Raw genomic sequence first — 60948 nt, 5'->3', positions numbered from 1 at the left:
CCATAGGTAACATGACCTCAATCCTGAGTGAGTTGGAAACTCCTGCCATTGTCTCTTATACACATCTAGATGTGTATAAGAGACAGGTCCTATACAAAGAGTTTGTATAAGACCTGACCACGAAGTGTTAATGTCTCATTATATAACACCGTTCATGACAAAGAATTCACTTCACTAGGATGACCATAGGTAACATGACCTCAATCCTGAGTGAGTTGGGAACTCCTGCCATTGAGGGCGGTTCTTTGATTTGCATCGGTGTGAGTGGCCAAGTCACCGATTCAAACCTACCATTTTCGAGATACGTTTGATTTGGGAGTTGGGAAATCAGCTACATAAAGAAGGAATTCACTCCTTTCCTGACGTAGGGGTAAGTAGATAGATGGCTCCCTTAAGAGCTGATTCCGGGGCTTGAATGATGTGTCGCCACACACCTTCTCTTAGCCTGAGAGGTGTTCACACATAGGTTGACTATGTTGTATTGTTCATTAGAGCACTTAGTGGTACTTTAGAAGTGAGATGTAACTACAGGGGCAAAACGGAAAATTGGCTCAGCTATACTTACGAACATTTGTGAATGTTCATCGTACTCATGATTGGTTATATCCAATGGACACAGAAATATATCTGTGGTAAGAAGAGTTCAACTGTTGGTCTTTAATGGAATCACTAACAGTTAACAGATGGTGAATCTCGTGGCTAAAGAGTTTAGCTAGCTATTCACGTACCATTGAAGCTTCGAGCCACAGGTTCATTAGGTCACCTGAGTAGCTTAGATAAAGTCGAGAACCAGTGTTTAATTAATTTGAAATATTTAAATTGACAAGTGGAAGTACAATTATATATGATATAATTGGAATGGCTAATTATATATGATATAATTGGCTAAATGTATGAGATTCATTATTTTGGAGGAAATTAGATATAAATATGATTTATATCAAATATAGGAAAAATACTATAGTAGATATATGATATCAAACTATAGAATATAAATATAATATGATTATATTTATTAAATAAATTAATTGATTAATTAATTTTAATTAACCAATTTTCACGTTTAGGAATGGGATCATGGGCACCGAAGGTTATGTAACCGGCGGGATACAAGTTGAAAATAGTTTTCAGTTTGTGAAAAAATTTCGATTGTGCAAAAGAATCCCCGCGCCCAAAAGAAAATGTGAAAGACTGATGGTCGAGAGTCTATACGATAGTTTCTTAGTCGTCTAAACGATTGTCTAACTCACGCGTCCCTTAAACGATCGTACATCAGTTTCCTAAACGATCGTGTAATTTTACTATATGATAAGCATATCCGCTATACAATAGCGAAGTTATTTTCGTGTACGCTTGTCGTCTACACGATTTCTTTTCCTCTGTCTTCTACCAAACTCACCAGAGCCCACTCTCTGGGTTTTTTACGCCGAGGATACCCAAGTCTCCCTATTGGTGGTGTTGTTCCCGTCTTCTTGATCGTGTACGTTCGGATCGTGCGGTTTCAGACGAGAGATTCACTGGGGTGCTGGTAGATCGGTGGAATTCTTCTGCAGCCGTGGGTTTATACATTCGAAGATCGTCTTCCTTTGTAATGAACCTCTTCTCTATGCTTTATTGAATTTTGAGCATATTGTTGTTAAATTGTATTATGCATAACTGTTATTTAGAATGTATATCGTTTTATTCTGATCACTATGAAAATAGGAGCAATCTAAACCCACTCATGGAATTCTTGGTTTTGAGTTCCTTCACGATCATGTTGTGTGACATAGTGTCCACAATCGCCACGCCCTCTTGCACCTGATGGTTGACTTTCCTCTGGAAAGTATATATCCTCACTACGTTGTCGATATGTAACATACTAGTCATGGATATTTCGATGGACACGTGAAGTTTGTTCTTCTTCCATGCTTGGTGTACTGAAGGTTGTTGGAAAAAAATCAAATGTTGAGGGAAAGGACATCATGGAAAAGTACTGATCTAGCATTGTTGGATATTCATTCCGAACATTAGGTTGAATAGGAACATCCTCGTGTCTTGTTGGATCACCTTGTTCTTCCATTGGAACGTCACCATCGAAATATCGCACTCGATATATCGAGGTGAATCTACGCAAGGCTTTTTGAGCAGATATTTGCAAATTTGGAAGCTCGGCTTGAAAAAGAATTGAATAACAAGTTAATGACTTTAAAATTTATTTTGGTGTGCAATGAAGAAATAAAATCAAACAATCATAGTAAACAATCAACTCACACCAACAAGTGATAGGATGCTCCTGCTTTAGTTATGTACCGTCTGCTCACAGTGGAATATCATTCAATATATCCAGGCTCGGTACCTACACCGTTGTTAATAGGAGGTCCATTAACAACCAAACTGTATCGATTTTCCCAGATTTTAATTTGAGGAGCCAGATATGCAATCCAGTCTCGCTCATGCCTGCCCTTTAGATCGTGTGAATGAAGTCGGGTGTCCGTGTTGCAAGGTTGAGGAATTTGTTGGAACATCCCAAATTGACGCATCACACGATCTGGGTGATGCCACTCCATAACGAAGAAGCATATGAGTGGACATCTGGATGTCCATATCTCATTGCCATCGAGACAGTATGGCGGTAATAGTTGGATCAGATGATTATATGGCTCCCAAATAATATGCATGCATGTGTCAAAAAATGAATTAACCAGAAAATTAAAACATTATGAATATATGATATATGAATGAATAAAATATTACCTGGTTAGGAATATGTGTATCGAGTATGTGCCTATACTGTACTAGAACATGTGTAGGTGCTCTAATTACAGAATAGTTGTCATTCCATCTTCAACAATCAGAAGTTAAATTTTAGCTATTAGTATTTTCCGATTCAAGGGTAGTCTTTATTTCTACGCGACGAGTGGCGAAATAAACAATGGTTTGGTAGAATGTTTCTTGGACTAGTGCAGTGATCGATAGCTTTCTGGCTCTTTTTAGAACAACATTTGTACTTTCGCCCACATTCGTGGTTAGCCATCCATAACGATGACCACCATCATGTGACTGGGTCCACTGCTTAGGATCTATGGAAGCAAAATGTCATAAGCAATTAGGATTTGCTGTTTGAAGTTTGGCCATACAGTCATTAAACTTCCGAACTTGAAACTTTGATCCTGCACTATACATCAAACTCTTCAATAAACTATTCTTGAACTTGTCGTTAAAATTACTCGCTACATGTCGCAAACAGAATCTGTGGTGTACTCCAACCCAACCGTTACTAGGGTTTCTGACTGCAGATATAATGCCTTTGTGTCTATCTGAAATTAGACACATTCCCTCCCTTTTATGCACCACATGATCCTATAAATTCCTTAAAGACCAGGCCCACGAGTCAACACTTTCCTCTGGTACAATGGCGTATGCAACCGGATAGACGTGACCATTTGCATCTACTGAGATAGCTATTAACAATATTCCTTCATACTTCCCATACAAATGGGTTTTTTCAATTTGAAGTAGCGGCCTGCAATGCTTGAAACCCTCAATAACAGGTCCAAACGACCAAAACACGCTACTGAACATTATGAGCCTTTCATCACAATCCACCTCATTTAGCCTCCAATGGACGACTGTACCGGGGTTTGTGATTTGCAAGATATTCATCTATTTGGGCAGCAAATTGTACGATTCGATCCAATCTTCCAATATCTTCGCAATTACTTTTTTTCTTCTGTTCCACATTTTCCAGTAACTGACGGAATAACCATACCGTTTCAAGATAATATCTTGTAATGTTTTGATGTCAACTGATGAGTTTTTTTTCACTATGCTTCTTACCTCAGATGCAATTAGATCTGAGTCCAATTGATTGTGATCCTGACTCAGTCTTGCATATAAATAAGAATGCAGACCATTATACTAGGTGATTTCAAATTTACCGTGTTTTTTACGGAAAATAGCATGAAGTCTCCACGTGCACCCATTGCCATATCTCTTACACCTGACATCCCATGTTGTTTTCTTTGACTCAATGACTTCAAAATCTTGATGTCGAATGATTGAATAGTTTTTCACTGCATTTTCTAAATCCAATTTGGAATTGAATATCATCCCCTTAAGTAGTGACTCAGACCCCATATTACTGTCATCCCCCATTGTCGAATCAGGTTCAATGGTCATCTCGTTCAGGTCTATCTCAGTAAATGTTTCGGGGACTTCATGTACGCCATAAAATTGAGCAGATAGTTCATCTAGATCGATATCATCATCGTCTATTTCAACTTCTTCGTCGTTTGTGGCAATAGTTAGATCACACTGCTCATCTTTCACAACATGGCTTTCCAACTGAACAGTAGTTTCAACTTCTTCTCTCAATAATGTTGGACTTGGGACACTGGGTTGGGATATATACAGTTCAACTCTATTTGGAGGGTATGGAGCGTTGCTCATCATGAACTGTACATCAGTCTCACTTCGTAATGAGATGGGGATATAGAAAGTAGATCCCGCTACATAACTACCATATCTAAATATTACTTCTACTCCATCATCTATATTTATGGATAATGCATCACATAATCCATCAATTAATGTGTTGAAGTCAACTTGATGATGCATGTTTATAAGAAGAGATTGTTGCCTATCATATTCTATCCCGTTTAGCCCATTAATAATGTTTCCATGCATATAACATAAAAATTCCACAACGTCCATCGTAGTTTGGCAAATGCAATCTGATATTTATCATAATATTTGTAAGTATATATTAGGCCAACAATATTAATGTGTTATTACTATTTTTTTAATATGTACAAATAAAGAAATGTTTTTTTTAATTATATACTATGTAATATTTTTTAAAATAATATCACTATTCTTTTCTCCACATATTCTTAATTTTACATTAAAAACTACTAATAAATTTTAAAATTTTGGCAAAATAAAAAAAATTAAATATAAATTTTACATTTAAAAAGATTTATTTTTTTCTATCAAGAACATATTTAAATACCTATTTTTAAAATTCATTAAAATTTTATTTCAACCTATTTTTAGATTTATTTCTTTTTCCATTAAGAACGATAATTTTTTTTTATTAATGATTTTTTATATGTTTAAACATAAATAATTTGAGACTATGATGTAATATTTAAAAAATCTAAATATTAACCAAATACCAACCAGAAAAGCAACAACAGAGAATATATCGACTTATTAAATATATCAATATATTTACAAATATTGTACACTATATTTTTTATATCAACTATAAAAAATATATCAACTTATTAAACGAAAAATATTATACACTAACAAAAAATTTTGCACCTTACCAAATATTCCAACTTACTAGAAAATTTTGAATAATATCAACTATAAACAAAATAAACATTAAAAAAATCAGTAAAAATTATCAAAAACTTAATTCAAAGTTAAAAAATAAAAATATATCAACTTACCAAATAAAATACTACACTGAAACAAATGAAGGTAGAAAATGATTGATATTTGAAAATAAATGAAGAATGTGGAAGAAATGAAGGAAATTTTGTTTTGGGTGAAAATGAAATGAGGGCTTCGGTGATGAAGGGGAAAATGAAATGAAGGTTTCGGTGATGAAGGGGAAAATGAAATGAAGGTTTCGGTGAAGAAGAAGATGAAATCGGTGAAGGAGGATGAAATCGGTGAAGAAGAAAATGAAATCGGTAAAGGAAGAGAAATTTATGAAATGAGAAGTTGAAAACGGTGGGAATGAAGGTAAAATGTGGGATTTTCTATGCTAAAACAGGGGAAAACGTCAAATTTGGTTAGAACGGTCATAATGTGTCTGTTCAACAGACGCATTCTAACGCACGCGGGGCCACTTTTTTTTTTTTTTTTTTTTTAAATGTGGCGTACGGGGCTAATACTAAGCGATCGTTTAGATAATACTAAGCGATCATTTAGTTTTGTTAAGCGATTGTGTAGAGAATACTAATTGATTGTTTAGCTAACTATTTAGCGATCGTTTTGATATCCATTATGCGATCGTTTGGCTAATAATAAGCGATCGTTTAGATAACACTAAGCGATCGTTTAGCTAATACTAAGCGATCGTTTAGCTAACTGTTAGTGATCGTTTAGATATTCATTGCGCGATCGTCTACTAATTTATAAAGCGATCGCTTAAGTTTTGTTATTCGATCGTTTAGATAATACTAAGCGATCGTTTAGGTTTTGTTAAGCGATCATTTAGATATCCATTACACGATCGTGTACTAATTTATAAAGCGATCGTTTGGCTAATACTAAGCGATCGCTTAGGTTTTGTTAAGCGATTGTTTAGATAATACTAAGCGATCGTTTACCTAACTGTTACACGATCGTTTAGTTTTCGTTTAGATAAATTTGTTCTAAATTTTTAGAATACAATTAGTCTTGTACATTTAACTAAGTAAATAAATAACTAAGCAATCATTTAGATAAATTTGTGCTAAAATTACTAAGCAATCATGTATAACTTTCTAAGCGATCGTGTATAAATTATTAAGCGATCGTATATAATTTACTAAGTGATCGTGTATAATTTACTAAGCAATCGTGTATATATTACTAAGTGATTGTGTGCGATCGTATATAATTTACTAAACGATCGCATAGTAATTTACTAAATAAAATATTCCACGTATTAAACGATCGTGTATAATTACTAAATGATCGCATAGTTTATTAAGCGATTGTGTGCGATTAATGCCGCATACGGGGAAAGAAACTAAATAAAATACTCCCGAATGACCGGCTTAATTTTTTTTAAATGCGGCGTACGGGGCTAAAAAAGAAATAATAAAATATTCTAGAGTGCGTCTCTCGGATGGGGACAAAAAAAAACCCCTTTTCCCTAAATAAATTCAAAACCACCCATTTTTCCCAATTAACTTTCAAAATCACCCCCTATCTACGTAATCCAAAAAAAAGAGAAAAAATCACAAAATAAAGGTTTAAATACAATTTTAATCCATCAATTTTAGTTTTGATTTATTTTGTGCTTTTGGAAAATCCATTTTGGTCTTATATTTTATACAAAGTGATTGGTCCTCAATTTCTTTTTAGTTTTCTTTTTAGATTACAATTTCATCACAAAGACTACCATCAATCAACGGTAGAGCTACATACAGGTCAGGGACATGTACCCCTCAAATTATCGATTTTTGTATTTTTAATATATATTTTTAAGTAATAGTTAATAATATTATTAATAAATACACATTTATTGTTAAATTCTTTTCATGGATCAATGGTTAAAGGGTAGATTGATGTTACACGGAACTTGGGTTTAAATCTTGCTTGATCCCTTTTTAACTATTTTTTTTTTAAAAATTCCAAATATGAAGTTAAAAGAAAAACAACAATAGAGGGATCATCTTCAAAGAAGAAAAATATTTTGGGTTTTGATCGATCTTATACAAAATTCAATCTAGAAGAACTACCCACAGATCCTGGGCTAAGAACCAAAATTTATGATTATAATTATAATATTTGAAATCAAGTTCGTAGAGCATATTTGCTAAAAGGTCCTTGTCGCCTCGAAATCATACTTTTCCACTTAAGAAATTTGGTACAAGGTCAAGATGATTTAACCCAGTTTGGTTTAGTGAATAGTCTAATTGGCTATAATATAGCATTTCAAAGGATGTCGCATTTTGTTTATGTTGCTATCTATTCAAACCAGAAGTAAGTGAAGAGTCAGGAGGTGACTGTTTTGTTAGTGAAGGATTTTCTAATTGGGAAAAAAAAGAGAAATTGCATATTCATGTTGGTGGTCCTAATAGTGCACACAATACGGCTTTGGGTAAATGTGAGGCTCTTTTGAAACAAAAACAACATATTGAGACTTTTTTAAATAGGATGTTTGACCAAGCACGAGTTAAGTATCGAACTCGATTAGGTGCATCAATTGATTGTATTCGATTTTTATTACGACAAAGACTTGCATTTCGTGGACATGATGAGATAGGTGGTTCAAAGAATCAAGATAATTTCTTGAACTTTTACAATGGTTATGCAACTATAATAAGGATATTGAAGCTGTGATTTTGAAAAATACCCCCGATAATCTGAAATTGACTTCACCTGATATTAAAAAAGATATAGTACATTCCATTACAGTAGAAGTTGTTAATATGGTTACAAAAAAATATGAGTGACAAACAGTTTTCTATCTTGATAGACGAATCAAAAGATGTATCTTTAAAGGAGCAGATGTCAATTGTATTGTGATATGTGGATAAAGGTCATGTAATTGAACGATTAATTAGAATCATACATGTCAATGATGCAAGTTCTCTATCACTTAAGAAAGCCATAAATGATTTTTCTTCTCAACATGGGTTAAGCATCGCTAGTTTATAAGGACAAGGATATGATGGAGCAAGTAATATGCAAGGTTAGTTCAATGAATTGAAAGCACTTATTTTAAAAGAAAATGAGTGTGCTTTTTACATTCATTGTTTTTTCTCATCAACTTCAATTAGCTCTTATAGCTACTGCTAAAAATCATGTGGAAATTATTGGTATTTTTTTTTTTGTTACCAATGTGGTGAATGTAATTGGGACATCAGCAAAACGTCGAGACATTCTATAAGAGAAACATATAGTGGAGATTTTTTAAGTTTTAAATAATAGTGAAATATTAAGTGGTCGAGGATTAAATTAGGAGGCAATGATCAAACGACCAGGAGATACTCGATGAGATCACATTACTACATTTTAACGAGTTTTATTACAATATTCTCTTTAATAGTTCATGCACTTGAGACAATTGTGTAAGGTGGATCGAATTCACAACAAAAATATGAAGCAAAAATTCTAATAAGTTCAATTCTATCTTTTGACTTTGTTTTTTTATATACATTTTATGAAAATCATCTTGGGAATTATAAATGACTTGTCTCGAGCATTACAAAGAAAAGATCAAGATATTGAATGCAATGAATTTAGTTAAAATTTGCAAAGAAAGACTGCAAAAAAACACTGAAAAAAAAAACAAGAGAGTTTGATTATGATTCGTTGTTGAGTATGATTTTTTATTTCTGTCATAGTCATGATATTGAAGTCCGTAAAATGGATGACCTATTTCTAATTTGAGGAAGATAAGGCGAAAATCTCAACCAGTTACAAATTTACATCATTATTGTGTTGAAGTTTTCTATGTCGTCATTGATATGCAACTTCAAGAGCTGAATAATCGTTTTATTGAAATAAATACTGAATTGCTTCTATTTGTGGCATGTCTAAATCTGAGTAATTCATTTGTTTCTTTTGATAGAAAAAAGCTTAGTCAACTTGCTCAATTTTACCCAAGAGACTTTTTAGTTATTGTACTCTCTATGTTTGAGAATCAACTTCAAAATTACATTATTGATATGCGTTCAAAATATTGAGTTTGTTGAGCTAAAAAACATATGTGATGTGATCTTGTAGTAAAAATGGTCCTGACGAATAAAGACGAGATCTATCCATTAATTACAGACTACTCACCTTGGCGTTGATTTTACCTATCGCCACAACTACTGTAGAGAGAACATTTTCTGCTATGCATATTATTCGATTGCGTAATTGAATGAGAGATCAATGGATGAATATTGTCTTATATCCTTTATTGAAAAGGATTTATTTGATCAGTTAGACATTGAAATTATCATAGATTGATTTCAAAATACGAAAACTTAGAGAGGACAACTATAATGTACTAAATTAGTTAATTTATGAAATTAGGAATATTTTTTTACTTTATTTATAGATTTTTTTTCATATAGTGTCCCTATATAAATTTTTTTGCTCCACCATTGATCTCAATAAAGTATTTAAATATCAAATAAATACATAAATATTTAGTTACCACACTGGCCATTTCATACGTACTTTGATTCAATTCTTACACTTTGTTCATCTTGATCAGCTTTTATGTTGTATATAGTTAATCAACTTATAGCTTATAACACATCAATTCTAAAAAAGTAGAAAATAATAATCATAGCATATCTCAATACATATATAAAGTAACAGAATGTCGTAATTAGTTATTTATTTTTTAAGAATACAACATTACAAGTGTTGAGATTAAATTTCAAAACAAAGTGGTTAACAGTTGAACTTTTCCAGATTGACCGTTGACCGCTCTTTCATTCATGTTCATTTTTCCTTGTTCTAAAAATTTAATTTCATATTAATAGAATTCAGTTGACACTATTTTCCATTGCCTTTCGCTCAACCTCATATGCCTCTTATTTAAAATTGAATGGATCGTTCACATAATTCAATATAAAGTAAGGTGGAACTAAAGATTTAAGCTTTGGAATTGGGATCTTCCGCTTCTTTGTATTTCTTTCCATTCCTTCGGAGCTCCGGCCGGAATTTCCAGGGTTTTATCCCAATGTCTACCGCTGAATTCGCCGTCACTTTCAAGGAAGCCGGTCGATCCGTCATCGCCACTCGCCGTCCATGGCGGGAATTCCTAGACCCATCAGCTCTCAGCCTTCCTTCTTCCTTCTCCGACGCTACGACTCGGATTTCTCATAACTTGACCCGTTTCCTTTCCAATTACTGTCTTGTCCTCTTGCTCCTTATCTTTCTTGGCCTCATCTACCATCCATTTTCCATGATTGTCTTCTTGCTTGTCTTCGTTGCTTGGTTCTTCCTTTACTTCTCTCGCGACGACCCACTTAGGGTTTTTGGTTTTGAGTTGGGCGATTTGGTTTTGGTTATCATTCTTGGATTGGCTACTGGATTGGCGCTGGCTTTGACAGGGGTTTTTGTGAATGTGCTGATTTCGCTTGCAATTGGGGCTGTGGTGGTTTGCTTGCATGCGGCTTTGAGGAGTACTGAAGATCTTGTTGGGGATTTGCAAGACCCTTTTGGGGATGCCTTGTTGGAGAGTCCAAGAGGTGATTACAGCGGCATCTGATTGAATATGTGGGTTTGTCTCACGATTTAACCATTTGAAGTTCTGTTTTTCTTTTCAATTGGTTTAGTTATAGAAGTTTCATAGTTTGCTGGTTTATATACTGGTATTTTTAGATGAAATGTGTTTCATAGTTTGCTGGTTTATATACTGGTATTTTTAGATGAAATGTACATTGCAGAACACAATGAATTGCAGAAAAGTATTCATGTCCATTATGCTCAGAATCTTACGCTCTTAATTGTTATTGAATTGAAATTAGTCTCTTGGGATGATTCTCATTGTTATATCTTTCCCTTTGAGTTTGCAGAAACTAACTTTGTGACTAAAATGGATTGGTGAGCTAACAAATCATTGCATTTCATTTCTTTTGGGTTTCGATCACCTGAAAATTTTCCCTTAAGTTTCCTTTTTTCTACCAAGGAGCATGTTTAACATTTAAGGAAGATAGAGTTGGAAGGATATCATGAGACCCAAATGTGAGTTTTCCTCGTATTGTATGCTCGATTCTGTTTGTTTGGATTAGTTGACCATGTTATCTCATTTTATTGAAGAAGAAAGAAGTCGACCCTCTAAATTGAGGTCTGTAGTGTAAGTGGGAAACTTGTGAGATGATGCATAAAGCATGTGTCTATTTGATCTCTTATTGAACATCGTTGTTTAAGTGAGCACAAATATTTGGGAATTTTCCAGGTTGACAACACTTCCGACCATAAGATAGAACCATCACAAAATCCTTGGCCGAGCTGCCCACAGATACCTGTATTAGTTCTACTTTTGTGGTTGTCTGTCGCCACAGTTCTACGATGTCATGTAGATGCAATGTGGAGCTCACTGGCTGACCCTTGAATGAGATTTCCACCTGTAGATATTGAGGAAATGTTATTACTTCATAGCTATATAGGCTGACTCTGCTTCTTGAACTTTTGAACTGTGCGTAGATTTTAGTTCATATTGACGTTGAATGCCTACATTATACTCTTATCATGCTTGCATACAGCGACATATGTAGAATCTTTTTAGATCTTTCAAACAGAAGGAAAGTTAATGTAACTAAGGGGAAGAAGATGAGTTGTCACCTCAATCTCACTAGCAAGGCCCAGTTTCTTCACAAGATATTTCTGGATAAATGACACGGGCATACGGTCATCGCTGTGTATTGAAGATCAAAAGGAAAACCAAACAAGAAACTTTTAATTCATTAGAAATATTCAAGAAATGGGGGCAGGGCAGTTGAGTTGCTTTGCTTTGCTTTGCTTATTATCAAATGAGCTACTATTACTGTAGGAAATAGAGCTAACCTGACCCTCAAGTAGTTTGAGGAGATCTGAGGCAAAGGCTCATTTCCTTCCCTGGTAAAGTCGTTTAAAAGTTTATATCAATGTTTGGTCATTTTAAGGAGTAGAATAATAAACATAACCATTCTTTTTCTTGTTCTAAAGTTACTAAAACTCACTGGTGATCAGAAGCAACTAGTGCAAACCATATAGGATTTGATAACATATTGCATCGTCTATCTGCATCAATGTCACCTATAGGATCCTGCAATTTACCAGAAGGTCCATTGCTGCTAGCTAATCTTCTTTCCCTTGAAACATCCTGCAATTTTCCATGTTCAATAGAACCTGAAGTTCCAGATGATCCACTGTCAACTCTTTCCATCATTGGCTTTTGACCATGTTCTTGAACATTGCAATAGGCATCATCGATCTGGATTGTCTCTGCCTTAGCAACAGTATCTTGTTTATTACAATCATTTGAGCATGTTACAGTTGCTTCTTCTTTTTTATTCAAATCATCAGTTTTCCTTTCTATTACTTGGCCACTGTTATGCTTATTTTGATCAAAGATGAGTTTTCTGTGAGCAATCATGGAGGAAACACATTGTTGTTCGGCGAGGTTCTCTTGTGCTGTAGATTTTGGTTCAGAAGCCATATAAGAAGAGAGTGATCTGTCTTTTCTTTTGGTAGGCAATGAAACTGAGGAGTGTGATTTCTCAGGTTCCTTCTCCTTCCTTCGTTTACAAGGGAATATCTTTTCCCTCAAATCATCCATTGTATGGTCTGCCCTGCATATTTTGAAACAATAAAAACATAGAAACAATGATTGTATTGTAGCTCTAAACTAAATGTAATTAGTGTAAAGCGGTAAAGGGAAGGTACTTGAGTTTCTCCAAAGGCACACCCCCTAAATTTGTGTTGCAGACAGGACAACCCTCTGATTCCTCTTCAGTTATCTTCTCATATATACAATCCCTGCAAACTGAGACACAATCCAACATATGTTCATATAACATTTTAGTATAGGAATTATAACAAAAGAAAAAGAGAAAAAAGTTTTGAATATGAATTAATAACATGTGTGGAGGCATTCAGATATGGTGGTAGCATGAGTGAACAAGTTATCGCAAAGAGGGCAAGTCAAGCAACCCATGAGCTTCTGAGTGGGTAATTTCACCGTGGCAGTCGCCATTGGGCGGTAGATCGGTGGCTGATCGGAGTAAATTAGGGGAAGCCGGAAGGGTTGTGTTGTTGTGTACTGTAAGAATTAAAAAAAATAATAAAAGGGGAATTTAATTATAAATTAGGAATACGATTAGGAGCATTTTTCTCGGGTAAGGAGTTGGCCTTTTGTTTAGGAAATGTTTGTTTTCCTTTCCTTTCTGGACGACGTTGTAACGTGCGCTCCGCCTTCCACTCTCCTTTCATCATTTGTCGCCCTTTTTTCCTTCATCATTTACACCATTTTCTTATCATTCTTAAAACTTAAACCTTATATATAATTTTTTTTCCCTAAAAAATTGATCAAATAATTTTAACCAATATGAAAAAAAAAATAGGAAAATTTAGGGCATAACAATGAAAAGTAAGATTTGATATACAGAAGTTTAATACTGTCTTTTAAAAAAATGTTTTTTTTAAAAAAAAACAATGGTGTTCTCTATTTATTTATTTTGATCACATATATTTGGAACTTGATGAAAGAACTTGGAAATAAAACCTCATGTATGCCTAATAAAACAATAGCTTGTATATGTAAATGGAAACCTATCTTGGATAAAAAAATATTATAAGGATGTGAGATGATATTTATATTTAAAACACATGTAACAATTAAACTAGTAACATCTAAAATTTAATTTATGGATTTAACCTAGATGTGCTGTCAGCTGATACCATCGAAAAGAAAGTATTTACACTCTTGTATAGTAATGACAAGCGTCAAGAAAAAATAAAAACTTGAACCTATCATCGTAATCAGGCTCATGTGAAGTGCCAATGACTAAGTAGTATATACTAGTAAATATACAATGCAAACAATGTATGTGCATATGTTAACTATTGTATACACACAAGTAAAATACCTTGATTTTTTTTTCTAATCAATCTTCATAGAAACTGCATAGATTAGATATTAACATCGATTATATGACAAACCTAGGTAAGTAAAAGGATGTCCTAAGATAAATAATATATGCTGGAAATATGCCTAATAATTAGTATAAATTAAGAAATACATTCATTTATAAAAACGTTAAATAGGAAGTATATATTCACTAAAAGAAAAAATAGTACATATTTGGAAGCGAAAGTACACCATAATAAAGTAGCATATCTTTGGAGCTCCCGAAGTTTCATCGAACTCTAAACAATTACTTCACTGCTTTTAAGTTCTTTGTCTTGACTTTTGTTCCGTCAAGAGCTTTCAACTTTGAATCCCCCTACTTTTTACTTTCTTTTTAGTAAATCCTTCATCTTCAATGGAAAACAAACTTCTCTTTTTCTTGATATTATTCCAATCTTCTTCTTCGTCATGCAATAGATTTGAGGACCTTTAAGGAAACGACCAGACATTCTTCCCTTTCTTAAGCACAACCTTTGCAATCTCATCAATAGCCACAATCACATTACTCATAATCTATCAACTTCCATCGAAGTTTCATCATTTTCACCACACTACAAAGCCCTTGTCCTTAAATTCAAGAAAGCCGATGAACAACTCTTCTCTATCTATTCATTCCAATTCTCAATTCTCATGCCTCAAATTCAATGGCATTTGAATCTTCTTCTTATAAAAGTGTTTCTCCAATGACTTGTGAATAGCGGAATAACACAATCATCGACGAAAAGTTCATCGTACAAATCACACAACTTCAAATAGACAATAAATGGATCGAAGTTTCAACAATTTTCTTCCATCCTCAAACGAATACAATAAGCGTGAAAAAGAAACTGTATGTCTGACAATGTTATAAACGGTAGAATGAAGTTAAAAATTAATATCTAGAATTGAATGTATCTAATCTAATCATCTTGATTTTTGGATAGACAATTTTTGTTATTAATTTTTTAATTCAACGGATTGGTAGAACGCTTTAATTATTGGATAGATAATTTAATAAATAAAAAATAAAATTACCAAATTGATTATGGAATCTCAATTTGCGTTATATCAAAGGGTGAGCATGTTAGACCGAAAAACCAACACGACCGACCCAAACCGACCGAAATAGAGTCGGACGGTCGAAAATTAGACTAAATCGGTCGGTGTCGGTTTATGATTTTTGAACCGATGTGAATGTCGGTCGGGGCGAGTGTTTGGTCGGGTCTCGATCCGACTCGACCGACTTAGTATTTTAAAAAAAAGTAATGATTGAGGTATGGAATAAATGGTTCACGAGTGCTAGGGTTAGGGTTCATCTTCATTGCAGTCGTCCGTGTCGTGTCTGTCCATCCATCTCTTCACAATTCAGATCGTCCGTGCCGTGTCCGTTCAACCATTCGTGTCCCTCCGGCATACGCTTATCGATCGTTGCAGGTCTGATTCAGAAGGCGGTCGTACGCTTCGAACGTCCATTGATCGTTGCAGGTCTGATTCAGCCGATTGTTGTAGGACTAAATCGAACTTCAGCCGCCCGTCCAGCGTTGCAGATGCAGCTCAGCCCATTCGTCCATCGTCCATCACTGTCCGTCCATCCTTCACCTTCCCATCGTCCGTTGCCGTCCCTCGGTAAGGCTTGAGTTTTTAAAACCTTTGAGTTTTTGTAAATACTTTAAAACTTGAGTTTTTGTAAGACTGAAATATTTTGAGTTTTTGTGAATTGCGTGATACTAACGTCTGACATGGTGTGGTTTAGCTACATGGATTCAACAAATATGGAGTTTGATGGAACTGTAACTATACTTCAAAAAATGAACGAGATGCAAAAACAGATGTCAATACAAATATCATTGATGTTGAGCAAATGAGACATTAAATATTCCAAATCTACCAAAAAGAAGGAAGGTTGTGAAAAAATCCATGGTTTGAGATCATTTTGAGAGGCTAAAAGGTGATCTTAAAGACCTTCATGCTCAATGTAAGTATCGTGGAGTTGTCTATGCATGTCATTCTAAACGTAATGGTACTGGGACTATGAAAAATCATTTGAAAAATTGTAAAAAAATACCCTTACCAGAAAAAGAGAGATCCAACCCCAATGACATTAGCTTTCAAAACTAAAGACAAAGACAATGTTGGGAATAATACGTCACAACTTGTATGTGAGTCATATAGTTAGAGAGTTGTCGGGAATCGTTGGTTGAAATGGTAATTGTTGACGAATTACCATTCAAGTTTATGGAGGGTAAAGAATTTAAGAAATTTATCGATAGATTAACATGTGCAAGTCAACCTAGATTTGTTGTTCCGTCTCGGTTTACTGTGGCTAGAGATGTGCTTAAGTTTTATGTTAATGAGAAAAAGCGTTTGAAAGACATGTTTGTGGACAAGAAGTATAGAGTTTCTCTCACTATGGATTGTTGGACATCGGGACAAAATATAAATTATATGGTACTAACTGCCAATTTCATAGATTTTGGTTGGAGATTACATAAAATGATACTTAGTTTTTGTCCAATTGAGAATCATAAAGGTGATACTATTGGTAAAACCATTGAAAAGATTTTGAAGGATTGGGGCGTTAAAAGGGTAATGACTTTGACGGTTGATATTGCAAGTTCAAATGACACTGCCATTGCTTATCTTCTGAAAAGATTCAATAAGGGTTATTGTTTGGTGGAGAATTTTTGCATGTTCGTTGTTGTGCTCATATATTAAATCTCATAGTATGTGATGTTTTTAAGGAACAAAATGATTGCATTGAAAGGATTCGATATAATGTACGATTTATAAGATCTTCTCCTGCATGTTTTTTGAAATTTAAAAAGTGCATTGAAATTGAAAAAATTTCTTGTAAGAGTTATATGTGTCTTAATGTTTCCACTAGATGGAACTCTACATATTTGATGTTTGAGGCAGTTGTGAAGTTTGAAAAGGCTTTTGATAGATTAGAAGATGAAGATGGTTCTTATAGACATGATTTATCACAAAATAAGGAAGATTGGAAAAATGCTAAGATGTTGATTAGGTTTTTAAAGGTCTTTTATGATGTGACGTTGAAAATTTCAGGGTCTTTGTACACCACTTCGAATATGGTTTTTCATTAGATTATAGTGGTTCAGAATTGTATACGTTTGAATGCTAGTAGTGCAAATGCAATACTAGTTGGAATGGCCAATAGCATGAAGGCCAAATTGAGAAGTATTGGGGGAACAATAAAAAAAATAATCTATTGTTGTATGTTGCTATTGTGCTAGATTCTCGAAAAAAACTAAAGTTTGTATCTTTTTGCCTTAAATTTTTTTTGGGCAAAAGGTTGCCAAATCTATGGGAAATGTAGTGGAGCAATGTTGTAGACGTCTCTTTCATGAGTACAGTACTACTCAGAGTGGGAGTGGGAGTACTAATACTACTAATACACTAATTGTCTCAGTCTCGGAGACCATGATTGATTGTGATCCAACTGAAAAGGTGGGTAAAGATTTTGTCTATGATAAAATTGATATCGATTTTGAAGGCGATGAGATTACACCTTTTGAACAAGGGTCAGCGATTGATATTTATTTGTTAGAAGCTAATGTTAAGAATAAAGGTGATATTGACATACTTTAATGGTGGAAGATGAAAAGTCATTGGTTTAAGGTTCTTAGTCATATGGCTAGAGATATTTTGGCAATTCCAGTATCTACCGTAGCGTCTGAGTCGGCTTTTAGTACAAGAGAACGTGTTGTTGATTCATCACGTTGTTCATTGGCTCCAAAAACAATGGAGGCTCTCATTTGTACTCAAAATTGGGTAAATTCTCGTCCAATAAATCTTGAAGTTCAACATGACAGGGAAAAAGCTTCATTATTTGAAGAAGGTATTTATTCAATTGTTTAACTTTAACTTTATTCATTTGTATTTTGTAGTTATAACTTGTTAGTTTAAAATCTTAATGAGATTGTCTTTCTCTTCTTAATCATAATTATATAGGATTCAAAGTGGTTATGGACAATGAAAAAGAGATTCAAGACCTTCCAGATTTTGCAAAGTTGTCGGTTTTCAACTAAGCATTTATCATTTGATTTTGGTTGTATTCGACTATTTGTGACGTACTACTATTTGTGTTTTATTGTAATTTGGTTGTATTTGACAATTGACTTTATATTATAGTTTCTAATTTGATTGTATGTGACTATGTGTCATGTGACATTTCTATTTGTGATGTACACTCTCGACTCTCATATTAGTTTTGTTTTCAAATATATATGTATTATGTGCTTTTTTAAGCAATTAAGCGAAGCGAACACAATCCCAAACAATGAACATATTAATTGTTAAATATTAAGGGGTGTCAAATCAAATCATATAAATATTTTATTTTTAATACCTTTATTCCATAAGTATTAAATTGTGAAATAGTATCTTGAATTCTGAATCATAATCACAAATTAAGAGAGAAAACTAAACATGATTGATAAAGAAGTTAACAAATAGTTGATTTTTGATTTGTATTTAAAAAAATTGCTATTTATAACGATAATGATTTATAACTAAATATAACTTTTACCTAATAGCAAATACTAAATAGGACTAACTATTAAATATAACAATTTTTCTAAGAATTTTAATAAATAAATATAATTTTAAAAAATAAAAAAAGAATTCATGATTAAAAACTCATAAATATCGAAAATTTAATTTGAAGTGCTTCGCTCAAAATGTCTTTATTTTTTTNGATTCTGGTTGGTTCGGCATCTGTCTGGTCAGAAAATTGACTTTGGCCGGCCGATGATCACCCCTAGTTATATGTATATAAAGGATAAAATAGGAATTCACGCTGTGGCCGCTATTTATCCAAATAGTAAACATGTTTGGTTATTTTTCATTACACCAATCTTTAATTAGCTATACATCATAAATTCCTTTACTCATGATACTTGTGTAAAATTTTCAAAATGCATTTAAAATGAGACCCATATTATATTAATGTCTTCGACATTTTTTTTTTTTTTTTTTTTTTTGTCTAGTTTTTCACTAATGTAGTAGATTATTTACAATTAAATCCTTCCACTCACACACATATTTATATATATTAAAAAAACATTAGAAACGGTTCAAATACTTTCCCTCACACGTGCGAAATAATGCATTTATATATATATTTTAAAAAAATTTCTATTTCCAATGAAACTTCCTTCTTACGTCCCGTCAATCCCTTCTTCTTCAATCGACGACAAACTAAGGATTATTTTCAATTTCTTCTTTATTTTTCTTCCTTCTTCTTCGAACTTCAATTCATTCTTCTTCATTAATCTTCATTGTTCTTCAATCGGCGACCAATGACCAACGAGATGAGCCTACTGCAATGGATGGCCAACGGAGGTTTATTTTGAACCTCGACTATCGACGGAGAGGAAATGAAGGCGGTGACCTATTGGAACTTGAATCGATTGCGACCTACTGCAATTGATGGCCAAAATTGGGAGACGAAGCAATCGACTGCAATATACTGCATATTTCGTATAAAAAAACATGTATATTTTGAAATTATTCATGTTTACTGTACATAAAACTTACTTCCACGACAATACATAAAAAAAAATGGTCGATTTCACCCCTATTTCACCCTATTAATTAGCGTTTAATTTTCTACGAAAATTGATAAATAATTGGGGATAAACATGTAGCGTTTGAGGAGAAAACAAAAATTGTTGAGACTTTTTTGGTGATAAACATGCAACAGAAGAATAATGAAATATGTTATGATGTTTATTTGCTATATACTGTGGTATATAACGATTCCACTGTGATATTAGAATAATGAAAAATATGTACTGACATGACGAATAGACAATTCTTCTAGAGAATTAGGATAGTGTGGAATATGAACTGGATGTTTATTAACTATATATCGACATTTGTATTATAAACATGTTGTTTTGTACGTTTTCATCAACTATATACACGAACGAGTATGATACCTACTTTTTAATTATAGTTTTCAATAACTACATGATACTGTTGGGACATTTTTTTTTTAATATTTTTTAATAAACATGCAGTAGAAACATAATGAATACTGGTATGATGTTTATTTGCTATATATTGTCCTATATTAATGTTAGTAGATTATATCATAGGATTGTTATGATGTTTATTTGCTATATATTGTATAAATGTTTATTTTCCATATACACGACTCCTCTAGGGAATTAGAATAATGAGGAATATGGACTGATGTTTATTACCTATGTCTATTATAAACAGGTCGTTTTGTATGGGTTCATGAAATATGTACACGAGTGAATATGATAAATAATATATACATAAAACTTTTTAATTAAAAATTTCTTTAACTACAGGATATTATTGGGACTTTATATATATATATATATATATTTGCGATAAACATGTAATAGAAAAGAATGGAATATGTATTGATGTTTATTTGCTATATATGATCGTATATAACTATTACTCTAGGATATTAGAATAATAGGAAATATGTATTGGTGTTTATTTATTCATTAACTACGGGTATTTGTTATATATTGACATGTTATTATAAAATTTCTTTTTATATGTGCTTATGAAATATATAAACGTATGACTATGATGTACAAAATATACATAGGTTTTTAAATTATAGTTTTCAATAACTACAGGATAATGGTAGGCGTGAAATTATCGGGCCAAAATGAAAACAAGAGGAGAAGTAATAGACTTTTGGCCTCTACCAGTACACGTCGATCCGATGTGAGATCTAACAAAAAAAATTTGTACTCGACATTTTATCCGATGATGTAAGAATCTTACTAATATATATTGGGGCATCTACCATTTCATATAATAATTAATTCTTAAATTTTTTTATTATAGGATGAAAAACAAATACAAAGAGACAAAAAAGGGAAACAAGAGAATTTGAAACAAGAAGAAAAGGAAAGTTTCTTGGATTTTTATGACCGACTATTAGAAGACATGACAAATGAGTTTATACCATTGATAGTAATAATACCTGATGGTAGTGCAAGTGCATGTGTCAAACTATAATATAGTAAAACGATCGAGAGACCGAGTATCGTCCTCTGAGGAATTGGTTTGACTATTTTAGCTATTCAGAGATTTTTTTTAATTTTATTTAGGGAACTAGACTGTGATGAGAACGTAACTAATCTAATCCTAAAAAGCAAGAAAAGATAAAACTGGGGTAAAACTAGACAAAAACACGTTCTAGGGTATGATTTTATTATACGGATTAACAAAATTAATTATTTTGACCTTAAATTGATTCATGCAAATTATAGATCTGGGAGTCTTTTATCAAGGTATCCTCTCTCGAGCTCAACCCTTTCTAATGACTAACCATCGACTCGAATCTCTTCTATCGCTTGACTAGCCACAACATTAATTTCCTCCGTCAACAATCTCTATTAATCTCCTATCACTCTCGTGCATACTCGATTAACAGTTTAACATGCTAGATCCAACTCAACACCTTCTCTCTCGAGACGAACATTAAGTAAAAAACATTCAATTAGTGATCAGTTAATCAAAAGCATTAAGAACAAACATGCTAAAACAATCATGCATAAATTCAATCCAAGAAATAACCAAACCAGTTTTCGCAATCCATAAAACTAAATCAACACCCTAGAAACACAAATCAGTCACTCATGGTTACAACATAAACATAGACCATTCATGAGGTTTCCAAACACAAAGGATTGAAAATAAAAGATGGAAGAAATGGCAAGCCGTGTTCTTGACTCTTGTCCTCGAATCTGGAATTGCAACCCAACGAACTCTTCAAATCTTTAATTCTTTGAAGCTCCGAGATGTCGCTTCTGCCTAGAATTACACTCCATAGAGAGACCTCACTGAAATATTGCTTTCCGTTCTCAAAATAGCCCTAAAAGTGCCTCCCCAAATCAAATCGGCCAAAAACTACTTATATAGACAGTAGTCGCAGCGTTGCAACGCTCCAATGTAGTGTTGCAACGCTGATGGTAATTTCAACATTACTAATCATAGTGTCGCACGCTGCTCTGTTTCCATGAGCTCTCTATCTTGCAACGTCACGGGGCAGTGTTGCAACGCTTGTTTAACGTTGCCCTACCTCCGATTTTTTAATTTTCTTTCATTTTTCTCCATTGATCAATGCCCTAGGTTAACACATTGACTTTCTTGGAGGTATTTTGGTCATTAATCTTCCAAAATTTCTTGTTCTCATCCAATTACTTGATTTCCTACAATCAAACAATAAAAGCATCAAAGATATCAAATTAAACATAAAACTAACTAAATATTAAGCCCAGAAAGTGCACTTTTTGGATGCGTTTTACCACCACAAACTTAGAACTTTGCTAGTCCCGAGGAAAGAAAGAACAAGACTATAATGAAATTTAGACAAGCATGCAAATGACTCAAAACCGCATCATTCAGAATAAGCATATTAGATCCATTAGTAGAAACTTTCAAACACATCCCAACATTAAAAGATTTCAAGACCAAATCTCATAATCCCCCATGTGTTGTGTGCAAGTCACATTTAATTCAAAACACAAGGACTAAAGTTAGGTTCAAGATAGTTTCTCCAGTTTTTCCCCTACTCTATCTCATGCACCAACCATCAAGCATCCACACATTCAAGAAAGTAATATGTCCTCTAAGGTGCCTTATTTATATGTATATATATATATATATATTAACAACAAAAAGGGCCCTAAACTTACATCATTTTATCTAGAGGCACTAGCTTTCACGCATCTACTACAAAGAATCATACCTAGTCAGATCACAACAACGATGACTCTTTTTACCCCATCCATGCATACACTTTACAAGTTTAAGATAATAAAAAGATATTTCTTTTAAGCACATGAGTATATACTCTATATTTTTTTTTTCAAAGGCAATAATAATATTATTTTTTTTCCTCTTAGTTTAACATTACAAACCATCATGCACATCAACCCTCTAACCGGTGGGACCTTTTGAGGTGACAACCAAATACACTACACTTAATCCTCATTTTAGTTAAAGTTTTTAAATTAAAGTGACTACGTGCTCATGCTATGAGAGACTCAAAGAGGGACTTAAAGATAATTTAATTCAGGAGTAGGTCATCCTATTTCCATAGCAGATCACCTAACGTGCAAATTTAGAATAACTCATAGGCAATCATAATCACTACATCCTCAACACATTAAACAATTTAAGCACAAGATCCTCTTTTTAATTAAAAAAAAAATAAAAAATTTCCTCAAAATTCAGCCACTTAAAATAATTAATCAATAGCCATGCATAAGACAGTTTTTCTAAATAACATGTATAGCAGAATAAGAACAAAAGACAAGCAACAATATGCAATACGTCTCCCACCCCAAACTTAGAAACATACATTGTCTTCAATACAATAAAACAAAGCACAGAGAGTGAGCGAATCTAGCCTGATTAATGAAGTAATCCATGTGTGTCAGGCTTGCAAACCATGCTTTAATTTGAGGGCTCCTGTAAAACCTGAACCAGAAAAAGATAAGAGTCCGAACCATGAGTGTTGAACTAAAAGTAAAAATGATAAGATAAACTAAAATAGCAAAAAGAAAATAAAAGCTCGGGTTGCCTCCCAAGAAATGTTGAGTTTAACATCCAAGCCAAACGACATGGGAGATTGTCCATCAAGGTACATAAAAATTATCCCATTTTTCAAGTCCCTTCTTGCTTGAATTAATATACCCTACAAAGCCTTGTAGGCTTTCCATCTTTTCCCGAGTACTTGAAAACATAAATTTTTTTTGGTATTTTTAATTTTTGAAAAATAAAAAGACTAAAAATTAAAAGTAGACTCAAACTGACACGGCTCATAAGAATATGGAAGAGAAAGATCAATGGCAAAAGAACTCTCAAGTGATGGAACATAAGGCTCTTCAACCTCAACCTTAATCACTTTGAACTTCCTTATCTAAATCGAGCACATCTTCTCTCTCAATCTCAAAAACCGGCTCTTGGTATGACTCTAACGTTTCCAACTCATCCTTATCATTAGAATCTACAATCACGAACCTCTCTACCCCAGTGGCATTGGAAATATTTTTCTCAAACAAGGCTCTAAATGCATCAACCATCAAACTGTGTTGATCCCCTAAACGTTTCAGGACTGCCTTATTCTCCACCAATTGGGCTTCTATCCTATCCAACCTCATCCTCTCTTCCATACAAAACCTCTTAAATTAGTGGTGGTGGTGGTAAACATACAAACTCCTATGGTCATGGGATATGAAGATGGGTTGAAAAACATTGGTGGTGGTGGTGGTATCAGACCTAGATTAGGTTGGTTAAACCCATAAGGCCACCCAAAATTATAATAAGGCATGGTAAAACAAACATCACAAAAGAAAATCACACAAGAGATAACTCAAATAAAAAAAATCGAAACAAAATAAAATAATAAAAAATAATCTACACCCTAAATTAAAATCAGTCAAATCTCTTAAATATTAAAAGAACTCAAAACACAATTCTCCGGCAACGGCACCAAAAACTTGATGTTGCGCAAGTGCACAAGTCAAATTATAATATAGTAAAACAGTCAAGAGATCGAGTATCGTCCTCTGAGGAATTGGTTTGACTCTTTTAGCTATTCAGAGATTCTTCTAATTTTATTTAGGGGATCAAACTGTGATGAGAACCTAACTAATCTAATCCTAAAAAGCAAGAAAGATAAAACTGGGGTGAAACTAAATAAAGACACGTTCTAGGGATTGATTTCATTAAACGGATTAACCAAATTAAGTATTTTGACCATAGATTGATTCACACAAATTATAGATCTAGGAGTCTTTTATCCAGGTATCCTCCCTCAAGCTCAACTCTTTCTAATGACTAACCATCGACCCGAATCTCTTTTATCTCTTGACTAACCCCAGCATTAAGTTCCTCCGGTAACGATCTCTATTAATCTCCTATCACTCTCGTGCGTACTCGATTAACAGTTTAACATGCTAGATCCAACTCAACACCTTCTCTCTCGAGACAGACATTAAGTAAAGAACAATTAATTAATGATCAGTTAATCAAAAGCATTAAGAACAAACATACTAAAATAATCATGCATAAATTCAATCCAAGAAATAACCAAATCAGTTTTCGCAATCTATAAAACTAAATCAATACCCTAGAAACACAAATCAGTTACTCATGGTTACAACAAAAACATAGACCATTCATGAGGTTTCCAAACATAAAGGACAGAAAATAAAAGAGGGAAGAAATTGTAAGTCGTGTTATTGACTTTCATCCTTGAATTCGGAATTGCAACCCAACGAACTCTTCAAATATTCGATCCTTTGAAGCTCTGAGATGTTGTCTCTGCCCAGAATTACACTCCATAGGGAGGCCTTACCGAAATATTACTTTATGCTCTCAAAATAGTCCTAAAAGTGCCTCATCAAATCAAGTCGGCCAAAAACTGCTTATATAGATACCAGTCGTAGTGTTGCAATATTCCAATGTAGTGTTGCAACGCTGATGGTAATTTCAGTATTACTAATCGTAGCATCGCAATGTTGCAAGCAGTGTTGCGACGCTGCCTTATTTTTATGAGCTCTCTGCCTTGCAGCGTCACGGGGCAGCGTTGCAACGCTTGTTCAACATTGCCTTGCCTCCGATTTCTGAATTTTCCTTCATTTTTCTCCATTAATCAATGCCCTAGGTCAAAACTTTGACCTTCTTAGGGGTATTTTGATCATTAATCTTCCAAAATTACTTGTTCTCATCCAATTTCTCGATTTCCTACAATCAAACAATAAAAGCATCAAAGATCTCAAATTAAGCATAAAACTAACTAAATTCTAAGTCCAGAAACGCACTTTTTGAATGCGTTCTAATACCCGAAGGAGAAATTCAAGAAGAAGATGATGATATGGAAAGAGTAGGGACACAAATAGTTCCATAAGAATATTGTTTTGAAGTATATTACATAAATTGAAGTATATCTTTATAACACTGTAAGTTTCGTTGAAATTAACACAATTCTCTTTCAATGTGATCCTAAAACAAGGGCTACTCGAGAACCAACTACTGAGTCTAAAGAAGAAATTATGGATGAGGTAACATGATATGTAACGAAGATATTATAATATCTATTATAGTTATTAAGATGAAATATAATGTACACCAATAAATTGTTTGCAAATATATGATTCCTGGTATCAAATGGATATTGTTCCAGGAGAATATATGTGAATACCATGATATCGATGAGGTAAGAAATAATATAAATGTTATATACTATAATATATAAACTACAGTATATACCTTATACAACTATTGTTTATTGCATAAACAATCATATATATCTCATACATTGTTATGCAAGCAGGACGACAATGTGCCTCTTCAAGTTAGAAAGGCACAATTGATTAGGGAGGCAAATAAACAAAAAATAATAATAAAAAAAAATCAGTGATTCACACAAAAAAAGGTATAAATATTAATATACGTAACATATATATTAAAAATTTATGAATATTCTTTAAATTTATATATCTTGACATGAAATCCTTTTAGGCTCCACCAAAATCGACCAGGATAAATGAAAAAAATAAAAACAAGACAAACAAGAGGAGTCGAGATTATTGCAAAGGTATAGGAATAGAGATGTCTATGGGGTGCGGTGGGGACAGGGAAGCCTCGCCCCCTATCCTATTCCCCGTCCCCGTGGGGATTAGGTTCCCCATGGGAAAAGATTCTCCGCCTTTATTTTCTCTAACATTTTTTTAATTTCAATTAATTTTTTTTTACAATTCTTTAAACATTTTCAGTGAAATTTTCATTTAAATGAAATATTATCAATTTTACTAATTAAAACAATAATACATATGCAATTTAAAAAATATAATTAAAATACTAAATTATCATAATTTGTAAAAACTTATCTGCATCGATCTGCCTTTATTATTTTTTTCTCTTAAATGGCTTTGTGTGACTTTAGTAAAACCGATCACTTGAAATTCTACTTCATTCCTCCCATCATAGAACCACTGTTGCATCATCATCTTTAAAACTTCAAGCATCAAACTAATAGGTAAATCTCTAGCATTTTAAATGGTGGAATTTAGACTTTCTGACATGTTTTTCGTCATTATCTTATACCTCTTACGAGGAGAGAAGGCATAGGACCTGTTTTCAAAACCAATACTTTCTAACTCATCTCGCATGCCTTATGCATTGGATTTTAACTATTGCACATGAACTTCAAAATCCACAACCTTGAAAGCTTTTGTACATGAAAAAAAAATGGAATCTATGAGCTTCTCCTTGTATCGAGACTTTATATTTCATAACAAATGCACTAAATATATATAATGGGATACATTAGGCAATATCAACTCAACTGCTTTTACTATTCTCTTGTGCCTATCAGAGATAATCACAACATCATTTTAATCCCTAGGATTTTTTTTTTAAATGGTTCATAAACCACTACCACAAACGGTCATTCTCAAAATCAACAACATAAAATGCCAATGAAAATATATGATAATTGGCATTTGGGGCACAAGCAGTAAAAAAGGTCAAACCCTACTTGTTATTCAAAACAGTACCATCAATTGATATAATTGGAAAACAATGTTTCCAACCAGAAATACATGCAAATAATGCCATGAAGAAAAATAAAAATCGTCCATGCCCATCAAGCTTATAATCAGTAATAAAAACTATAAAACGTAGACAATAAGACAAACTGCTGAACATATCAAAACAACAACAATATATTAAAAATATACTATATGATTCATGACATAATATAAACTTCGGAATAAATCAAAATAGTTATAGAATATAAAAAGTATACCTAGGTTGCTCATAGTCAATTGGTAGGCAAATGTTGGAATAATCTTGAAAGATTCTTAGGTGAACCTCAAATTTCATTCGTAACAGCTTCTCGAGCACGTCAAGCTTTTTGATAACTTATGTCTAATCCTTGTTCAATTCGAATATAGTTCACTATAGCTTTATGAGTGTCAAATGACTACCATCAATACTAATCTTCTTCTTGATGCACTCTTTAATAACAGAAAGTTATGCTTGCATATGCCTAGTCAGCACAACATCCAAAGAGCATGATTGCTCATGATCAAAACTTTTAATTATCTATGTAGAATTTCCATTATCTCCAATTGAATGAGCACGAAGAGATCATTTACATTCATCAACAAGACACTTAGAACCAATACTTGCTTATTTGGTTTAATAGTCTGGAATTGAAATATATCTCTTATTGCAATAGCTTGCATAACATTCAACAACACATCTTTTAATGGAAACATATCACAAATCTTAACTTGAAAATTAGGCGTAATCTTTGTCAAATCAATCATTTTACAATAACGACCTTCATCATTATTAATATTACTTACAGTTTCACTAGGAGATATATTGTCTAAGACTATCAATAGGTTATTTGAATAAAGAATAATCAACAAGCAATATTTTTCAATCCCACTAGCAATTATGCGAAATAACCATTTAACATCATTGTGTTATGAAAGTTTCACATCTTTCTTCATAAAATTCCTTTGATTCAATGCACACAAAATCTCAATATTAGCAGAAATTTCTACACTGTCTATCTTATCAACTACTAATTGTTGAAACTCAGCAAATGACATCTCATAATGAAAATCTATTTAAGCTACCTTGTAATTCGTGAAATTATCCATCCCATTGAAATGACTGTCATATAAAATAGGAACATTAATGTTACCTACAAAGAGAAATAGATCATATATGCATAAGGACTTTTAAAAATATCTCATATATCATATATACTTTAGTATACAAACAAAAATAACATCAAAATTAATATATACCTTAGAATGCAACAAATCAAAATACAAAATGTATACATATGCAAAATGGATTTGAAATAGCTAATAAATCATAAATACCTCAGAATACAAACATAATTAATAAAAAAAAACGTAAACTGTATACACTCCCAAAATTTTACTAACAAAATTTTATTTTCAATATCCAAATGATAAACATTTGACAATAACCCTTTTCAATACTGAGGAAGAATGTTCGAAAAGGCTATTGAATCTAAAAAAAGATAAAAAAAAAAAAAAAAAAGGTTGAAAATAGGATTTTTATCTTAGGGGTATTTTTGTAATTGTCTCTCACCCTAGGGCTCTCTACTGTCTATTTATTCACTCTGTTCTCTTGTATTCAGTGTATTAATTGAAAATAATAAGAAAAGATCTGTGGTTTTTCTAGGATTTCTATGTAAACTGTGTGTTGGTTTCTCTCCTTTCTTATTTTCATAAAAAAAAACCATATGAAAATAGAAAAAAATGGAAATGAAAGAACAAACGATCAAGGAAAATGGGTGGCAGAAGAAAATATTAGAGAAAAAACATGAAAAAAATGAATGAGAAAAAAGGATGAAGGAAAAAGGCGGGAAGAAAATAATGGAGAAAAAATTGGAACAACAAGAAAATAAAGAAAATAGTGTAGAAAAATGTAGGAAGAAAATGAAGGAGGAGAAAATGGGAAGGTGCGGGAAGAAAATAATGTAGAAGAAGAAATGCATGAAGTAAAAACAAGAAGAAGAATGGCGGCCAATGGAGAAAGAAAATGAAGAACGATAAAAAGAAAGAAGAAGAAGACAAAAAAAAAAGGCAAAAAGAAGAAAAAAAATACAAACCTTGATTTCATTATTGATGAAGAGGGAGATGAAGAAGATAAAAATTAGAACTAAAAAGAGATTTTTACATAAAATATTCAATTAAGAATAGATTGGAAGATGAAACAACTATTATTCATCATTAAGGAAAATTTGGTACCGATGGCACCTATTTAGGGACCATCTTGAAATTTAGTATCACTTTTTAGTTTGCTCGATTTTTGGTCTTCTGTTGATGTCATCACACTGTGAATTTATCAATTTAACCTTTATTCCTTCTTCCTTCTTCATTCTCTCTTGTGCATATATTTTTTTCTTTTTTCTTTTCCTTTTTCTGCCTTTCTTCTTCTTCTTTCCTTTTTTTTCTTTTTTGGTGATATATATTTATGTCTCTCTCTCTCTTTTTTCATTTTTCCGGTGAGATTTCCTTCCCACCCTCTTTTCTTCAGTTGCCCTCCTTTTCTGGTGATTTCCTCTATTTATATAGATGTCTTCTTCTTCTTCTTGAATTAAAGAAGTAAGTTGGAGTATGAATCAGAACGAAAGAAAGAAGCGAGAATGAGACCATGAAATGAGAGGAAGAAGCGAGAGAATTCAAATGAAGAAAAAAATGAAGGAAAAAACTACAAAATTGACGAGGAAGAAACGAGAGGAAGAATTTAAAAGAAGGGGAAAATAAAAAAAAATGAAGGAGAGCATCATGTATCGGGGAACGAGATGAAGGAACAAGAGAAACAAGATGAATGAATGAGAAGAAAGAGTGAGAGATATGGGCTACTTTTGGCCTCGTGCGCATTTTGAGTTAAAACGGTACTTTCACATGCGGCTAACGTAAGCAGAAGACCAAATTTCGAGTGTTTTTTTTTTAAATGAGGCCAAATTTCGAGTGAGCTCCTAAATATGGGTTATTCGTACAAATTTTCCATCATTAGGCCTACCTAAAACATACAAATCAATGATAAAGAATATGAACCAACAAAAAGTACAAAAAAAAAAAAAACACACACACACACACACATTAATGAAAATGGATATTTACCATTTAAAAAAAAAGTTAAAAAATAGAAATAAAAAGAATAAAAATAAGGATAAACTTGTCAAAAAGGACACTAAAAGTCTTTCTTTAAAAAAATTCAAATTTCAAGATATTTTTGAAATATATGACCAAAATAATTTATTATGAAAAAAATCTCATTTTCAAAATATCTCAAGCCCATGTTGGACGACTTCATTTTGGGCCCAAAACTTGGACGCCATTTTGCATCTACCTATTTAGATTGGGTCCAAGCTTACAACCAAGGACAAAATCACATTGGATTTTTTATTCCTTCAAAATTTTAATAAAACTACAAGTATTTATTTTTTGAGAATCTCATACATAAAGACAAATTGCAAAGTAACAAGGTTAAAATCTGCCTCAACAAGCTGACGAATTCAGTTAGAGAAATCTTCCCATCACACATGCGAACAATCCTATCAAACGTCTAAGAAGTCAGATTGTCTGTCACAAAATTATGTAAATAATTGACATATCGAACTTTATGTCTATAAGATAGAAATAGGTGTCTTAACTGCTAAAAGGTACCTCACATTAGAGAATTTTCTAAGACTAAATGGTTGATTTTCATAACTGAAATCTTAACATTGTAGAAATTAACAAGTATGGTTCACAATAAGAGTATTATAATAATTCATTAATCTTAGATTTCTTTATGCAACAACTCTATGGATGAGAGATTGAACATTCGATCTCTAAGGAGGAATATTATATTAATTACCGTTGAACTAAACCCACTCTAAGTGATTGATGTGTATTCAAGTATTTAAATTAATATAAAAAGTACATTTTTTTTAGTACAAGCAATTTGAATTAGATAAAATCATTTTCTACAAATAGTCAAATTTAATTTTAAAAATACATATAAAATAAAACTAAAAATATTACAAAAACCGTTTTGACATTTTTCACTTTGATTCCAAGTTCCAACAATTATTTTTAGGAAATTAAGATATTGAAATGATGCACGACATGATTCGATTTCTTTGGCAGAAGACAAGGGAGAGATACAAATGGAGACTAAAGATACGCAATAATTATAACATAAAATATTAATCTTTATAATATAAAACATTACATATCAAAAGTTCGCATTAATATATAATTTTCCCAAAAAATAATAAAAAAAGAGTTCGCATTAATATTTTTTTAACCTATTTCTGAGTTATGTAGTTAGATTATTAAAATATTTCCTCCACTTGTGTAAATTAAATAAATACTTTTAATAATTTTTTTATTGAAGAAATAACATTATACTCCTATTTATTATATAAATGGAGGGCGTCGGATCCAAGAAATCAGAGAGATGGAAGGAAGCAATGAAGTTATTGTTTAGGCATTTAATTTTAATTTATACATTGGAATAACACTAGCAGAAGCATCCATACCTATTAATTTCATAAATATGGGTTAAGATTACATTTTTCAGAAGTTTTAAAATCATGTCATCTTATTAAAATAAAATCAAACATCTAGTTGCTTCAATTAAAATGTGAATAGTTCAAACAAACATATAAAATATAGTATCAGTCTCAAAGTTAGAGATTCAATTTACCCTCTTATAAAGAAACATAAACTTACTTCAATTTAAATTGTTAACAACTTATCGTGCGATCATTTTTTGAATGATTCTAATTCAAAAGAATGAAAAATATTTTTGACTCTCTTAAAAGCAGTTCTAAAAAAGTTCTTAGGGTTCAAATTAGAGCATATTTGGTTTAACTTTTCAAGTATTTAATTTTAGAAATAAATCATTTTCTCAAAAAAATTAAAGTGTTTTGACAATCACTTAGAACGAGTGATGTACGTTAAAAAAATACATATAATGTGACAAGTACAAACTCTAGATACCTATTAATATGCAATGCATTTTTTTGTTAAACAACTTTGTAACAAAAGAACACATTACATATTATAGGTATTTAGAGTATGTATTTGTCACATATTATAGGTATTTTTTAACGTACACCACTCCTATTTTTTTCATCATCTGGCTTGGGCCCCAAAATAATACCAACACATATTATTGTGTATTTTTTTAGCTTTTGAAACTGTATTTTAATTTTTTTAATGAAAAGTTTAGATAAAAATGAGTTTTTTTAAAAAAATATTTTTTTCTCTAGTCAATCTAATTAAACATGCCCTTAGATTTTTCAATTTTTTTTTTAATTTAAGAATCTGTTTGGATTGACTAGAGAAAAAATATTTTTCAGAAAGGTCATTTTTATTCAAACTCTTTTGATCAACCTATTTAAAATATACTTTGGAAGTATTTCAAAAGCTATTTTGAGAAGTTACCAAATATTTCAATTTTTTTTTCTAAATTAACTTATTTTCAAAATTAAACACTTAAAATGTTAAACCAAAACATACCCTAAATGCATTTAAGCCCAAACACTAATGCAACAAGTTGAATGGATTAGGGTAAATCCATAGTCAAAGAAGATAAGTTCATCCCTAACATTGAGAGAATACTCCCAAAGAACAAATATTCTATGATATTCAAAAACTTCATATTTAGAACATTAAAGTGACTACTTATAACCTTGAAAAATAAAATAATTAACTAACTTAATTTAGAATTAAGAATTAAACACTATCTAATCTAAATTAACAACTAAATTACTATTAAGGTGATCTAACTTATTCTTCTCATCAAGCACTTAATTCAATTCTTCTTAAAGTACTTATAAATAAAATTTAAAATTGGAAATATTGATGTCTCAATTTTATAAAAATATTGGTGAAAATGTTGATAAAATATCGACGTTGATGGATATATTTTTAGAAAAATATAATTAGAAAACTAATTTTTAGAAAAAAAAAACCAATAAATTAACATTTTGTACATTTTTAATAAGTTAAATATGCTTAGTTTAATATTATATTCATAATAGCCACTTTTTATTTTTATTCTTGTTTTTTTTTTTTGGTATAATAAATACGATTATTCATGATATCTCATATCAATGTCGAATTCATAACTATGATAAAAATGTTGATAAAAATATTTGACAGATGACAAATTTAATAGTACATTATATGAAATGCTTCTTTTATATTTAGAAGCATTTTTTAAAAAACTTGTAACCATACCCATTCATCTTTTTTTTTTTAGTAAATCAAATAACACATTAATCTTACTATCATATCATAATACCAAAAAAAAAATAAAAATAAAAATAAAATAAAAGGCTATTTCTCTACGTTAAATCATAAGTCTAAATATAATAAGAAATAATCTTCAATGAGGAACGTATATAGAAAGTCCGGTGGCACCCTAATTTTAATGAAAAAAAAATTGGGATTATTAACATTTTTTTAAAAAAATTTAAAATAGATAATTTGTTTGGATTGTAATTATCCTAGTTTTTTTTTTTTTTTTTAAAGTGTTCTATTTTCTTCTTCTTTTAATCTCAACAGCCATGTTGATTATTTAATGATGTCTTATTGGTTGTTTTGGAATGAATTAAACATTGAAATTATTTTCATTTTACTTTATTATCTTTCATTTTATTTGATCAGCTCCATTCAAAAATACATCAAAAAAAAATTCTCCTACTATTCATATAATACTAAAGAATTAATAATGAATAAAATAATTGCAATTCTTTATGTGTAAATCACTAAAGAGTTGATTAGAAGTTTATCTAAAACAATCTCCCTCCCACTATCGATTATTTATAATTATTCACTCAATCATCAACCAACAAAACCTGTTTAAGATAATAACAGTTCCACCTTTCTCATCTCCACATTATTAATCACATTGATTATACTATAAATTATATAGCACACATAACTTTATTTTATTAATAAAATTAAAAATAAATACATCATTATCATTATCAAAGTTTAAAATCAAAATAAACACAACTCAACTAATATAGTATTATATTATTGATTTCATAGTCGTAGGTTCTATTCTCCCACCTTACACATATATGAATTAAAATTTTTCCTAATTTTTTCGTAAAAAATTGCAAATATGTTTTCTTATTTTATTTGTAATATGGAACAAGTTCATGTTTTTCATCCTAATCAATACATAAATGAAATGATTGATATTAATTAGGGATCAATAGTTAAATAATATTTTGGTGGTAATTACCCTTTTACCCCTCAGCTGTTGGGTTAGTCTTGGGCAAGCCAATACAACTTAACTCATAATAAACATATAATACATTAAACATCTTGATAAGCATCCACATGGTCATGTTCCCCCAAAGAATAAAAAACTTTTCTTTACTTATTTTTTGAAAAGAAAACTCTAATGGCTTCCACACCCTAAACTCATTACAATATGCAATAATTAACTATACAATATACAATTTTTAAAGGAAAGGGAATCAAAATAATCTTTAACAACCAACACAAAAGAAAACAAAGCAAATTAAAATTAATAACAAGAGAGAAGGCATATAAAAGCAAAGCCCATTATAGTTCTTTTTTGTAATAAACCAAACATTTAAAAAGCAAAACAAACAAACAAACAGCCAGACAGAGTACTAGGAGAGAGAGTTTATTTTTTTTCTTGTTGGCTATTACAAATTAATTAATGTCCCAAATCTCTTTTAATATCTATATACGAATCATAACATTAAAAATTAAAAAAAAAAAAAAAAAAAAAAGTACAGATATTGCAATCAAACAAGATCCATCTGTATTGCCCCCTTCTTTCTTGCTTAATTATGAGTCGACCAAATCATGAAGCAACCCACCTCCTCCATAAACCTTCTCTTTAGCTTCTGCTTTTGCATTTTTCCATTGCTCTTGGGGCTGAAATTTTATTATTATTATTAAAAAAAAAACTTACTTTAGGGGTTAAAAAGCAAAACTTCTTTCTTTCTTTTTTCTTTTATATATATCTTTATCAAACCTTATTATTACTATTTTTATTATAAAGGTTTTTAATTCCTTTGGGATTTCAATGTACTTTCTTTGAATGACACTTTAAAAGTATTGATCATGATGAAATGTATGGACCCCATAATTCATATGTACTTATAGGCATGGCTTGCTAATTTCCACTATAGTATTATAATTTTATTAGCTCAAACTCAATAAATAGATAAATTTATAATAAAAAATTGAAATATACATACCAAGTCCAATAGCTTCTGATCCTTTCATTATCCTTAAGCGCTTGCATGAATCAACAAACATCCTAAAAAGTGGATTAAAATATGATTAGGAGAATGGATTTAGAAAAAAAATTGGTGTTGATTGGTTATGGAGATAAGGAAGGTGTTGGTTGGAATAAGAACTTACTCCCAAGGTACATCTCCCACCAGCATCCAATCACCATCCTTATCTTCATAGGTTGGCACATACTCAGAGCTGTTCAGAAGATCCATCAACTTGCTCTCATTCATGAAGTCTATCATTCCTTGGGCCCCATAGTCACCTTTACATTTTATTATCAAACATTATCATTTAACATACCCCCAAAAAAGCTAATACATGGTTAATTAAATTATTTAATTTTAAACATAAAATAATTATTATAAGAAATAATAATAATAATAACTAAATCAAAGCATAGCTAGGCTGTAATGTGCCTTTGATAATGATTCCAAATGATCCCACATATTCTGGCATCAAGGATTCTTGTGTTTTCAGATCTAACCTAACTCATTTCACAAATCTCTCTACATGTTTAAAATAGTTTTAAAAAAAAAAAATACCCATATTGAAAATAATATTTTTTATGTGAGAGAATTGAGAAGGGTAAATTAAATATATCTCATCTTACTTTAATATTATCTAATCTTTTATTCGTATTGTAAAAGAAGTGTAAATATGGTTTAATAAAGTATCATTTTTCTAAAAAAAAAACTAAAAATCAGCTCGTTATACGATAATTAACCTGACTTTTCTCTCTAGAAGTCAGGGGTGAACTAACCGGCCATGGTAAAGGAGCTGAACATCTTGGCCAAGGCGGTTGAGAGTTCTTGGTAGCTTTTGTACATCTTTAGGTCCACCTTTCGCAGATAAGGTGCGCCATCCATACAAACTTTGACAAACATAGCCGAACCGCTGCTGCTTCCGCCTTTCTCTCCGCCGTCAGGGCTCTTTTGAGACATCGCATTCTTCCGGTAGGATCGCACTGGTGGCCATCCCACAACTTGTGCCCTAAAATATTCACACATATCATCAAACTCTTAATTTTTACTTAACATACAAGGAGAGAAAAAAAATATATTATTGTCATAATTCATATGCTTAAACTTTTTGAGTTAAATAACTATCTGAAATAATAACGGTTATGTTCGACGACGAGAAGATAGAAGAAACATACTTGGCAGGTGGCTTTGCAGGATCTTTGGAGCTTATGAGATTCTCCTCATCAGTTGAAGTATTGTTATTCTGTGGAGTCAGATCGACGGTAACTCCAGGCTTAGATTGGATATTGAGTTTCAGATCAACGGTTTCAGAGAACCCTCTTTTTCCATTAGCTTTGGGAGTCTCCGGCTCGCCGCCACCACCGCCGCCGGGGAGGCCGAGACAGAGATCAGTTTCCAGCATGTTGACCATTTTCCGGCTAACCTCCATGAAAAATTCTTCTTTCGGCAGTAAGGTTGGATAAAACCCAGAGAAAATTTGAAAGCTTTTTTGTTTGGGTTGCCACTTTCTTGTTGTTGTTCCACAGAATTCTCTCTCTCTTTTATGTTATGATAATTTGGAAATTTTTGGGTTGGGGTTTGCGGAGAGAAATAATATTAAGGTGCGTGGAAGTTTGTGTAGCGTGTGGATGCATGTGCATGTCTTATCAAGCTCCTTCACTAATGGGATTTCGCCACGTGGAGAAATGTAGGACCGTTGATCTTGGACTTCCCCTTAAGACCCATTATATATTTATTTATATGTGATTTTATTTGAGCAACTTGTGGTTGGTTTTGGGGGGAGCCAGTAACATGGTTTTGCCCCCAATTATGATTCATCATATCTTCCTTCTCATTCAATTAGTCAACCATTAATCACATGTACACAACTCCACCCAAACTCTCAATGTTACACACACTTCTTTTCATATTATCACTCTTTCTACTACATTAAATCATCTCCAAATCATTATATTAACAACAATAATCTTGTGTTAGTAGAACCATATCAGAGAGAATAATGGCTTGTTTGAATTGACTTTTTAAGTACTTAAAAAATATTTTTCTCTCTCTTTAGAAACACTTTTTTAAATCTTTCAAAAGTGAATCCAAACAGACCTTTAATTTTTTAGAGTCAAGAATGGACATAATAATCTCCTTGTACTGAGAATCAACAAAGAATAAATTGTTAGTCGTTTCCGAACGACGTTTGTAGAGAACACACACTAGAAGAGACTAACGGTTGTTGAATTTCTTACTATTGTCTGTTTTAGTCCATATACTTTTAAACATAAACTTTAGAAGAAAAAAAATATTCAACAAGGTCATCACAATGATCGTTGTCATAATAATAGGTTATTGGATTCTAAATTCAAAATCTTCTTTTAAAATTTCTCTTTCATACATCTAATGATGTAAAACTGTCAACCACATTGTGACAACCCCTCAAATAAGCTTTGTTACTTTGGATTCCTTGTATGTACTTTAGTTCATGATGATTATTTCACAAGTCCATTTTGGTCGTCATAAAAAGTGACAATTTCGATATTAATTTAGCAAAATCCCAACACAAATTAAATACATTCATTTTCGTCATTAAACAAGTAACTATTTTGAATCTCATTAACAACACAACAAAATATTCAATACATACATGTTCATTTTAGTCCATCTACTTTTCCACATAGAGAAACACGTAGGTTATCTTCAAAGCGGAGACATAAAACATTAGGAAATACGAAGATAGGGTTGATTGAATATTGAATAGAGAGGAGGAGGGGTGTTTAATTTGTTAGTTAATATTTAGGGTTGAAGAGAACATGGTGGTAAGTTAGAGACAGGTCACATCTAAGAAGAGAGAGAGAAGGAAACATTTGTAAAGGTAGCAGGTAACCTTGCTCTGTCAACGTCGCTCTCCCAAATTAAAACTCAAAGCCCCAAGCTGCCCATTCATATCCATCACCAATGTTTCCTTCTCTAACCAACTTTCTTTCTCTCTAATAAATCTGATGTGAATGCTTTCCTAACCACACGTACGTCTTCTTTCCAACAGTACTCTAAAGGACTATATATCTCCACTTATTCACATATATATCTATATATCTATATACACTTTTTTTATAACATCTTTTACATGTAAGTCAATATCGTGTAACATTACTTACAAAATACCAATGTTTTTCGTCCTTATGCTTATGGTTATCCTCTTCTTCCCAAACAAACTCCCTTTCTCATCTCTCTTTCACCCATGACATCAAAAGTGCAAAGCTTTAAGTCAAATTAAGTTCAAGCATTACCCCCTAGCTAGTGTAATATTATCATTTACTCTCCTATATGATGTTCATCATTCATATATTGTTGGACTTTGATAGGTCAAATTAACATTTATGCTCATGTGAGAAATTATCGGTATTAAGAATATAATATTACGTTTTTTGTTTTACTACAACAAGTGGGTTCGAGGGAAGAAGTATTGTATGTCAATTACGATTGAGCAATGCCCATGTTGGGGTTATATATATATTTACCAATTTAGGCATTAGAATGATTTGAATATGTTATTTGGCGTGTGCTGGAGGGGGTGTGCGATTTATAAACTCTCTAATCCTATTGTCAACTCTGCATTTTGTATTATCTGATATTTCTCTCTAATAAATAAAATTATATCTCATTCTGCTTGTGAATGTGACTAATACACTGATAGTGAATCATATAAATCTCTGTGTTGATCTTTACTGTTAATGTTTTCTCGCTTTTGTATTTTTCAATTTCATCATGTTAAGCTTTTAAGTATGGTAGTGGTTTAGTAATAGGTAGGAGTTAGGACAATGTTGTTAAAGGATTGAACTAATTAAATTTATCTAGTAACTTAAGCTTTTGGGGTTGGAGACATGATTTTATGTACATTGTATTTAGAGTAGTCTTTTGTGTTCGAATTCCTAAAATGTCATTTACATTCCCAATTAATTTTGATCTCTACTTATTGGACCTTCTTCAAATTTATAAGTTTACAGGTGAAGGAAAGTGTTAAAATATTCTTCTTGAAAAAAATGATACTTTATTAAAAGAGCGTTTATGGGAAACATACAACCAAAAAGAAGGACAATTATAAAAAAAAAGAAGTTACAAGAAACTATGCCAATTGAGGGGCCACTGTATAGCAATACCATAAGCATTAAAATGATTAGATTTAGTAGACCAAAGATAAGGCATACCAATGAGTCTTCCCAGATATTGTTAAAAGATCCTAGAGTGATCATTTAAAGTCCTATTACGCTCCAATAACCAAAGGTTCCAAACAAACATACATTGCCATAAGTCGTCTCGTACGAAGTCGAAGTATTTTTGAATAAAACCATGTGATGGGTCTAGACATCTTGATCTAAAGTAGACAATATCGTGTTATCGTGAGAGTATAAATGAAAACCCTAATTTTATTTTTATTTTCGTTTTAGGAAAAAGATATAGCCTTAGACATAATATAAATGATGGTTGTAAGGTATATGAATAGAAATGGAGACATGATCAAAAGTGGAGTTATTAGGGTTAATTGAATTGAGGGGCAAATAATAAATGAAATGTGTAGGGAGGAGAAAATAAATAAGAAAGAATCTGGACGCACCATAACAAAATATTCCAAATGTTGGTAGAAGTTGAGACAATGGTACCGTGGGTGGGGCTGACCAGGACACCCTTTGCTTTGAGTGTTTTAGTCAATATACATTACATCTTCCTTATCATTATCATATAATCAAACCTTCTTCCTTCACTATTCTCCATTTACTTTAATGCCCCTCCAATTCCCTCTATTTATTATTCAACTCAAAACTAACCCCATTTTTCTTTTTTTCAAAAACTTTCCCATTAACTAATTGCAATCCAAACAAAATCTATCAGTGATGCTACAATACTAATAGACTCAAATATATTACTGATATACTCTATCGTTAATAGACTTCTATCAACATATAATCCATTATTGATAGATTTTGAGAGTTAGATATAAATTTTGTTATATTTACAAATATTTTTACATTGTATTATATTACTAATACTTTGAATTAATTGCTATATTTGTAATTGCCTCTAAAAACTATAACCCTAAATCTCATTTCATGTCTATTAATTCCAAGGGCCCCTCGAGCTTTAATTTTGCTTATTGCATTTAGACTAGAGATAGAGATAGGTTGATTAAAAAGTCTTAACTAAATCAAGCTTGGTTTAATTGCTCTTTTATGTTTTATTATAAAATTGAACTTTCTTATGTTTAAATTTAGATACATAAACTAAAATTTAGATGTTTAAAACTATAACCCTAATAGGTTGTGTTTGAACTCGAAAAAGAATAACGACTTAAAAAGATCTATACCTCCTGTATAATATTTGTTTGAAGGCTGAGTTATGAGAATTGTAAAAACCAAATGCATTATTTGAACTCATTAAATTTATAAGTAAATATGATGTTTATCGTTTAAATTTAAACTAAAACTATACATAACGTCCTAAACGCGATACATGTACATATGAAAAATGGATTTAATTAGGATTCATTCATCAAAACCGTAAACCAAGTGCCCTTAATTAAATATTTATTAACATGAGATTTAGTCCTAATTAAGAGAATCAAACCTATTAGAAAGTTTAGATTCAACTAACAATCCTTAAAGTTATGTCTTGGGAATGGGTAGAAATTAAATAATAAAATGAGGAATAATATTGTATTGGTAATATTTTGAAAGGTTAAGAATTTGTCAAAAAAGAAAATATAGTTTAAAAAAAAAAAAGGAAATCGGAGTAATATTGCGTGGTCAAATCCAATTGGTGGTTATGGCGGCGGCAACATCAAATTCATCGAATCTTTGAACATAATTGACGTATGAGTTGTGTTTTCTCTTCCTCAAAAATTCCTATTTGATAATGACAACTGGCGGATCTGTTTTTCCCCATTCGGAACCTGAACCGACATTGTTTTGGGCTTTTATATTGTTTCAGCCCAATTTTCTTCAGGCCCAACCCAAATATTTCAAAATGTTTGCAAAATTTTAGAATTTCAGGTGGCTAGATAAGCACCGGAGCTCTAGGAATTAGTAAAATTTGTGCATAAATGTTTGATAGAAATAAATAAATTAAGTTTCTCTCCATAAATGTTTGATAATATTTGTTTGGCTCTCAAAATCTTCACCTATGATATTTTGTATAGGTTTTCTGCTACATTTTATTCTTTTGACTTATATATATATATATATTTGGAGTTCCTCTGTGGGAGTATGTATAGTATATGTATATTTTTAAGAAAAACATATATTTAAGATTTTTTTTTCTTTTGCAATTTTTTTCATTGTTTTAGAAATTAAGTTTTTTCCTAGACAATATATAAGATGGGAGATTGAAAATTGATAATGCATGCTTGATGTAAGTTGAACTATACTCATTTTGATAAAAGAAAAAAATCAAGATAGTTAAGATTTTCTTAATCTATTTTTTAGATAATATTTTTACACCTAGTAAAATTTTGAAATTTTACATTTAAATATTTCAAACTATAATAATTTTAAAAAATGTTTTTACACCTAGTAAAATTTTGAAATTTTACATTTAAATATTTCAAACTATAATAATTTTAAAAAATGTTTTTACACCTAGTAAAATTTTGAAATTTTACATTTAAATATTTCAAACTATAACAATTTTAAAATGTTAGCTAAATAAGAAGTTAAAAAATAACTTTTAAAAATAAAATAACGAAAAAGTTAAAACTACAGGGAGCTAGACTTTTTATTTTATTTATTTATTTTAAAGATTCAGTGAGTTAGAATTCATGGATGAATTCTCTTTAAAGCCAAAATGTTCATAATTTATTCTTTTTTTTTTTTTGAAAAAAAGTAAATAGCTATTTGATAGTGGAAATTTAATGAAGCAATAATACAAAACCATCCATCTATACCTATTTTAAATTGAACAAGTGTAGAATCCAAATAATTGAACACAATGAATTAATTCAATGGAAACACTTTCATCAATCATCGAACTAAAATAATTTTGATCGAACTAAAATAATTTTGTACTTTAGTATATATAAAAGAAAAACTAAATCATTCATTAGGAAACCCAACTCAATTAAACGCGTGGGAAGAGGAATCTATTAAAACAAAGAAAAATATATATTTGGAAGCCAAAGAAAAAAAAAAAAAAAAAGAAGAAGAAGGGTCCACAAAATCAAAAGGAGTGTGTATTAGGAAAATGGGCTGGGCTGAAGCCCAACAACTGTCCTTAAAAACCGCAAAAAAGAAATAGGCATAATTATTGTTATATTAATTATACTATTATTAGGGATTTGATTTAGTGACGTGTCCTAAGGAAATGAGAAAAAGCAGGCAAGGGGCCTCGAAGTCCTAAGCAAGTCCCAGTTAATGAATGAGATTTTATGTCATGCGGTGGGGTCCCATCGTACCTCCCGTGTGGCTTCGTGATTCTCCGTGGGACCCGCCTTTATGTTCTACAGTTTCCATCTCAGACCGCCACACATGCAACCCTTACCACGACCCCACACGTCATCTCTCTAATTCTGCACGCGCTTTTACTCATGTGCCACGCGCTTATTTATTTATTTTTAATTTTATTTAAATGATAGATACTCTATAAACTAGTTGAAGATTGAAGTATTCAAATTAACGTTTTTATTATTTTTGTCAAGGAAAATTTTAAAAATTATATATCATAACTAGTCGTTTTCAACATACACTTTTAATTTATTGATAGGAGTTGGAATTTCTACTTCAGACGAGTCTTTTAGACTTTAGAAAAATGCAACATTAAGATGATTGAACATAATTTACTTAGTTCAGGTTTATAGCATAAAAAGTATTATTAGTTCTTTTGCAAAATACATATTAAAATTTTAAGGATAATCAAACAGTAAATTTCAATTTAAATTTAAATCAAAGATAATTTAAAGATAACAATAGAGTAATAAACAATAAATTATGAATGAACACATAGAGGTTGGTAACCCCATTCAAGATAAACCACCTATATCTAAGGGGTAGTATGTTCGCAAAAGATAATTAACTAATATGTAAAAGTAAAGTATTTACGAAATTATACTTATCTATAAATAACGGCACTTATAGCCTCTTCCAAGATGTGAGATTTCTTCTTATTCGAAGTCAAGCTTCCCTCTAAGTATGTGAATATTAGTGATGAAACACTTAAGCTTCCCCTAAGTATGTGAGACTCCTTCTCACTATGAAGATATCTTTCCTCCCACTACAAGAATTTTCATTATTCCCGACGAAACTTTTTCTGATGCAGGAAAAAGCGTCGACACATCTAACTTTCCCCATCTAACTTTCCCCGATGATGAAATGGCGGTGTCGAGAGAAAACCCAATCCCGACGGATCATTTACTACCGTCGAGATAATGAATCTATCCCAACGGTCTGAAACCCAACCGTCGAGCATATTTAACTATTTGGACGGTATCATGATCATCGGGTGATGTTTCTGTTCTCTCATTGGTTGAAGCAATACCGTCAGGGTAATGTCCCTTTGCCCGACGATTCTGGATCGTCATCATATAATGAAATAGAAAATTGAAAAAAATTTATGGGAAATTATTAAATTCTCCCAATGGTGCTCGAACATGTTTTAGCCGACGGTATGGAAGTAACCGTCGAGATAATATTTGGTTTGCCCGATGGTATTTGAGTGACCGACGAACATTTGTATTTCCACCAACGGTTTTGGAGAGATCGTCAAGCGATCGTTATTACAATAAAAAAACTTATGGAAATTTGTGAGCTATGCCGATGGTGGTGTAAGAAGACCGTCGAGATTTGGTGGAGTTAGCTCGATGGTATGCGGGCGATCGTCGACGGATGGGTATTAAATTAAAAATTAGGTGGGAAGTTGTGAAGTTATGTTGATAGTTGTGTCAGAACCCCCTCGGCATAACTTGGTGTTAGTCTGATGGTTTGCATGTGACTTTCGGGATTTTATAATTTTTCTGACACTTTTTGATTTACCGTCAGGATATTGGCATTTATCCCGACGGTTTACCATACGACCGCCAGGAGAAGTTCATTTAAAACCCTCACCACAACTTCTTCTTTTTCTTCTTCCTCCATTTTTCTTTCTCTCCTTTCGATCTCCGAAACACAGGCCTTCAATTTTTCTCATACGCTCATTGTTTGGTCGTTGTCCCATCCGCTCGCGGTCCAGTCCCGTGTAGTTGCCTCCTGTCCGCTCGCCATCCAGATGTTGTCAGCATGCTGTCCGCTCGCTGCCGATATTTTTTTTGGTAATATATTTTTTCCATCTGAGATGCATCAATTTTTGGTAACATTTTTTCCCCGTCCGAGATGCATAGATACCAATTTGAATGCATCAATTTTTGTTGTTGACTTTGTTAGTTGAATTCTAAATATATACTACATAGATATCAATTTGAGTATGAATGAATTCTACACATATACTACATAGATACCAATTGACTGATTTATATGACTGGTTTATGTGAACTCATATAATTATATTGGATATAACATACATTTGAGAGCATTGACACATACACATTGATAGATTTTCAATTATAAATATTAGATATATAAGATAAACACATTTCCCAAACCCCACAAACATTATATCCTTAATAATAGACATAACAAACACACATGACACACAATTTCTTATTTGTAAGAACAAACCAAGTAGAAAGCATCCAAACTTTAGGTCACATTATTGTTTTGGGGTTTTAGTTCTTGGAAAAATAAGCATCAATGCCTTTGGAAATCTTGGCAAACAATCCCAAGTAGTTTTCTGGTGAAGGCACATTTTCATTTGACTTTTCAAACTGAACAGTCCATTTTCCAAAGCTTCCTCCTACTTTGTTTAACCCTCTATTAATAACTTCAAGTTTTTGTAAATCTTTAAGTTGGGTTTTAAGTTTTATATTAGGTATAAAATTAAAGTGAGGTTTATTTGTTAATGTTATTATATTGGTTTTAAGTTCTATATTGAGTTTGAGATTGAAATATGCAAGTTTGAATTGGTTTGTTTCGATTCATTAATGTTCTTAGTTGAGTTTTAAATTCTATATTCATTTTGAGATTGGTATATAGTATATTGAGCATTAAACTTATTCAAATTTGTATTTTGTAGGTACCTCGAGGTTTATGTTGCAGATGCATCTCCCAACAAATGTATTTAAGTTGTAGATGTTAATGTTATTTTCAATTTAGGAATTGTGGATTAAGGTTGTAGATGCATCTCCCGATAGGACCCAACACTATCATGTAATGTTACTTTGAATTAAGGAATTGTGGATGTATTGTTTTACTTTGAGACGAATAGTATGTTTAAGACTTGAAATTCAAATATGTTTTCTTATATTATTTACTATTGTAGACATTTACTTGATTTTGACAATTTTTATATTAGTTTGAATGATATTTGTAAAATTCAAACAGGTATGACATTTGAAAAAAAAAAAAAAAAAAACAGATTTAAATAAAGAATAAAAAAAGAACCTAATTTCGATGGTTAAATATATATAATCTCGACAATATAAGGGGTCGGGAAAGACCATAATTTAATGCGTTCTTTATCTTCTCCCAACGCTAATGAATAAACCCCCAACGATTTATGGGATCGAATCAAGATACAAAATCTCGACGGTTTAAGGTCACTGTCGGGATAATTGAATATCTCTCAACGGTGACACTAATTTGTCACTGTTGGGATATAATTATTTAACACGATGGTGGCTTTTCACCGTCGGGTGAATTTTTTTATCCCGACGGTCTTAATAAATTATGATTTTCGGGGTTTACAAATTATCCCGATGGTGTTATTTAGGATCGGCATAAAAGTCACATTCTCAATCCGTCGAGATAACTGTTTTTCCCTATGATACGACTATTATATCGTCGGGGAAGGTTACGCCGACGAGGCTTTGCCCACGATCCGCCCGACGATTGTTTGACCGTTGGGAAAAGTTTGGCCGACGCTCTTTTCGACTAATCCCGACGATTTTCAGCATTGGAAAAGGTCCAAACTATTATAGTGTCCTTGTAAGTTCCTTTACACTTGAAGAATTCAGACTCTCCCTAAGTTTGAAAACTCATTTTCTATTAATAATACCTTAGGATCCCTCTAAGGTTGAGAATTCCTTCTCGATCAACTTTGCCTTAGGCTCCAAATAAAACTTCACAAGATTGAAACATCCACAACAAGAACAACTTAAAGAATACATCACCACAAGGTAAGATTAATTCTTTCTTTTTCAAATACATACCATATATAAAGTAGTCTGTCAACACTCAATAAACAATCTCACACAATAATAAATGTGGAAACTCGAGCAAGGATACTTCTTTGACTTAAATAGCACAACGAAAAGATGAAAAATATCTCCAAATAAATTCGAAAAAATTAAAAAAAGAGAAGCAACCTAGAATAAAATAAAAAAAGAAATATTTTGCAGAGTTAGCATTCTTGTAACAACTTCTGAGACAAGTTCCCACTAAAACACATTCGAAGACAACATTAAAAACAACCCAAGAAGAAAAATCCATAATTGTTAAATAAATATATAGCCAATAACACAAATCTAACCGATATATTAATTAGTGTTATAAATATTTCAATTAGATATAGATGTCTATAAATTATATATCCCCAGATATTATTTCCAAATATGTTTCCCATTATCTTCTCCTTATATTTACCTTTTCCATATCTTATAAACTCTATAAATAGTGGCCATTGGGATCTTTGAGATATACAATTGATAGAGAATACATTCACTTTCTACATTCTTTTCTCCCCACTTTGTTCTTTGTTTTATTGTTTTATAACACATTATTAGTACGAGTCTCTACCACTTTGAAGATTTTGTAGAGATTGAAGTTTAAAATCAATACATTAGAGATTGGAATTGATTCATTAGAACACCAAGAATGCAAAAGATCCCCAACATCTTTGTTCTAATGTTTTATAACACATTATATGTTTTTTGAGTGTATATAATGCATATTAACATATCTAATGCGCGTTGGATAAGTATATATTCAGTCTTGTATTTTATTTGAAATATATACAAATATGTATATTTGCTATTGTTGGCCATAAATAATTTTGAAACAAATATATATTGAATTTATATTTTTAGTTCAATTTTATGGATATATCAAATAGGCTAATGTATGTTTGCAATATCATTTAGATTAAGGAAGTAAATCATGCATCTTATTTCTAAATATTTACAGATAGAAAAAAATGTTAAACTATTTACAGAAATAGCAAAAAAAAAAAAATGCTAATAGACATCGATAAACTTCTATTAGCATCTATCATTGATAGAAACTTGGTAGAAGTCTATCATTGATAAAGGTTAGTCTAACCGTGTCTATCAATAATAGAAACTGATAGAATTCTAAAATAATTAAATTTGTTTTCCTGATTTTTCTATTTATGAAAATCTCCCATTTTTATATTCAAAAGATTTGATCGAGATATTTTCCTAATTAGTTTATATTTTCTATATATATATTTTTAATATAATTGTTATATACGGAAAATTAAATTAGGATATTTATTTTCATAATTGGATCGCATATTTATTGATAAGATTTGGTTTTTTTTTTTAAAAAAATAAATGTAAGATTCTCTCGTAATAATATTATCTTTTATCTTTCAAATATGAGAATAAATATCTAAAATCATCTTTAATTTTATTTTGAAATGTTTAAGGTTTAAAATATTAAAGATTATTTCTTAAGTGAATTAGTTTTGATAAGATGAAAAAAAAAAAATACAACTTAATAATTTACTTAGATTCATTAATCTATTAATTAACTCTTAGTTAAAAGATTAATAAATTTGAAATTAAAATTTGACTATAGGGGAACTCTGTCTAAGAATTGTTTTGGCTAGACAAAGGTATTTAAACTGACAGTAAGCAAACATCTCTACCTGAGAACTAACATGGGAGTTGAATTAGTCAAATCTTAGTTTGTCATGCTAATATTGAAATTTATCTAATTGTTGAATATTTAAATTCTTCTCGTGTGCTTATGTGGATAATCTTGTGAACTTTAAAATTTATATACAATAATTATATATATTTGACGAAATTCTCTCATGGTAAAGTTTGAAAGTTATGCATAATAGTTCATTACTCTTCCTAAATTTGAGTATGATTTAATGCACCTGAAGTTGCATAAATCAAAATGAGCATATGATTTTATGAAAAATAATGAATTTCGACCATTTAATGTCATTTCCTGAAGTGAATGTTATAATATTTAATAATTATGGTTGAAATCATGTTAGTAGAGGAAATTATTACATTAGAACCACATATAATTATATGAGAATTTCATTTTTAAAATGTGATGCAAAAGAGACAATAATCTTGTATCTGTCATACATTTAGAGTCTATTTGAAAAATAAAATCCTTAATAATAATAATAATAATAAAATGTGTGGAAGTAAACTTTGAGAAATAATTTGAATCTCTTGATGAGATTATATACCGGTTTGAGTTTTGTGATTTATAAGATAACGACCTGTTTTAACTATTAAAACAAGTGTTTAACCTATGTGAGCATGCTTCGTTATGGATTTTAATGTCTAACTCAATTTTATAACAACTTATAAAAATTAGACATGCTCTTGCATCCACAACATGCATCAAAGGTGTTTAAATTTAATATATCAGTTATATTAAATAACAGAAACCCTAAACATGCATTCTATACATTATAACATATTATAACATATACATAATGCATGTAACATGCTTCCTATGGTGGGGTTTTAAATGTACATGGCATATTGTATGCACATACAAGATTTATTTAATTATAACATACATCACATGCATAAATAATTAAACACATATTGATATGGTTTTGACATAAACAAGCAAACAAAGGCCTAAGAAATACAAAACAATAAGAAACAGCTCCAAACCACTTTTGGACTGCTCGAACCATTCCAAACAGCTTGAATCGAACGTGAACCATCTGAATCGAACTAATCAAAATATTTTTTTAAGGTGAACCAGGTCAAGTTTGAAGAAAGCCGGTCAAACCAGTCAATCCTCGATGGTCCTCGCTCAGTCAACGGGTCAAACTCGTCAAACTTGAAACTTGAAATCTCGAAATCTTGCTCGAACTTGATTCAAAATCTTGTTCGAACTTGATCTCTTGCTCAAAATTCCATTAGAATCTCGATCGAACTAGAAATCTTGGTCAAACTTGATTCAAAATCTTGATTGAACTCAAAATCTCGCTCGAAAATTCCATCAGAATCTCGATCGAAATGAAATCTCGTTTGAAACTTGAAATCTCGCTGCTTGTACATGGAATCTTGCTGGAATTGTGAAAATCTTGCTCTCGCTCAAGGGCAATCTCGCTAGCTTTGACATGGAATCTCCTTGGAATTGTGAAAATCTCGCTCTCGCTTGAACTTCGAATGGAAATTTCGCTCTCGCTCAAGGGCAATCTTGATAGCTTTGAACAACGAGATTTGAGTAGATGCTGAAGTACCGGTTCCTGCTGCTCGACCTTCTCACTTCTTTCTTCGATTATAACTTAATTTCAACTCTAATGACTCCAAATAAATTACAGACTCTCGAGCATACATATAAGCTCATTAAAAAAGAGCCAATTACAAATTTAATCAAGGAATCAAAGAGAATTTAAATGCCAAAACTCAGAAAACCATATCAGTGCACCATTTTCATATATGTCATGAAAAAATACCCACCAAGCCAAAATTAAACCAAATTGAATGTTTAAAAGATACTCTGATAACAATTGAAGGAGTATATCAACATGCAGTGGAAGCAACAAGGATTAATAAGTATTCTAATTCATTAATTTTGGCTGTAAATAAAGCATGCTCTTACAATAATAAGAGGGTTTCAAGTCATACCTTTGTAGAACCTCTTGAAACTCGAATTCAGCTATAAATCTTCTCCAATTCTTCTTGTGAACCACCTCAAGATCTGCTCTACTATTCTTTTGGAGCCTTAGATTGAGTTGTGGGACTCAAAATAAGCTTGAATGAAGGAAATTTAGAGCAGAAGTTCACTGATGCAACTTGAAGAACACTTCTTCAACCTTACAAGTTTTCAACAAAACTTCAGCAAGTTCATTAGCTATTGCATGCCTGATCTCCACTTTCATCTTCTCTATTTATTGCAGGACATTCATGGAAAGAAGAAAGTTGCATGAGGTGCAGCTCATGCTTGAAGATTGAATCAAGATTCAAGTGGACAAATGATTGAGCTGCTTGAAAGTGTCAATAGAAAAATCCAATTTTCCACTTTCTGTTTTTCCAAACTTTTTCAATTTTCAAATTGATTTTAAAAATCAATTTTGATTTCAAAATTGAAATTATTATTAATTTTATAAAATTAATTTCATAAATTATTTTTCTAATAAAATTAATAATAAATAAATAATTAAACAATTTAATTAATTCTAATTAATTTAATATCAAGTATTAAATTAATTTTACAAAAATTCTACCTTTATGAATTTGATATTTATTTAAATATTAATTAGTTCTTCAATTCCATTTAATTCCAAAATTAAACGCATAATTATATCTCATATAATTACTAATTTCCTTAATTCTAATTTGAACGTTTCAAATTAACTTATCACGCTACTCTAAGGCTAATCCATTTACGAGCTAGTATGGGGACCTCGTGGACCTACAGATCATAGGCTCCAACGATCCGAGATTAATTGGCTAAATTCTTTACACTGAATTAATCCCCATTCGTTAACTAATGGGTCACTTCACTAAAGTCCATAGTTGCACTCCCCTCATTGTAGATATATTATGTCCACATGATTTAACCATAATTAGTAAGTCGACCCTTCACAGGTTGTTCGTAATAACGGTTGGGTCAATATGTTGTTTTACCCCGATATTATGTCTTGTTCCTTAAGTTTCTACTGATCCTCTAATGAACAATTGGTTTATGATCTAATCACGAAACCATATCCCTCTGAGCTCAGTGAGAGGGTGAAACCCCATGTTCAAGACCTGGACTCAGTACTTAAGAGAACAACCTTTCTCCTATCCCTAAATCGGGTAGGCATAAATTTTGTCTTGCACCTTATGTTCCCAACTATCTACTTGGTCTTACCCTTGAAATGGGAGGCTTATTGAGCCGACACTGTTGAGCCAACCCTCACCTATGAAAATTTAAGGATAATCCCAAATAAATAGAAGTTCATAGTTATCTCAGTATTAAGATCGAGTTACCTAGGTCATCTAAGTGAAATAGTCAGTTTTATATAGTAATTAGCATTATGAAGTAAGAGTGACTTATTTCTTAGTTCGGTCTTATGCAAACTCATTGCATATGACACCCCTACTCCTCATGTCAGTACATGAATGAATCTATATCACTTCATTTGTAGTATCTTTATAACAACTTGTAACAACTACAGAGTAGGCCGCATCCAATAGTGTTACCAGAATAAGGTACCCAACCTTACTCATGTACTGTAGAATGTTTTGGCTATTTACTCGAACTTAATCCATCTCTATGTCTCTTTCAAGTATTCATATAATAGCCACGAAACTTAGTTTATTGAATTTATACTTTTACATATGCAATTTATATATTCAATCCCTTTATTGAAGAAATGTTAGATAACATCTTTATTGATAATAGAATATGTTTAACTTTACAAACGACGAGTTTTAGGACATAAAACCGTACAATACTCTCACTTGGACTAAAACTCAAGTGGATCAATATATACAAATATATACAATGTTGGGTTTTCACGGAGAGAACAAAAAGTATAAATATAATAAACTAGGGCATTAAATACCCATAAATTCTTCCACTTGCCCTAGTGATAAATATCTCGTAGACCTAGTCCTTCTAGGTGACCCTTGAACACTTTAGCCGAGAGGACCTTTGTAAATGGATTAGCTAAGTTATCTTGTGGGGCCATCTCTGTGAAAATCACGTCTCTTCTGTATACAGTCTCCCTGATGAGATGGTATTTTTGCTCGATGTGCCTTCCTCTTTTATGGTTTCGAGGGTCCTTTAAATTTGCAACTACTCTACTGTTGCCACAATAGAGGGTGACAAGCAGGTGCATATTAAGAACTACTTCCAAATAAGTCAAAAACTTTATGAGCCATACTACTTCTTTTGCTGCTTAAATTACAACTACTCAACTTCCATTGTGGAGTCAACAATACAACTCTGCTTGATGCTTCTCCACACAATAGCTTCTTCATTCAGAGTGAATACTAAATCCGAAGTTGATTTCCTAAAATCAATATCGGTTTAGAAGTCAGAATCAGTATATCAAGTAAGAATCAGATCCTCAGCACTATACACGAGCATATAATCTCTCGTTCTCTGAAGATACTTGAGAATGTTCTTAATGGCAGTCCAATGATCATATCCAGGATTGGACTGAAATATGATGACTATTCCAATGGCATAGCATATATTGGGACGAGTACACAACATTGTATACATTAAACTCCCTACTGCTGATGCATATGGAATTCGTTTCATATCCTCAACCTCTTGAGGTGTCTTAGGACTTTGTTCCTTAAACAGATGAATTCCATATATGAAAGGCAACGTTCTTTTCTTGGAATTTTGCATTTTTATATCTAGACAACATCTTGTCTATATAAGATGCTTGAGATAATGCTAATGTTTTGTTCTTGCGATTTCGAACTATTTGGATCCTAAAAACATACTTCTCTCAAATCTTTCATTTGGAATTGTGTAGCCAGCCATCTCTTAACGTCAGCTAGAAATTCTACTTCATTCCCAATGAGTAGAATATCGTCAACGTACAACACTAGAAAAGCGATAGTTTTATTAACAATTTTCTTGTATACACAAGTTTCGTCAACGTTTTATTTAAAGTCATTAGATTTGATCGCAATGTCAAATCTCATATTCTAGGATCTAGATGCTTGTTTCAACCCATAAATGGATCGATTAAGTTTGCAAATCTTTTGGTCTTGACCCTGTTCAATAAACCCTTCTGGTTGAGACATATAGATATTCTCTTCAAGATAGCCATTCAGAAAGGCTGTCTTGACATCCATTTGCCATATTTCATAATCATGAAATGTAGCTATAGACAAGAGTATTCTAATTGACTTTATCATGGCAACTGAGAGAAAGTTTCTTCATAGTCTACCCCCTCTCTTTGGGTAAACCCTTTTGCCACAAGTCTTGCTTTGTAGGTCTATACCTTACCAGCTTGGTCTCATTTCTTCTTGTAGATCTATTTGCAACCGATGGGTTTTACCCCTTCAGGTTGATCTACAAGACCCCAGACAGAACTAAAATACATAGATTCCATTTCAAGGTCCATGGCTTTAATACATTGGTCTTTATCCACATCATTCATTGCTTGTTTGAAATTCAATGGATCCTCTAAGCCATCATCTGGTATGATGACTTGAGTTCCAGTTAAACCTATGTACTGATCATGTTGTTGCGCTGTTGCACAACCCTCCTACTATGATGAGGCATTCTCAACTTTTGAGAAGTATGTGAAGTACCAGTTTCATCAACAACTCTTGTTGATGGACCTGCTCTATCAACAACTCTTGTTGATACATTTGTCGTTTCACTGGACATTTCCTCTATTACTAGCTTACTGTGAAGTTGATGATTCTTCATGTGGTCTTCCTTTAAAAAGGTTGAATTTGTCGATAGAAATACCTTGTCTTCCTGAGGATCGTAAAAGAAACCACCTTTCGTTTCTTTTGGGTAGCCTACAAATAGGCATACTTTTGAACGGTGTTCCAACTTTTTAAGATTTTGCACCAACACATGTGCTGGGCAGCCCCAAATTCTAAAGTGACGTAAATTTTCTTTACGTCCTCCCCAGAGCTCATAAGGTGTTTTAGAAACACTTTTCGAGAGAACCATGTTCAAAATATACACAGCAGTTTCAACTGCGTGTCCCCAGAAAGAATTTGGTAACTGAGCATAACTCATCATGGAACGAACCATGTCCAACAAGGTTTTATTTCTCCTTTCTGCCACACCGTTTTGCTGAGGTGTGCCAGGGGCTGTGAGTTGAGACTGGATTCCATGTTCTATCAAATAGTTCTGGAATTCTAAGTCCATATACTCACCACCTCGCTCTGATCGAAGTGTTTTAATCTTTTTACCGAATTGGTTTTCAATCTCAGCCTTATATTCTTAGAACTTTTCAGATGTTTTAGACTTTTGGTGCATCAGGTAAATATGCCCATACCTGGAATAGTCATCAATGAAGCTGATGAAATATTCATACCCTCCTCTAACTTTAACATTCATAGGACATCAAAGGTCTGAATGTACCAGCTCCAAGGGTTCTTTGGCTCTAGGACATTTTCCAGAAAAATATCTTTTAGTCATTTTACCCTCAAGACAGGATTCACAAGATGGTAATGAACTATCTTCTAACTTATTTAGATGACCGTTCTTAACTAGTCTCTCAATCCCGTTGAGATTTATGTGATCTAGTCTCAAGTACCAAAGGTAGGCATTTGAAGAAACTTTCCTTTTCTTATGAGTCTCAACAGTTTTAAAAATCTCTATGTTCAAAATGGCTTTAACCTCAATCGGTTTTAACAAATACAAGTTATTTTCTAAATGTTGCAGAACAAATTTGTTTATTTATTGTATTGATGAATACTTCATCATTTTTGAAAGAAACTTTGTAATTTTCTTCTAGTAAACAAGAGATAGATATTAGATTCATTTTCATAGAAGGAATGTAATAAGCATTTTTCAAATAAATGTACTTATCTCCTATAAATAACTTCATATCTACCACTGCTTTAGCTGAAACAACCTCTCCGGTCCCTACCTTAAAGATTGTTTCGCCTTCTGTCAATTGTCTCTAGGAACTTGTTTCCTATGAAAAAGTAAAAACATGATTAACGGCACCTGAATCAATTATCCAGGTTTTATCATTTTCCACTGAATATGTTTCGATAACAAGTAAATCATATTTATCTTGTTGTTCGAATTTTGCAGAGGACAATCCTCTGTTAAAACTTTTTTTGTCTTATCAACTGCTAGTAATTTGTTTATTAATTTGATTTTACCGTTAACTAATTTGGAAGTGAGTATTCTAGAAGAATTCGACATGCTGAAAAATTTAAACAAATTTTAATTAGCAAATTGCAACTAAACCCAAAGTCAAGTTTTAGCAAAACAAGTAATAATGTACCCATAATCATTATTTATTTGCAACGATACTATAATGAGTCAGAATATGTGCTACCGAGGGGCAGTCATATACTCCTTCACTTAAGCAAACAATTTTGACTAAACACTATCTCCAGAATAACTCTTATTTTTATAGTCGTTTAGTTACCGTTTTCGGTCATAAATTACTAACGCTTTAGCAATTCTGTAAGTGTAACCCTCCATTTTCAGACATTAGAGGTCGGCCTCAACTATGTTCCCGAGATGGAGAGTCAAGGTTGAGAATGGATCTAAGAAATCCTATCCATTTCTGGAGTTTGAGTTGTTTTGAATCCTATGTTACAACCTTCCGTGGGGATAGCCTGTTAGAATTGGTGTCCTAATTCTACTGGAGTCTCATTGTTTTGTGAAGATACACATTGTTTGATGAATAAAATAATTTTTGTTTAATTCTGGCATTTACTCATATCCAATAAACAAAGCTTCTTGGTTATTTTATGTGAACTTAAGCATGTATATGTGATATACAAGTGGATCATGCCTTAAGTGATAACCTAAATAGGTATGTAGTATAAGGATTAAGGTGGGATACCTGATCCTGGTGACACTACGGATACGGTCCGCTTTGTAGAAGTTTGTAAGTGTTGTAAACTACTACAGATGGTAGATCCTGACCATTCATGTGGAGATGTGCGAGCGGGGGTGTCCTATATAAAGAGTTTGTATAAGACCTGGACCACGAGATGATTAGACTCTATATATAATGTCATTGATACTAGAGACTTACATTTTACCTAAACGACCATAGGTGACACGACCTCAATCCTAAGTATTTTGGGAACTCCTACCTTTGAGGGGCGGTCCTTTGATTAGTATCGGTGAGAGTGGCCAGATTGCCAACTCAACATGGCTACCTTTTTGGGGACTGTCTGATCTGGGAGCTGGAAACTCAATCCACAAGATGGAATTCACTATTTTCCCGAAGCAGGGATAAGTAGATAGATTGTTCCTTTAAGGATTGATTCCGGGGCTTGAACATAGTGGCCACAACTTCTCTTTAGAAGAGAGGACTCAATCATAGTAAGACTATGACTTATGTTCATTAGAGGAATCAGTGGTACTTAAGGAGTTAGATGTAACTACAGACGCATAACAGTTATTAGCCCAGCTGTACTTACGAGCAATCTGTGAAGGGTTATCGCCCTTCTGATTGGTTAAGATGGACACATAATATATCTGTGGTAAGAAGAGTTCAGCTATCGGTCTTTAGTGGAGTGCCTGACAGTTAACGGATGGTAGATCTTTTGACTAAAGAGTTTAGTCAGTTATTCACATACCGTTGGAGCTTCGAGCTACAGGTTCATAAGGTCCCCTTGGTAGCTCAATGGATTCAGTTGAGGATCATTTCTTGTTGTTGATTTGAAATGTTCAAATTGACAAGAGGTATTTTGATTATATATGATATAATCGGTATGATGTATGAGATACATCTAAGGGATGATTGATGTAAATGAGATTTACATTAAGTACCATGGAATAGAAAAAGAACTATGATTTATATGTTTCATAAGATGAAATATTAGTACTATAGGTTATAAATATAGTATGATAAGTTGGTTATCATTTATATTTATAATAATATTAATTATTGGATAATTAATTTTTTTCTCTAATAACCAAATGAGTGGGAGGTTATTGGTGGTTCATGGTAACCGTGAGATAAAAGGAAAATTATTTTTCTAATTTTAGTAAGTTTTTGTCAAAAATTATTTTGAGTATTCTCTCTCTCAAAAAGAATCTCACGGAGCTTGTTAAGTAAATACCGATTTACTAAACGACAGCTTGAGCAAAGTAAATGATCGTGTAGTATTTTGTAGGCGACAGACACTGAGCTAAATGATCGCTTAGCTTTGCTAGACGATCGATTAGATTTAGCTAAACGATTGGGCATCGACCTATGTAATAGGTTTCTGTCTTCTCCCAGTTGCCCAATCGTGTACACAATTGTTCATTCCTCCATCTTCTGCCTCAAACCAAGTCCACACAGAGCCTACCCTTTCGATTCTCATACCGAAAATACCAAGGTAACCTTCTTGGTGGTGTCATACTCAACTCAACACTGTCGAGGTTTTGTGGAGGCCGTTCGTGTTGCTGGGGAGTTCGTGGCCGAGGCGATCGCTGAAGACGACTGTAAAGTATTCGTGCAGTGTTACGGTCGTGTTGTTCGAGCATTCGAGGTTGCTGTGTTTGAGCGTTCGTGAACAAGGAGCGTGGAGACAAGTCAACAAACGTTCGTAGAATTCTCCTTGTTTATTTGATTGTTCATGTTGTAATTTCTATATTGATTGCATAACTATATGTTTTGTTTATGACTATAATTTGTAATGTTCATTCATGATTGTAATTTGGAATGATCTATTTTTCGCTACTCGTGAAAATCTCGAATTTGATTTCCTTCATAGTCGTCATTAAACGACTAGCAAGGGCCGCCTAAAGTAAACCAGTAGGTGCAACATAGGAATCTCACGGTCCAAACTAACGAAAGAGACCACAGGACATGTTGACATAAATCCTTCACCCACTTACTATGGACTACTTCCCCCGTTCACCTTGTTATTGACTCATACGAACATTTTCTGTATGGAGGTCACTCCTAGGGTGACATGAAGCGTCATATAAATCTCACGGTGTGAACTATGTGGAGACGTGGCAGTTGAGCCAACTCTTGCCTATGGAAATCTAAGGATAATCCCGAATAAACAGGAATTCATATTTAGCTCAGGATTAAGATTGAGTTATCTAGGTCATTTAAGTGAAATAATTAGTCTTATACAGTAAACAACATTATGAAGTAAGAGTGACTTATTTCTTGGTCCGGTCTTATGCAAACTCATTGCATAGGACACCCTCACTCCTCATGTCAGTACATGAATGAATCTGGATCATTTCATTTGTAGTATCTTTATAACAATTTGTAACAACTACAGAGTAGGCCGTATCTAATAGTGTTACCAGAATAAGGTACCCAACCTTAATCATGTACTATAGGCCGTTTTGGCTATTTACTCGAACTTGATCCATCTCTATGGCTCTACATAAAGTTTAAGTATTCATATAATAGCCACAGATCTTAGTTTATTGGATTTAGACTTTTACGTATGCAATTTATAGATTCAGTACCTTTATTGAAGAAATGTTGAATAATATATTCATTGATAATAGAATATGTTTAACTTTAAAAATAGAGATTTTTAGGACATAAAACTCAACACTATATTTAATTCATGAGAAGTCTCAATCTTTGGATGTTTTCAAGTCTTTCAATGCTAAAGTTGAACTTCAACTTGGAAAAAAAATTAAGGCTATTAAATCTGATGATGGTGGTGAATTCTACGGTAGATATGATGGGGGTGAATAACGTCCAAGGCCTTTAGCCAAATACCTAGAGGAATGTGGAATCGTCTCGCAATACACTATGTCGAGCAAACCCAGTATGAAAGGTGTGGCGGAAAGGCAAAATAGAACACTTAAGGATATGGTAAGTAATATGATTAGTTATTCTTCTTTACCAGAATCTCTCTAGGGTGAGGCACTAAGGACTGCAACATATACCCTCAATAGGGTACCTAATAAAACACTAGCTAAAACCCCTTATGAGATTTGGACAGGTAAGAAGCCTAGTATTAGGCATCTTCACATCTGAGATTGTCCAGTTGAGGCTAGGCCTTATAAGCCTACCAAAGGAAAATTAGACTCGATAAATATTAGCTACTATTTTGTAAGGTATTCTGAGCGCTCGTAGGGTTTTGAAGAGGAATTAGTTTCTTTTCCTAACGTGGTTATAGATGATATTCAGGCTCCAGTTCTTGAATTCACTATTGAACCAATTATAGATCAAGACAATATTGAAGTTCCCATTGTTGAACCTGAAGTTCAAACTCAACAACCTCACTAAGGAGATCTACTAGAGAGAGAAAAAGTGCAATTCCAGATGATTATATTGTGTATCTTCAAGAACACCATGATGATATGGGCATGATGGAAGATGATCCAATCAACTTCCAACAAGCACTACAAAGTTCTAACTCTAAAAAATGGATAAATGCTATGAAAGAGGAAATAAAATCCATGAAAGACAATGAAGTTTGGGAGCTTTTCGAATTGCCGTCAGGAGTGAAACCCATAGGTTGTAAATGTTAGAATACAGAAACAAGTAGCAGAAGAAACCAGGATCTTTAAGCATTCTAATTCCTTAATTTTGACATTAAAATAAATATGTTCAAAGGGTAATAAGATGGTTTCAAGAAACACATACCTTTAAAGAATTCCTCTCCGATCCAAGCTGCTCCTCACGTATTCTCAGCTCCAAAACTTTAGTGAACCACCGAGAGATCTTCTCTACTATTCTTAGCCTTGAATTTGAGTGGTGGAACTCATAATTGAGTTGAATTTGTGAAGGGAAAGGGTTGAGTTTTCAAGTGAAGGAGAAGAACTCACCAGGAACTTTTTCCTCTAGTTCTTCAATCCTGCTCTTCCCAAATTCTCACAAATTGGAGTGTTTTTATTCTTTAACTACATGCAGA

The 60948-nt window shown here is 32.3% G+C and overlaps 3 protein-coding genes across 3 annotated transcripts; 1 reads left to right on the top strand and 2 right to left on the bottom strand.

The window, feature by feature from the left end:
- The first annotated feature begins 10201 nt into the window (after positions 1-10201).
- LOC120069421 (PRA1 family protein D) lies at positions 10202-11912 on the top strand. The gene is made up of 2 exons (XM_039021160.1): positions 10202-10932; positions 11615-11912. The coding sequence occupies exon 1, from the start codon at positions 10394-10396 to the stop codon at positions 10922-10924; it is 531 nt and encodes a 176-aa protein (XP_038877088.1). The 5' UTR covers positions 10202-10393; the 3' UTR covers positions 10925-10932; positions 11615-11912.
- LOC120069422 (E3 ubiquitin protein ligase DRIP2-like) lies at positions 10963-13393 on the bottom strand. The gene is made up of 7 exons (XM_039021161.1): positions 13279-13393; positions 13084-13183; positions 12518-12989; positions 12378-12463; positions 12223-12273; positions 12001-12073; positions 10963-11783 (listed from the first exon to the last, which is right to left on the bottom strand). Exons 1-7 carry the CDS (start codon positions 13391-13393, stop codon positions 11565-11567), a joined length of 1116 nt encoding a protein of 371 aa, XP_038877089.1. The 3' UTR covers positions 10963-11564.
- Positions 13394-35455: 22062 nt separating this feature from the next.
- LOC120069418 (auxin-responsive protein IAA14-like) lies at positions 35456-37762 on the bottom strand. Its single transcript, XM_039021158.1, has 5 exons — positions 37337-37762; positions 36941-37170; positions 36307-36442; positions 36141-36202; positions 35456-35814 (listed from the first exon to the last, which is right to left on the bottom strand). The coding sequence occupies exons 1-5, from the start codon at positions 37588-37590 to the stop codon at positions 35777-35779; spliced, it is 720 nt and encodes a 239-aa protein (XP_038877086.1). The 5' UTR covers positions 37591-37762; the 3' UTR covers positions 35456-35776.
- Positions 37763-60948: the final 23186 nt, after the last annotated feature.

This window comes from Benincasa hispida, unplaced genomic scaffold, assembly GCF_009727055.1.
Source record: "Benincasa hispida cultivar B227 unplaced genomic scaffold, ASM972705v1 Contig393, whole genome shotgun sequence".
Lineage (NCBI taxonomy): Eukaryota > Viridiplantae > Streptophyta > Magnoliopsida > Cucurbitales > Cucurbitaceae > Benincasa > Benincasa hispida.
The sequence above is the reverse complement of the archived record's forward strand: the minus strand, read 5'-3'. Positions and strand labels throughout refer to the sequence as shown.

What these genes read in the sequence shown, in the direction of transcription:
- LOC120069421 (XM_039021160.1), top strand. Translation starts at nt 10,394, where the DNA reads ATGTCTACCGCTGAATTCGCCGTCACTTTCAAGGAAGCCGGTCGATCC.
- LOC120069418 (XM_039021158.1), bottom strand. Translation starts at nt 37,590, where the DNA reads ATGGAGGTTAGCCGGAAAATGGTCAACATGCTGGAAACTGATCTCTGT. An exon ending in CAGCTCCTTTACCATGGCCG is followed by an intron (nt 36,443 to 36,940) that starts GTTAGTTCACCC and finishes TAAAATGTAAAG; the next exon opens with GTGACTATGGGGCCCAAGGA. An exon ending in GTGGGAGATGTACCTTGGGA is followed by an intron (nt 36,203 to 36,306) that starts GTAAGTTCTTAT and finishes TCCACTTTTTAG; the next exon opens with GATGTTTGTTGATTCATGCA.
- LOC120069422 (XM_039021161.1), bottom strand. Translation starts at nt 13,393, where the DNA reads ATGGCGACTGCCACGGTGAAATTACCCACTCAGAAGCTCATGGGTTGC. An exon ending in GTGCCTTTGGAGAAACTCAA is followed by an intron (nt 12,990 to 13,083) that starts GTACCTTCCCTT and finishes CAAAATATGCAG; the next exon opens with GGCAGACCATACAATGGATG. An exon ending in TCAAACTACTTGAGGGTCAG is followed by an intron (nt 12,074 to 12,222) that starts GTTAGCTCTATT and finishes TTCAATACACAG; the next exon opens with CGATGACCGTATGCCCGTGT.